Source organism: Eublepharis macularius, chromosome 14, assembly GCF_028583425.1.
Source record: "Eublepharis macularius isolate TG4126 chromosome 14, MPM_Emac_v1.0, whole genome shotgun sequence".
NCBI classification, from domain to species: domain Eukaryota; kingdom Metazoa; phylum Chordata; class Lepidosauria; order Squamata; family Eublepharidae; genus Eublepharis; species Eublepharis macularius.
Genome location: NC_072803.1, coordinates 58,422,765 through 58,493,932, shown reverse-complemented (window position 1 = coordinate 58,493,932; position 71,168 = coordinate 58,422,765). Strand labels below are relative to the sequence as shown.

The 71,168-nt window shown below is 47.8% G+C and overlaps 2 protein-coding genes across 2 annotated transcripts; one reads left to right on the top strand and one right to left on the bottom strand.

Moving 5' to 3' along the window:
- The first annotated feature begins 21,627 nt into the window (after positions 1–21,627).
- LOC129342309 (torsin-1B-like) lies at positions 21,628–32,315 on the top strand. Its single transcript, XM_054998005.1, has 5 exons — positions 21,628–21,839; positions 22,602–22,867; positions 24,669–24,844; positions 26,373–26,500; positions 29,465–32,315. Exons 1-5 carry the CDS (start codon positions 21,644–21,646, stop codon positions 29,704–29,706), a joined length of 1,008 nt encoding a protein of 335 aa, XP_054853980.1. The 5' UTR covers positions 21,628–21,643; the 3' UTR covers positions 29,707–32,315.
- A 4,715-nt stretch (positions 32,316–37,030) lies between these two features.
- Positions 37,031–48,806, bottom strand: LOC129342518 (torsin-1A-like). The gene is made up of 5 exons (XM_054998335.1): positions 48,563–48,806; positions 47,511–47,776; positions 42,575–42,750; positions 42,041–42,168; positions 37,031–39,648 (listed from the first exon to the last, which is right to left on the bottom strand). Exons 1-5 carry the CDS (start codon positions 48,774–48,776, stop codon positions 39,404–39,406), a joined length of 1,029 nt encoding a protein of 342 aa, XP_054854310.1. The 5' UTR covers positions 48,777–48,806; the 3' UTR covers positions 37,031–39,403.
- Between the last annotated feature and the right edge of the window lie 22,362 nt (positions 48,807–71,168).

Here is a 71,168-nt window from a genome sequence, read left to right as displayed (position 1 = left end):
TATACTACACATGTATTTATATACATTACTTTAATGCCATATTGCTTACCGGTTCCCTTTTTGTCCATATCTCTATTCCAATATTCAGGCGAGAGTAATAAAAGGCAGGAGCGTGTGCTCGAATGTTACCACGGGCCGTTGGGACCAGCCAAAACAGTAGTGGGGTGAAAGATTAAAGTGCCAGAGGGGGACTGAAATACCTGAAAGCCGAGGGGCCTGGCCATGGGTTAAGATGGCCCTGTGGGTAGCCATGTTGGTCTGCAGTAGTTCACGTCCAGAAAGAGCTTAAATCGCTGTCTCTACTTTGACCATCACCTTTTATCAATGCCTTCTTAAGTTTTATGAGTCACTCACATTGTTACTGTCAGGATTCAGCAGCTCCCACTCTGAAGGGGGAATTAGGTGGATACATCTTGTCTTGAATGTATACATGTACGCTAGGGTTGCCAGCTCCAAGCTGGGAAATTCCTGGAGATCTGGGGGGAGAAACCTGGAGAAAGTGGGGTTTGGGGAGGGAAAGGACCTTGGCATGGCATAATTCCATAGAGTCCACCCCCCAAAGTAGCCATTTTCTCCAGGGGAACTCATCTCTGTTGCTAGGAGACCCGTTGTAATTCCAGGAGATCTCCAGCCACTACCTGGAAGCTGGCAACCCTAACGTACGCATCTGAGCACTCAGGCAATGCACAGATTGCCAGTTTGCATCCTGCCACTGCTACTCTATAGTGGCTGGTAATTATAAGAACATTTTTTTAAAAAAAACCAGAGAAACCCTTGTAAAACATCGGCTACTGGCAAATAAAACTAATACACGAGGTAAAGAAGAGCATTCAGCAATGTGCCACAGTGGGGGTGGGGGAGGTCTCGGTACTACAGTGGAGTGCTATAAGAATGTCCCCCTACATTCATCTGTGGAATGTTGGAGGATTTGGGGTGGCCTCATCCAGTTAACTGTACACAGTGTGAGTCTATTCAGATTCATTCAAATGCAGGGATGTCAAAGTGAAGACGGAGCCAGTGTGATGTAGTGGCTAGAATGCTAGACCAGGTAGGGATGCCAGACCCCCAGTGGCCCGGATCCCCACACCCCGCCCCCACTTACCTAATCAGCCAGGGGGCGCACCTTCCATGCGAGCTCCCCATTTTGGCTCAGATTGGAGCCACTGCTAGGGCTGCCAGACCCCCGGTGGGGGTGGGGGATCCCCCGCCCCCACCCTCCCACCCCCGCCCCTACTTACTTGGCCAGCAGCGGGGCATGCACCTTCCATGTGTGCCCCCCTGCGGTGCTGCGTGCCCCCGTGCACAGCAGCCCCAGGATCAGGCCTGTTTTGGCCTGGATCAGGGCCCCTGTGGAGCGCAGGAGCATTCCTGTGCTCTGCAGGGGCCCACAATGGGCCCAATCCGTGCCAAAACGGGCACGGATTGGGCCCATTGTGGGCCCCTGCGGAGTGCAGGAATGCTCCCATGCTCCACAGGGGTCCAAAATGGGCCCAATCTGCGTCAAAACAGACCCAATCCGTGCCAAAACGGGCACAGATTGGGCCCGTTTTGGCACGGATTGGGCCCGTCATGGGCCCCTATGGGGTGTGGGAGTGTTCCTGTGCTCCGCAGGGGCCCACAACGGGCCTGATCAGCACCCAAATGGGGGCTGCGTGATGACGTCACTCCCAGAAGTGACATCATCACGCTTGCAGGAGCGCACGCCGCGCTTTGCGCATGCACACACAAGCTCCCCCAAGGTAAGAGCCAGGCCCCAGTCTCCCGCTGGGAGATCGAGGGGGCCTGGCAACCCTAGCTGCTGCACTCCGCAGCACCTCAAAACGGACCTGTTTAGCACAGATCGGGCCCGTTTTGAGCCCCTGCAAAGCCTGGGCGTGCTCCCAGGGGCCACACGATGACATCGCTCCCAAAGTGACGTCCTCACGCTTGTGGGGATGCGCACGTGTACTTTGCATGCGCACACAACCCTCTTCCCCAAGGTAAATGCCAGGCCCCTATCCCCCGCCAGGAGGTTGAGGGGGCCTAGCAACCCTACGACCAGGAGTTGGGAGACCCGGGGTCAAATCCCCATTCTGCCATGGAAGCTTGCTGTACCTAGGGCCAGTCACACACTCTTGACCTCATCTACCTCATAGGGGTGCCATTCCCCCACCCAGGGTGGGGGCTCCCCTACTCTCATCCTCCCCCTGCCCCCACTTACTTGGCCAGTGGGGGCACGCTTCCGAGGGCACCCCCAGGTGACACAACAAGCCCCCAGGCAGCGCAGCCTGCCTCTGCACCCGCAGTATCCCGATTCGTGCCCCGCAGTGGGCCCAATTCAGGCCGAATTATGGTCCACAGTGGGCCAATTCATCCCCCTGGTGAGCACAGGAGCACTCCCAGGCTGCCCCTTGACCCATGCGATGACATCACTTCCTGGAAGTGTCATTGCACAATCCAGGAGCCCGCGCCCAGGAACACAGCACGGTAAGTACCGGGCCCCTGATCTCCCGCTGGGGAAGTCGGAGGACCTAGCAACACTATTACCCAGGGCCAGATCAACGGGGAGGCAGGGGGGGGTAGTCTGCCCCCGGCGCTGCCAAAGAGGAGGCGCCAGGCACAACTGCCAGCCACTGGGAGTGTGCTGGAGCTGGCGGCGGCAGCACGGGTGGCTGAGCAGAGGGCTGGGAGGCCTCCCGCCTGCCCCACCAACAGAGTGGCTGCCATGCTGCACGTGCAGGACAGGGATCGTGCAGCAAGCCGGCCGCCCCATCAGCAGGTCAGGTAGGTGAACAGCACAGGTGGCCTCCTAGCCCTCCACTCAGCCACCCGCACTGCCGCCACCAGCTCTGCAGCGCACCGTGCGCAGGGGAGGCCGGGTTGCCGTATGGGCGGCACGCCTGTGGCCCCTGCATGATGACATCACGGAAGTGACATCATCGCACAGTGTCGGGAGCACATACATGTGCTGTGCGCACGCAGAGCAAGAGCCAGACTGACATTGCCCTGGGCGCTGGCAACCCTAGATCCGGCCCTGCTACTACCTCACCTAAGGAGAAAATGGAGGACAGGGGAACAATGTAAGCTACCTTGAGTTCTGCATTGGGTATAAATGAAGTAAGTAAATAAAATAAAGGGACAGAGCTTTATTCTGTTGTTTTTCCCTAACTTGTATTCCCCTTCTGATTGGGGTGGCTCCATCACTGCCACCAGCCACTCCTCCATGAGTTTATTTCGTCCTCTTCTAAAGCTTTCTAAGGTGGTAGCCATTCCTGAATCTTGCGGCAGCGAAATCCATAAGTGTGAAAAAATGTTTCCTTTTGTCTGTCTTGAATCTACAGATCCATCACCTTCTTTGGGTGCCTCTTGTTCCTATTATTATGTGAAAGGAAGAAAAAATGATCTCTTATTTTAAAACATAAATAGCCCAGGTGAGCCTGATCTCATCAGCTCTCAGAAGCTAAGCAGGGTCGGCCTTGGTTGGGTGGGAGACTGCCAACGAAGACCAGGGCTGCAGAGGCAGGCAATGGCAAACCACCTCTCTTAATAGCTTGCCATGAAAACCCCACTAGGGCTTGCCATAAGTCAGCTGTGACTTGAGGACACTCTCCACCACTCCATTCTAAACTATGCATAATTTTGTAAACTCCATCACGTTTTCTCTCTCTCTTAAGGGTCCCCTCTAAACTGAAAAGTTCTCAGGGCTTTGTTCTGTCCTCTCTGAAACATGTTTTAAACCCTGGATCATTTCTGGTTACCCTTTCCAGGAACTTTTCCACCTCTACAATATTCTTTTTTGAGGCAGGGCAACCAGAACTGGGCACAGGATTCCAAATGAGTTTGCACTGTAGACCTAACATGGTAAGAGGATACTGACTATTTTGCAATGCTTCGTAACACAGAAAACAGTTTGCATGGCACTGAAACTAGCTATATAATTGATTTGCATCTGGGCTGGGGTGATGCTATCTGATCCGAGTATCAGCTTCTCTGAGCTCACAGCTCCTGCTCAAGTAAATTCCCAAGCACCACGAAACCTCTAAAATCTACAGAAGTGGAAGCGTAATGTGAACCAAAAGAGATGTATTAATTTTCATATTTCTTTCTTATGGCCCAACACCGAGACTGCTCTCGGTATAGGGTTGCTTTGCATAATGCCACAAAGAGGATACATGCACCTGCTCTTCATGCTTCCAGAGTGACATGCAAAGTGGAAATTCTGAGCATCTCCTAAACAGAGTTACAAAATTACATGTGTCATAAATATTGTATTATTCTAGCATTCACTGAACTGACAGTATTGACAGTAAAGTTTCGGGTTTATTCCGCTGACTAGGTGGAATGTGCCAGGAGAGTATAAAATATTTATAATTATCTCCCATTTCATGCTGGGAGACACACCTGGAGGGAGCAAGGTGTGACTCCTTCACTGTTTTTTAAGCCTCTTTCATCCTGCCCTACACCCAAGATGCTTACCCAGCATACAAGCCTGTGAGGTAGGTTAATCTGAGAAAGCACATGTAGCCCATGGTCTCTCAGCTTCATGGATGAATGGGGATTTGAACTCAGAACTTGTCATGGCCCAGTCTGGACTCAGTGAGAGTGAGGTCTCCTCTGGAGGAGAGGAGCCTCATGTAGCCAGCCAGGAGTACTCAGGAGAAGAGGAGTACTGTGTAGCCAGCCCTAGCCCTGACTCAGCAGAAGCTGGTGATCAGGAGCAACAGCTGCTGGCTGATCAGAGCTTACAGCCAGCAGCCGAGGCACCTGCACCCTCTGTCCCCAATGCCACAGGGGAAGCTCAGCCAGGGACATCCAAGGCTACAGGTGCAGCACAGCCAAGGGCCTCCACACACACCCCCCCAAGGTTCACCCATGCCCAAAGAACGCCGCAGACAACGCCAGAGATTGGAACTGCAGGAGAGACGGTGCAGTGCTCGCCTCTTGAGCCAACGCCAGCTGCTGGAGAGCGATGATGAGTAGCGTCAGGATGGAGCCCCAGTAGCTGGCTGAAAACCACAGAGCCAGTCTGGAGGAACAGCCAGGTGTGGAAGCAACGTGTTGATTACCTGCAACTACGGCCTGGTACCATGCAGCTTGTTCTTGCCTGCATCTTGACTTGTGCTCTAACCTACGGACTGGACTTGGCTTTTGGATCCTGGACACACCCCTGGCGTTTACCTTGTGCTCTGACTACGGACTGGACCTGGCTTGTGACTCTTGAACACTCCTTGGCTTCGTGTTAGTGCTTGGACTACCAGCTTGGGCGGGCCCAGCCCATGACAGAACTCCCCAGAGTGATGGCATTGGCTCAAAGCCTTAGCAAGCAACATTAGAAAACCATCAGTCCAATTAATGAGTGTACAAACTGAAATCCCAGGGATCAGGACAGAGGAATGAGTTCAGCAGTGAGAAACCCAGAAACATAAATGAGAAAACCGAGGTCCTTTCTTCTGTGTTTCTGTTACAACGACAAAGGCATTCGTTCCTCACTCCTTCTGTTCCCTTCATCCGGTCATTAAGGCAGAAGAGCAACATCTGAGTCCAGCAGTGCTTTAAAGATTAACCAGATTCCCAGGGTATACGCTTTCTAGAGTCAAAGCTCCCTCCGGCAGAAGAGAGCTTTGACTCTAGAAAGCTTATACCCTGGGAATCTGTTTGGTCTGTGAAGTTCTGCTGGACTTGAATCTTGCTGTTCTACTGCAGACCAACGCTATCTGAAACGACACAGCACAGATCATCTGCATTTTGATTATGCGGGTCTCTCTAGGGTCATTTCTCCAGCCAAGCCACCAAATGACTGCTGGGGAAGGCACAACAGAGAAGGCACTGATGTATTGCAGGAGCTCAGTTTCCTCCCAGATGGGTGGGGGAAGGTGCAGCGTCGTCTCCTGGGCCCCTGCAGTGATGCCGTGGGGCCAGCCAGCCAGCAGCAGAACAGGCCAGGAGGGGAGGCATATGCCTCACTTGGGGTGACAAAATACCTTGAACCAGTCATGGGACCTCCTAAATGACTCCTCCATGAGGTCAGCTGTCCAGACCTGTCTCTCCCCACGGCTCCATTTGCACCAAGGGCTGGCTGGAAGATGTGACTTGTCTAAAGTGAATCGGTCACCCAACGACAGCACTTGCTGCTATAAATAACAGACTGAGATACTATAATTAACAAAAGTTACTTTTTCTTTAGAGGGCTCAGTGGCAAAATGTGCTGTACACAATTATTTACAAAGTACAAACATGTACCCATAATTCAAAGTCCCAAATACAAACATGAATATCACAACGTCCCTTCGAGGTAGTCTCATAGAGCTATCAAAGTCCTTCTATTAGCGTGTATTCTTGCTTGAAGAGCTCTAGACTCCCTCAAATTGATATGCAGTAGGTTCAAAATGCAAATCAAATGAAGCAAGGGAACCCCAAAAGCACCAAAGGGGTTCCCAAGTGGACAGCTCCAGGTGAGTGCGGCATTGTAGCCGAAGACATACAGGTAAGTGTGACATTGTAGCTGAAAGTGAACTGACTGTTAATGTTTTATTCTTTGGTCTCCAAATCCAGGTGGAAGTCAAGATGGAAAAAGAGAGGGGAAAACCCAGCAGGGGGTTCCCCAGGCCCTACCAGCTGCCGGCTCGTTCTTTGAGCTTGTTTCACGAAATATCCACTTCATCAGGGCCACTTCTGTACCACCAAAACAGTCACACAATTCCATAATGCATTCAAAAATGCTCATGTGTGTTCATTCAATGCACTGGGAATTCAAGTGGAATTCCTCACTTGTAGCTTGGCCCTTAGCCACTATGTTACTCCTGCTCTGTAGGGCTAGCCAGAAATGGATGAACCAGTTAGAGGTAACTTGCTTACCTCAACTGTGCTGTTACCACTTGGTCAGCAGTTGCCTGTATTCACCCAATGAAACTCATCCAGGGCAAACGGGTCTCACTCTCCTTCTCTTTCGGACCTCACAGAGCTATTATTATTTATTATTATTTGTTACATTTCTAACTCGCCCTTCCCGCAAGCGGGCTCAGGGCAAGGTACAGCAGTTATAAAAATATAATACAAATATTAAAACAATTCATAAAACAACAGTTCATCATAAAATCAACAAACAGATAACAACTGTCCCAAGATGGGGTCAATTCCAGATTCCTGCCCATCAACATACAGGGGGAGGGAAGCGGACAGATAATGTACTGCAACCCATACGTGGGTCAGCAAATGAATGGGCACTACATAGCCCTGTGCTGTACCCATATGTTGGGCAGCCGGCCAGTGGACACTGTATAACCCCACACTTAGTGGGAGGCTGGTGGGAGGCTCAGTGAGGATCTCATGCTGGCCTCAACCATATGCCTGGTGGAACATCTCCGTCTTACAGGCCCGCTGAAATGATAGAAGATCCTGGTGGGCCCGGGTGTCCTCAAACAGAGAGTTCCACCAGGTTGGGGCCAGGACCGAAAAGGCCCTGGCCCTGGTTGAGGCCAACCAAGCCTCCCTGAGGCCAGGGACCACCAGCAGATATTTTTCAGCTGATCGGAGCGTTCTCCAGGGCACATACGGGGAGAGGCGGTCCCTTAGGTATGCTGGTCCCAGTCCGTTTAGGGCTGGGTTGTTGTTAAGCTACATTGCCGCTCCAAGGAAAAGGGGGACGTGAACAAAACAAACGGACGCTCACCTGGACAAACTCTCCTGTTAGCGATGGCTTCAGTGGTGAGATGGTTTTGTTCTCCTTTCCCTCTTGCTCACAGGTGTGTAACCCTACCTGAACCTGGAGACATGATTCACAGGCACTGAAAGGAGGGGGCTGGCTCAGTTCACAGCATTAACCATTTGTCTCCCTTCCAAAGGCAACTTTTTATTAAAAAGCAAGACTTGGGTCCAGCTGCACCTTAAAGAGGTGCCGCTGGACCTGAATCTTGCTCCTCTACTACAGGCCAACTCTACTACCCACCTGAAACTATCTTTTTTTAAAAAAAAAATCTACTTTGCAACATCCTGGCTGGACTTCAGCTAGTGGGAATTCAGGTTTGCAGGGGATGAGAGCTCTCAACAGCTATTAGCCAAGAACTTCCATGTCCAGAGGCAGAGTAGCTCTGAATGCCAGTCGCTGGGGAACAAAGAAGGCAGTCATCCTTATGTCCAGCTTGGTGGCCTCCTGGAATCATCTGTCCAGCCAGTGCTGGAAATAGAGATCCTGGACTTGATGGACACCTGCCTTTGTCTGGTTTGGCAAGCCGGTTTTAATGCTATTAGACAGGATTAGAGGATTTCATGGCCTAGCTACAATTCTTACCCACTATTGATAAGAGAGGCTCCTCCATGTACAGAGGCAGTAAAATTATCTGGTAGTCACTGAATTAAATGGACCTTTGGTCTGATCCAGCAGTGCTCTTCTTTAGTCCTTATGACTCTTAAAGGCATAGCACTTCCAGAAATATCAGGGCCAGTATAAACATCTGACCAGCGTATCTACGGGACCGTCTCTCCCCATATATTACCCAGAAGACACTCCGATCAGGGGAAAAACAGCTGTTGGTGGTCCCTGGCCCCAAGGAGGCCCGCCTAGCCTCGACTAGAGCCAGGGCCTGTTCGGTCCTGGCTCCCACCTGGTGGAACGCTCTGTCTGCTGAGATCAGGGCCCAGCAGGACCTACTATCCCTCCGCCGGGCCTGCAAGACAGAGTTGTTCCGCCAGGCATATGGCTGAGGCTGGTCCTCCGCTGGCCTGGAAAAAAGAGGTGTATAAAATCTTAACCATCCCTGTGAAGGCTGTCCACCATTCTGTTTTAAATGTGTTGTTTTTAATTAACATGAATTTTTAATTGTATTTTTAATATGTTATTATCCGCCCTGAGCCCGCTCGCGGGGAGGGCGGAATACAAATTTTAAATAAATAAATAAATAAATAAATAAATAAATAAATAAATAAATAAATAAATAAATAAATAAATCCGTGCTTCCCCAGCTGAGAATGGGAGAAGGGCATCGTGAGGCCTTACTTATTCCTCTTTCCTCCCACCCTTAATCCACTCAAGACCATCCCTCCAAGCTTCTCTTGGCCAAATATTACCTTAACTGAATGAACGGTGGGATTATTTTGAAAATTTGTCCAATGACCCCAATTCAGTTTCTATCGATGATACCTTGGAAAAGCCAAAGGATCTGGGATCATGTAACACTGGACAAACTGTTGATTAACCATTTAAAGACTAGTTAAGGCACCTCGTCCAGGTTTGGTGCCACGTGATCTTTTAAACGTTGATGTTGGTTAGTGGTTGCCAATACTTGCCACCTAGTTTACAGCAGTGGGCAGAGATCAGGAATGTCTGTCTGTCTGTCGTCCACCTTTTCCACTGAGACTCAAGGCAGACTATAAACAGTACAATCAATATCAAGGACATTTCCATAAACAATGCCATGGGGTAAAATAAATACAAGTTTACAAAGACATAGCATTAGCAAGGATCCAATACAGAGCTGAAGAAATGCTGAAATAGAGCATAAGCAATTCTATGACTGCCATTAGACAACATATGACTGCCCAGTATGATCATACTTGAAGCACAGATAGCACATAGGAGCATATACTTAAAGCAACAAATAGGACGTAAGGCAACATAATACCTAACCAGAAAGAGGAAGCAATAGTAGTTCCCATCTTCAAAAAAAGGGGGGGGGGTAAGAAAGCCCTGCTGATTACTTTCCAATCAGTCTTTTATCTGTCCTGGGTAAATTGTATGCTTCCCATCTCCAATTTAAACTAGATAATTGGATGTGGCTGGTCCAGATTTTGGGTCCAGAGCAGATCGGTTTCAGGAAAGGGAGCTCTATGCCGCACCATACATTAGTCTTATTAATTTGGCCACGAAATATTCATCCTACAAAAGTGGAAAGCTTCACCCAGCATTTATCATCTTACAGGCAGCGTCTGTAGAACTCACCTACGGAATAAATTAAAAGCCACAATTTACCCACAGGGCTACTATTTCTAATCAAGCAATTATGTAAGTCTTCCTCATTGAAAGTATGCTATAACACCCAGGGCTTTTTTTCAGGGGGAACGCAGTGGAACAGAGTTCCAGCACCACTTGAAAATACTCTGCAATAGTGCTTGAAAATAATATTATTTCAAAGACTCCCGTGTGTTTATTCCTCATTTCCCTCTTGAGAGTTCCACCACCTCTTTTCTCAGAAAAAAAACCCTGATAATACCTATGGCTCACTTACTAATTCGGCTACAGTCACCAGGGGGGGTATGTCAGGGCTGTGTTCTTGCTCCCCATCTTTTCAATTATTTTTTTTACACATCTCCCCCAGAAATTTGCATCTGCCGATCTTCATGACCCTAAGCTGGCTGGTCACCCAATTTCTAATCTCCTATATGCAGATGATGCTGTCTTGCTATCTCTTTCAGCTGTTGGTATATGCCATACTTTAAAAATATTTGCTGAATATTCCAAATCGGAATCCTTAAATATTAATGATCAAAAATCAAAGATAACTTTTTCCCTAAGGTCAGACTAGCACGCTCCATCATGTGGTTGCTTGATGCTCGCCCGCCTGAACAAGTTCGCTCGTGCCATTGTCTGGGCTTCTGTTTCCATTCATCTCTTACCTGGATCTCGTTATACAAGCAAGCCTTTACCAGCTTTAGGACATATCGTCCTGCTATTCAGAAGTTCTTTTTTTCCTTTGGTGGGTGTCACATTCCCTCTGTTTCAGACGTATTTAAAGCAAAAGCAAATGCTCATATGGAGCCCCAATTTGGATTCAGGTTATCAGTCCTATAGAGCATTTAGTTCTGTTCTCTGAGGTGTTCACTGTCTCTCGCATTTTGTATCATCAGCAAATCTGATGATGATTCCATCCATCCCTTCATGCAAGACATAGACAAAAATGCTGAAAACTTTGGGTCCAGAACTGACCTTATGCCTTTTTCCCCATCTGCATAATATATTCTGGTTGCAGAACTGAGCTTTACTTGGTACAGAATTCCTATCATTTTAATTGTGGAGTTCACATAACATTGGGAATATGGAAATATAATGATGTAAGAGACTCTACACCTCTCTATATCCGGAAATGCATGTCTACATTATGAGACACTACAGTCCTAAACAGAATTACACCCTTCTAAGCCCATTGATTACAATGGATATAGAAGGGTGTAGCTCTTCAAGATTGCTGCCCCTGCTATCCAACTGCCTTCAGATTTTGTTTTCACACAACAAAGGATGCTTCTGTGTCCATTTATCCACACAAGCATCCATGTCTCCCTGTCGAAAGCTACCTGCCCACCACTCAGCGATACCCTACTATTTCAAGAAGGTTTTCTTAATTTATTGAACACTGTATAATTTGTTTTCTGTGGCATTCAAAAACATTCTGGTGTGTATGTATGTATATGTACACACAAAAACAAGCAGAGGACCCACAAGGACTTACCAGGGGGGGAGGGGTAAATCTCATTTTCCTCTCCCTAGTTATTTCCTTTTTCCCCTTCTTGAAACCCTTTTTCCTGCTTCCTTCCCTCCTTCTCACCCACCAGCCAACCTACCTTTATCTGCCCCCCTCATCTTCAGCTTTCCTTCCTTCTCTCTGCCTGGCAGCCAGGAAAACAAAGGCCAGCTGTGCGGTGCCCAGGGCTTTTTTTCAGCTGGAACACGGGGGAACGGAGTTCCGGAACCTCTTGAAAATGGTCACATGGCTGGTGGCCCCACCCCCTGATCTCCAGACAGGGGAGTTGAGATTGCCCTCCGCGCCACTGAGCGGCACAGAGGGCAATCTCAACTCCCCTCTGCCTGGAGATCAGGGGGCGGGGCCACCAGCCATGTGACCATTTTCTCCAAGGGCAACCCACTGAGTTTCACCACCTCTTTTCCCAGAAAAAAAGCCCTGGCAGTGCCAGTCACCAGACCAGGCTCAGATGTGCAATGGAGAACCCAAAAGAACTTGCGAGGGACACCTCATTTCCCCCCTGTATCTTCTTCCCCCCAATATTTCTTCTTCCTCCTGGTTACCCCTAACCCTAACCCTAACCTTTTCCTGCTTCCTTCTCTCCTTCCCTCCCACCAATCAACCTGCATTTTTCTGCCCCCTCTTCTCAGCCATGTCTTTTTATTTACTTCATTTATACCCCCCTTTTCTCCCCAGTGAGGATGCAAAGCAGCTTACAGCATTCTCCTCTCCTCCATTTTAGACTCACAACAACCTCAAGAGAGAGATTAGGTTCAGTGTATGTGTGATTGGCCCAAGGTCACCCAGCAAGCCTCCACGGCAGAGCAGGGACTCGAACCTGGGTCTCCCAGATCATAAGCTGAAACTCCAACAACTACAAAAGAATGGCTTTTGTGTAGTGGCTGCTGTTGGACAGTCGTGAGATTGTATTTATTGTTGATTGTATTTATTGTTGACACTTTGCACTTTTGCACATTTTGCACCAATATATTGTTATAAAAACCAAAAAAAATTGACTGTATATTCCAGGTATTGTTTCTTGTAGTTGGACAGTCATGGGCAGCTGGGCCTTGGTGAGTTATGGAGCGCACATGGTATCCTCGGAAAGGGCTCTGCCTCCTCCCCATTGCCTTTTACGGACAGAATTGTGGCCTTGAAGGCTGGCAATATGTGTGGTTGTCTAGTAAGGAGGGCATTTGTTTCTTAAAGCTACAAGTGCTGCTTCTATTAATTGGGGGGAGGGTTAACCCCCACTTTTTAGGGTTACAGATTTTCTTGCAAACCTGTGGCTTTTCTCAGGTTTGAAGGAAGCTTTGTCTTGCCTGTTCATGGCTTCAGACTCTGGATTTAAGTATCCACAGATAGGGCCATGTTGAGAACTAAGATGTATTGATTTTATATATTAAGGTTCTTTTTGGACGAAATTGACAATAATTAAATGTAGCATTTTAGAGATTTTGTATCCATTATATTGCTGCAGAATGTACAAAACAACCCCATTCTCTGCAGCAAGGTCAAATGTATGTAGACAAATGTATACAGTGGCACCTTAAAAGGTAACAACATTTATTTCAATATGAGATATCATGAGTCAGAGCTCACTTCTTCAAATATGTGGAAAGGAAATCATTTTGGGAATACTTATACAGAAACTTACAGAAGGGAGGGAGGAAGAGCCAAGACAGAGAGCGATCTGGTGCAAATCCCATCATAAATCTTTCAGTTTGTCAGGCTCTCTGTAAGGAACCAAAGTTGAATTAGTCCTTATACATAATGGTTGTTGAGAGTGGTCAGAGGTTCCAGCTTCTCTAGGGTATAAAAAAAAAGGTAAATACAACCAATGAGGAAGAAAGATTCTGAAGTTTAAAGAAACTTACTTGGTATCAATGCAAGGCAGATCTTATAATCATCATCATCATCATCGATTTACATACCGCCCTTCCGGACATCTTAACGCCCACTCAGAGCAGTTTACAAAGTATGTCATTATTATCCCCACAACAACAAACATCCTGTGAGGCGGGTGGGGCTGAGAGAGCTCTGAAGGAGCTGTGACTAACCCAAGGTCACCCAGCTGGCTTCAAGCGGAGGAGTGGGGAATCAAACTCAGTTCTCCAGATTAGAGTCCCGCGCTCTTAACCCTACACCAAACTGGCAGGTTATGCTACTGCCACTGAATCGGGAAGGTATGAGAATAGCACTAAGAGGGAAGTTAGCATGGTTGAAATACCACCCCACCCTCATCAATCTTCTCACTGAAATTTCATTTAGCCAACAGCAACCCCCGTAAGACTTTGGGAGGAGCTGCTTGGAGGTTGCGCTTTCTTCCAGGACCCTGGACAGCTCCCCTTCACCATGCCAGTCTTACTCTGGGTCCTCCACAGATATGCCTGATCCTACAGCTTGTTGTCAGAGGGGCACAATCTTGGTGGAAGATCGCTTTGACAAGGGCTTGAGCACTCAGGTGGCCAGGCTCCCTCCCCTCCTCTCCTTGACTGGGAAAGAAGGAGGCGAGGAGCCACTGCCAAGCAGCCACTGCTGCCCATGGGGAGAGGGACAGGCAGTCCGTGCCCGCCTACCACCTCCCTTTGGCAGCTTCTGCCACTTGTTTGCTGAGCAAGGCACCCATAGCAGCAGCAACAGGATTCGACAGCAGCCCAGAGGGACCTTAAAAACAAAGTTTACTTCAGCATAATCTTCCGTGAGTCAGAACTCTCTTCTGATGCAGGAAATTTACATCCATAGTGGATATATTCAGGGCTTTTTTTCAGCGGGAACGCGGTGGAACAGAGTTCTGGCACCTCTTAAAAATGGTCACATTGCCAGTGGCCCCGCCCCCTGATCTCCAGACAGAGGGGAGTGGCACGGAGGGCAATCTAAACTTCCCTCTGTCTTGAGATCAGAGGGCGGGGCCACCGGCCATGTGACCATTTTTGCCAAGGGTGATTTAAACTTTAAAAAACTCCCCCCTTGTTCCAGCTGACCCAAAGTGACGTCATTGTGCAGTCTTGAGTTCCACCACTGAGTTCCACCAGAACTTTTCCCAGAAAAAAAGCCCTGGATCTATTATACTTAAATGTTCCAAGCAATAGAAAGGCAGGAGTGTTACAAAGAGAGGACAGTTTAAAACAACAACTGATCAAAGAGAAAATCAGTCTGCTCAGAGCGGGTGAGGACCACTCACAACTGTTTATAGACAGCCACAGTAGGAATAACATAAAATCGTATCTATCCAAAGAAGATGTAGCGTGAGTCATGAAAGGACTAATTCACATGTGAAACCAATGGGTGATGCTGAGCTATTAGTACTTATAGTGAGTGGGAAAAAAACCAAAATCCCTGTTCAAGCCTTGTGCAGAGATAGCGCTGAATCTCTTGTGCTATTAATTGGTTTATTTATTAATTTACTTCATTTATACCTTGCCTTTCTCCCCAGTGGAAACCCAAAGTAGCTTGTACCGTTCTCCTCTCCTCTCTTTTATTCCCACAACAACCCTGTGAGGTAGGTTAGGCTGAGAGTGTGTGACTGACCCAGGATCACCCAGCAGGTTTCCATGGCAGAGTGGGAATTCAAACTTGGGTCTGTCAGAACCTAATCTTGACACTCTAACCACTGCACCACGCTGCCTCTCAGTTTAGTCCATCTGCTTATGGGCTTTTCAGCTGTGCACCTGGAACCTTGTCTCCCAAAAGGCCTGCTTGGTGCCTCCGCTGCAGGCAATTCAGTATCAGGCAAAACCCTTTTTATTTCATGCTGCTTTGGGTTCGGTCTTGTTAACTAGCCCTGGATTACCGTGTTATGACTCATTTCTTGCCCTAGTTGAGCCACAGATACCTACAGCACATATTTTTCTTGTTTGTTTTGACTGAATTAGTTTTTGTCATTAAGAATGACTCATGAAAGTAGTTGTTTTGCATATATTGTTAAGCAGGTTGTAATCTACTCTGAACAATTGATCTTGGAAAAGGAAAGTAGGAAAATATTTTAAAGAAATAAAAAGGGGAAATGATTGATTGGTTGATTCACAAAGACACACCATTAGCAGGAATCTAATACAATATAGTGAAGTCTATGGTTCCTAACTCATTAGTGGAGCATCTGAGACCCCCTATACAGCCCTCCTATCTGAGTAAAAAACTTTTTTGAACAATTTAGTTTTGCATTGTTTGCGGAAAGCCAGGAGAGTGGGGGCTCTCTTGACCTCAGGCAGGCCATTCCACAGATTGGGGGCCACTACAGAGAAAGCCCATGTACAGGTTGCTGATAATTTCACCCGTGTGCCAGGGTGGCAACTACAGGAGACCCTGTTTGGAAAAGCGAAGCTGCCATGGAGGAGCATAGGGAGGGAGGCGGTCCCAGAGGTATGCTGGACCAAGGCCGTGAAGAGCTTTGTATGTGATAACCAATACCTTGAACTGAGCACGGTAACAAATAGGTAGCCAATGGAGCAACTGTAGGATGGGAGTGATGGTCATGCTCCTGCTCGCTCCTGATAACAGTCGAGTTGCAGTGTTTTGCACCAATTGGAGTCTCCTTGTTAGTTTAGACGGGAGACCTATATAGAGAGCATTACAATAGTCAAGTTTTGATATTACCATAACATGGATCCAGGTGGCCAAGTCAGACATGTCATGGTAAGAAGCCATCTTCCAGGCTAGGGAGAGGTTCTAGAAAGCATTTTTTTGCAGCTGCCTTAACTTGTTTTTCTCAGACACTCACAATCCAGGGTTCACACAAATTGCCTGACTAAACTAGAATGAGAATCCTTTCAGGTTTCCACACAGGTTGCCTGCTTTGCCCAGAATGAATACTTTTGTCTCCGCTCAGCAACTAAAAAAAACTGCAGTTCACTCCGCCCCTAGAGTCCTGCTACTGTCCAGTCAGATTTCACTCCACTCACACTTCTCAGCTCTGCCCATCTGTCTCAGGGCCAAGCTACAAGTGACGAATGACACTTGAACAGCAAGTGTATTTCTCCCTGTTCACTTGCCCTCCACTCAATCCACTTGCCGTTCAAGTGTCATTCGTCACTTGTAGCTTGGCCCTCAGTCAACAACCCTTCACCTCACTCATTCACCCTTCTCTTTCATCCCCCTTCTTCTTCTGTAACACACCAAGCATTTAAAGAAACACACACACACTTAAAATCATTACAGAGGGGTTGACCTTCCTCCCACTTTACAGCCCTCTCACCAACCATGGCTGTTGCTGACCTGGGGAAAGCCCGCTGCAGCTCCATGTAGGGCTCTCCAACATTACTTCTTTGCGGGGCTGTAAAATGACACACTCTCGCAGAGACCTTCTTGTATTGACTTAAGACTTTCCCAGTGTTTGCTTTGGAGAGAGGCCATTTGCACAGCTTAATACAGTGATCAGTCCCAAAGTGTGCACCCTGTACTTTGCTCCTATTGATTTTGGAGGCTTCAGTTGGACAGGTAAAATGGGGGGGGGGGAGAGAGAATAGAATTTAAGCAGATTCAGGCTGTAGCAATGCCTGAATAAAAATCATCCAGAGCTCAACTGAAGTTCAAACTTCATTATATTTTCATCCTGCTACCATCCAAAGACCAGCCCCCAGGAATGAAAAGACAACAGGTGAGACAATTGGATTAAAAATATTTCTTGGAGAGGGGGCCCTCTGCTGGCAGCTTCTTACCCTCCTTCTGATAGCCTCGGAGAAATGGTTTGCAAGTCACTTTTTCCCATCTACTTTTGACTATAATTTGACAGCACTTTCCATCATCACCACCTCTCAGTAACTACCACTATTCAATAATTATTTTACAGAAGAGCATGCTAGGTGTTGCACAGATCACAAAAGGGGCATGATTCCTGCTTAAAAGTCCCCTTGGGTCTAGCATACTTATGGGACTGCCTCCCTCCCTATGTTCCTCCATGGCAGCTTCGCTCATCTGAACAGGGTCTCCTGCAGGTGCCACCCTGCACATGGGTGAAATCAACAGCCGCCCATGCATGGCCTTTCTCTGTGATGGCCCCTACCCCATGGAACAGCCTGCCTGAGGAGGTCAGGAGAGCCCCCACTCTCCCAGCTTTCCACAAATGATACAAAGCCGAATTATTCAAAAAAGCTTTTGTATTGTAGGGAGGGGGTCTCAGATACTCCGCGAATGAGTTATGGACCATATGTTGCCTTACATATTATCTGTTGCTGTAAATATGTACTCCAATGTGCTATCTGTGCTTCATGTTGTCTAATGTCTGTCTTAGAACTAGAGGAGTTAGCCGTGTTAGTCTGTAGTAGCAAAATCAAAAAGAGTCCAGTAGCACCTTTAAGACTAACCAATTTTATTGTAGCATTATGCTACAATAAAATTGGTTAGTCTTAAAGGTGCTACTGGACTCTTTTTGATTTTGTCTTAGAACTGATTGTGTTCCGTTTCAGCATAAATTCAACTCTGTATTGGATGCTTGCTAATGCTGTGTCTTTGTAAACTTGTATTTATTTACCCGATGCCATTGCTTATAGAAATGTCCTTGACACTTTATGGAAATGTCCTAGATACTGATTGTACTAATCTCACACTATGTAATCCGCATTGAGTCTCAGTGAGAAAAGCGGACTGTAAATCACGTAAACAAACAAACAAATTAATTCATACTGTCTAATTACATGATACATGCAGGTAATGTGACTGAACACCTTGTTGCCTTAACTTGGAGGATATAACACATACTTTTAAAAATGTTTTGTTTTTTTAAATCTAAACTCCCCTCTGTATATGTACAGAAGATGTCACCCTCCTAAATATCTTCTTCATCCTCAGCCTCCCCCTTGACTCTTAAAACCCAGGTCGGACTCCAGCTTTGTTACTGAGAAATGCAGAAACTGGAATGTTTAACTAAAGAATTTTAAGTTTCCCTCTGTTGCTTATTTACACATTCATTTTGTAACTATTTACAGAACATGTACCATGTAAACATATAACCTGTATCTATATAACTGACTGTAATTTACCTTGAATCCTTGAAATCTAACAGGAAAGAGATCCAAAAACAGATCAGTATTGGAGAGAGATTTGGCAAGTAGGAGGGACCAGGCAGAAGCCAGGCTAACTTCTCTCATGCCCAACTCTGGCCTCAGATGAAGGTTCCCCTCCTCCCAGCTCTGGAAAGCAGCCAGGTACAACTCCCTTGTGGCTGGACTCAGACCTCAATACAAATAATATTTTAATTGTTATTAGCTGCTGTAAACTGCTTTAGAAGCTGGTGTTTTTTGATTGAAATGCAAGATAAAAATACAATAACAGATAAGCAGGGCTTTTTTTCAGCGGGAACGCGGTAGAACGGAGTTCCGGCACCTCTTAAAAATGGTCACATGGCCGGTGGCCCCGCCCCTGATCTCCAGACAGAGGGGAGTTTAGATTGCCCTCTGCGCCAGCATGGAGGGCAATCTAAACTTCCCTCTGTCTGGAGATCAGGGGGCGGGGCCACCAGCCATGTGACCATTTTCGCCGAGGGCAATTTAAACTTTAAAAAACTCCTCCCTTGTTCCAGATGACCCAAAGTGACATCATTAAATGAATGAATTTATTTGCGGTCAGAGACCATAACAATGGCAATACATCCTTAGCAATCAGTAGAATAGTTAAATCCAGCATAAAAATGTAAAGGACATAGAAAATTACATTTAGCATTTAAAATCTTATCTTAAAATGTATATAGTTCTTTGGGAACCGCAGTAATTCTAATATTTAAAACACTGACATTAAAATAGTTAAAATCATAAAAAGAGCAGGACAGACTATGTATGGCTATGCTTTTTATCATGGAATTTAACCAAACAGAGACAGAATTTGGCTATTTGCCTGGAGATAGTTGGATTTTCATCAATTAGGAGTTTCTCCAGGCAGGCCTTATTTCCCTCTGCAATTGGTCTGTCTAAGAGTGGGGAAATAAACTTGTCCCTAGAGCCTTGATGGAAAGGACAGCAAAAGAACATATGAATAAGTGATTCCACTTCACCAATGGAGCAAAAGCAGTGTCTGTCCTCATATGGGATCTTTCCATATTTCATAACTTCACATCAGGCCAAAGTGACATCATTGTGCGGTCTTGAGTTCCACCACTGAGTTCCACCACCTCTTTTCCCAGAAAAAAAGCCCTTTGTACAGTGGTTCCAAATGTTCTCATACATTATCCCATTGCAACCTTAACATCAGCCCTGGAAAGTTGGTCAGTAGCCACCCTCCTGGGGTGTAGCAAAATGACTTGCCCCCAAATCACCCTGAGTTCTGGTTGGGATCCGAGCTCTGGATTTCTTGAGCACCATCTTCCTATAGCCATGCTGCTAGAGGCTACTGTCCCACAAACGGAGGGGAACCCTCTAACAGGGCTGTAACTTAGAAAGTCACACCAAGACAAAACCGTTACAATAAGAGCAATTAATCGTTATTCCAGAAATAAATATTTATATAATTTTAATATCCAAATGCAACCGTTTTGTCTCCACAGCACAGAAGGCAATCTCAACTCCCCTCTGTCTGGAGATCAGGGGGCGGGGCCACTGGCCATGTGACCATTTTTAAGAGGTGCCGAAACTCCGTTCCACCACGTTCCCGCTGAAAAAAAGCCCTGCTACTTTCCAGCAGTTTTGTGTGCCTCAAGCCAATCAATGAATAAGCTATGCAGTTAAATTGATGAATGAATAGCTAATTAAGCTAGTGTAGCATAGTAGTTAAGTGAATGAACTATGATGTTGCTGGTTTAAACCTCCTCTCAGCCAAAGACTTGTTTGGTGGCCTTAGCAGGCTTGCCATCTGTTCCTTTTCAAGAAATTGTTTCCTACTAAGCACTAAAAAGTAGTCTTCCTTCCTCAGTGTAAGATGTACCATGACTGACTCAATGGGAGACAGCTAGTGTAATAGTGCTGCACTGGGACACAAGAGGCCTGAGTTCAAATTACCGCTCTTCTGCCATCAAGCTTGCTGGGTGACTTCCACTCAGCCAATCTCTCTCATCTTAGCCTGCCTCACAGGACTGTTGTGATGATAACGTGCAGTAAAACAACTATGTCTCCACTGTCTGTGGAGGCCCCGTCTCAACAAGATCTGCTTTCATTTCACCAAGCCTGTAAGACGGAGATGTTCCGCCAGGCTTATGGGGTTTGAAGCAGACAAATCATGCAACCAGCCCCTTCCAGTGTTTGGGGGATATGTGCCACAACCCTGTATTGAATAAATCTTCCCCACCCTGCCCACGGATCTTGAGGGTGCTGAGATGTATGGTGCAACGTTAGCTGCCTTCGTACGTTTTAGTGCTGTATTTACATGATTGCTACCAGTGTTTCTTATGTGGTTTTTATTGTATGTATTTATATGCTCTTAATCCGCTCTGAGCCCACTTGGGGGGAAAGCAGATTAGAAATTAAATAAAATAAATACAAGAACGGAACACTGCAATATAATACTTCTAACAACACATACTTTTCACAAAGGGTTCCTGATCTTGGAGCTCTTCAAGGTAAGCAGCCTTAAGCCTTAGCAAGTCACCCTCATCAGCACATTAGTTCTCCCAATCTGCACTCTGCAGATAATACTGGCCAACTTTATAGGGCTGTCGTAAGCATCACTGTGGTAATATACATGCACGCCTACTCAGGCACTTTGCCTGTGTGAGATTTGCCGTCGTCTCCGACCTAAGGCGATCCTATGAAATGAGAGACCTCCAAAACGTCCTATTGTTAACAGATCCTGAAAACTGGAGGATGTGGCTTTTTTGACTGAGTCAAGCCATCTCTTTTTAGGGTTTTCTCTTTTCCTACTGCCTTCCACTTTTCCTAGCATTATTGACTCTTCCAGAGAATTTTGTCTTCTCGTGATGTGACCAAAGTACCATAAGCCTCAGTTTTGTCATTTTAGCTTCTAGGGAGAATTCAAGGCTTGATTTGATCTTGTCTTTTTGGCTGTCCATGGTATCCACAAAACTCTCCTCCAGCCCCACATTGCAAATGAATCCATTTGGCCCTGTACAGATGGTAACCTTAATCACCATATCGGACTAGGAACAACTTCAGGAAGAGGTGAGAACTGCAGAGGTACGAACGAGCCGTTCCCCTCCCACGGCCGCCACAGGGCGGAAGTGTGGCTCGAGCAGCGTCCGGCCCCTCACCAAGATGGCCTCCTGGCGGAAGCGGCGCAGGGGCCGCCGGGTGATGTAGTCCGCGCGCCTTCCGCGGGAACGCTGCGAGTCCGCCATGCCGCTGCCTCCGGGGCTGCTCCTGCCGCTGCTGCTGGTGCTGTGGCCGCCGCGCTCGGCCGCGCTGGAGCCCATCAGCATCGGCATCGCCATCGGGGCGGCCTCGGCGCTCACCGGCTACCTCTCCTACCCCGGCTTCTACTGCGGCTTCGTGGAGTGCTGCCCCGGCGAGCAGGACCGGCCCAACGGAACCGGTACGGGGGAGGCTAGTGCGCGGGGTGGGGGGGGGGAGCAGTACTCCAAAGTGGCCCAGGAGAATCACGTGGGGAGGGGGAGGGCAGCGGGTGGAGGGAGGGAACCACCCACTAGATTTGCCAACCTCCCGGCGGTGCCTGGAGAGCTCCCGGAATTACGACTGATCTCCCGCCCACAGAGAGCAGCCCCCCTGGAGCTGCTGCAGCATGCTGGTGAAGTGTTGGGGCTGCGAGTTCCGCAGGTAGCCTTGGGGAAGCCTCCCAGCCCAGCTCTCAGCTGTACTGTGGGGATAACAATATCACTGACTTTGTTCACTGCTGGGAGTGGGCATTCATCGGTCCAGAAGCAACAGTTGTTGCTGCTGCTGTTGTTATTAGAAACTGCAGGTAGATCGAGATGGGTAGACTTGTTTGTCTGTCTGGAGCAGAAGAAAAGAGCAAAAGTCCAGTAGCACCTAGAAGACTCACAACATTTGGGGTAGGGTAAGAGCTTTCGTGAGCCGCAGCTCACTTCTTCAGATACAGCTAGAATGTGGAAACTGACTGCTTTGCAGGGAGGCCTTTATGGCATTATACCCTCCTGAGGTCCCTTCCCTCCATAGGTTCCACCCCCAGATTTCCCAGCCTGGGGTTGGCAACCCACTTCTGCCCTGAGCTCTGCAGGTGGTCTTGAGTCAGCCACTGTTTTCGGTCCTGGCTGCCCAGCTCCCTTCCTTCCCTCCCTGAAAGACTCCCTGCCCTTTCTTTTTCCGGCTCGCCCAGCTCTGCGGCTGAACCTGGACGCCAAGCTCTTCGGGCAGCACCTGGCCAAAGAAGTGGTCCTGAAAGCCGTGACCGGATTCATCAACCATCCGAACCCCAAGAAGCCCCTGACGCTCTCTCTGCACGGCTGGGCCGGCACGGGCAAGAACTTCCTCAGCCAGATCATTGCAGAGAACGTCCACAAAGCCGGCCTGAAGAGTAAATTTGTGCACCTTTTCCTCTCCACTCTTCATTTCCCACATGATCACCTGATAAAGATGTACAAGGTGAGCAGGAGAGATCGTCAGGGCTTCTCTGGGACATGGAACCTGGATTGCCTTTGAAAGGGAGAGCTTTTTGCAAAGTCTTTCCCGTCCTTATCACCCAACAGGAACCCTTTTTGGATGATAGGAACTTGATTTTTTTGTTGCTGTTTTGCTTTGTGCAAAAGCTTTCTTTGCAACTTGCTTTGCATCTAGAAGGTTTCAGGCTCTGTCACTGGAAGCTCCAGTTGAAAGGTTGGAAGGACCTTTCTCTGCCGGGAAAGCTACTACCAGTCTGAGCAGGCAAAACTGATCAGAAAGAATCGATGCTCTGGCTCGTCTAAGCCAGGTCCTCTGTTCCTTTTCACAGCGTTCAAAATGAAAGGAAAGGCTGGTATGTTTGGCCTTTGTTTCTGTGATCTTTTAAAGCTGTTGCTTGGCACTGATCTTGAAGGCAAGACACGAATCACGTGGCTTCCTTGAAAAGGAGTTGAGACTGAGAAAGGGAAAGGGAAATTTGAAAGCCGGTGCATTCTCTTTTTCCCTGTTTTGCAGCACGGCTTGCAAGCCCTGGGAAACTCGTTTCTCTTATTTTTAATTTTTTTTTAAAATGAGGGACATTTTCGCTGGAAATCAAAGGAATAATGACCAAAATGGGTAGCCGTGTTAGTCTGTCTGTAGCAGTAGAAAAGGGCAAGAGTTCAGTAGCACTTATAAGACTAACAAAATTTATGGTAAGGAATGAACTTTCATGAGTGACAGCTCACTTCTTCAGAAAGCTCACCCCCTACCACGAATTTTGTTAGTCTTATAGGTGCTATTGGACTCTTGCATAGGAATTATGTATTTAGTTACGTCGTTTATATTCCGCCTTTCTCACTGAGACTCAAGGCAGATTACGTAGTGTGAGATTAGTACAATCACTTGCAAGGACAAGGGCAGACATTTCCATAAAGTGTCAAGGACATTTTGGTCACAGTAGATTTATCTTGCGCACAATTACGAAATGTGCTGCCGGACCTTTCCCATTGTGGCTGTGATTTGACATGTTGGTTTGGTACTGGAGTGTGACTAGTTTTTCTTTTGTGCGTGGAACCTGATTAACGCCCTGAGGAAGCAATGAATTGTGAAATGGAGGAAATGGAATAATATGCAGGCATAATCCCATTGGCGTTTGCATCGGAATCTGCAGCCTTCCAGTGTACCACCCACATATGGACATTTATTTTGAACATCATGGTTCTTCTGTATACATTGTGTTCTAAACCAATTTACTTTTGAGTTCATTGCCTATTGGTCCTGGTACCTTGCACGTTACTAATTGACATTCATTGTATTTACTGTATCCTGATTATTAATTGACATTTATTGTATTTATTGCATCCTTTTCATTGTATTTATTGCATCCTTTTGGTCTCTGACCTTGTATTTATCTTGCAACATATGTTCATTTGACTAATAATTGGTGGAATTAATTTTTGTACAAGCAATTTATTTTGTATTTATATTACACTATTACCACCATATAAAAAGTTTTTCATAATTGCTTAGTACGGTTTTTGCTGCCTTCCCTCCCCCTCTTCTTGACTTACAGAAACTGGCAAACTGTAAAAAGAATAAGAGTTATTATGATAATCTGAATGAGGAAATGAAACAAATAAGTGAAACAAAAAGATCAAAGAGAGGTGATGGCGGGTGGGTGGGTAATGATTTGATAAGAACAAAGAGGATCCTTCTTTTTCGGAGTTCTCATTTTCTTTGAAGCATGTGTGGTCCTTTTAAGTGCTGAGCAGCTGCAGAATTCACCTTGTCTGTTTCGGTCCAGGACCAATTACAGAAGTGGATCCGGGGTAACGTGACTGCTTGTGCAAAGTCCATATTCATATTTGACGAAATGGATAAACTTCACCCTGGGCTGATTGACGCCATCAAGCCGTTCCTTGACTACTATGAGCAGATCGACGGCATATCATACCGAAGAGCCATCTTTATCTTCCTCAGGTTGGTGGCCTCTTCAGTCTAGTTGAAGACTGTTGGGGCACAGAGATACAATTTTGGATTGGGTGGACAGTTGCCAGAGAAATGAGGAACTGGCGCTGGGGAAGTGGCAATAGAAGATGTTTTGAACCGCATGGGGGAGAGAAAGGCGGAGCAGACACGCGGTGCAGGAAGGAGAATCAACTTGATCACAACAATGTGGTGGGGGTGGAGAGTGCCTTCAAGCCATAGGGGTACAGTAATCTATCTGTCCGCTGCTACCTCCCCTTTATGTATGCTGACGGGCAGGAGCGCCCGTCTTGGAATGGCTTTATTGATGGCTATTTTTATGCTGTGTATTGTTTTTATAAACACGTTATAATACTGTCGAAGGCTTTCACGGCCGGAGAACGATGGTTGTTGTGGGTTTTCCGGGCTGTATTGCCGTGGTCTTGGCATTGTAGTTCCTGACGTTTCACCAGCAGCTGTGGCTGGCATCTTCAGAGGGAAACTCTTACAGGATGACTCAGCCCAACCCTACCTTCCTGAGTAGATACAAATGACCTGCCAACATCTTTTCCACACTGTGACACTGAGAGATCTCTGTCTTTTGGTGCTACACCTCTGAAGATGCCAGTCACAGCTGCTGGCGAAACGTCAGGAACTACAATGCCAAGACCACGGCTATACAGCCCGGAAAATCCATAACAACCAACGTTATATGCCAATAAAGGCTAACTTGAACTTGAACTTATAATACGTTTTGGAGGTCTTTCATTCATAGGGTCACCATAACGACTTGACGGCACATAACACACACATTGTTTTTATGTTGTATTTTAATCAATGTTGTGCCTCGCCCTGAGCCCGCTTGCGGAGAGGGGCGGGTTAAAAATATAATAAAGAAATTAAAGAAATAAATAGCTGACTTACGTTGACCCCTGCAGGGGGTTTCAAGGCAAGAGACAAACCGAGGTGGTTTGCTGTTGCCTGCCTCTGTACAGCGACCCTGCTCTTCCTTGGGGGCCTCCCACCCAAGTACTAACCAAGGCCAACCCTGCTTAGCTTCCAACACCTGATGAGACTGGGCTTGCAGGATAGATTGAGTGAACTGAAGGTTTTGAGGCAGAGGGAGGCAGTTTGAGAGGAGACTGGAAGGCCAAGGGAAAGAGAGAGAGGTGGCGATCGGTGCAGGGAGTGATGGGAGCAGGAACTTGAGGTTTCGTTGCATCAGATCAGAGAAAAGGGCAGCCGTGACAAAGGTTACAAAGGGGATTTAGCAAATGACTGAATATGGGTGGTGAGCGATGTACCCGTGTAGCATAGTAGTTGGCCTGTTAGACCAGCGCCTTGGAGATCTGGTTCTCCTCCCCCCTCAGCCTTGAAGCTGATTGTTTCTCTAATCTGCACCACGGGACTGTGGGGGCAAAGTGGGGGGATGGAGGACTGCCCTGAGCTCCTTGTGTGTGTGAGAGAGAGAGTAGGCTCCAGACAAACCTGAGGGTAGAGAGAGGGTGCGCCGTTAATGCTCTGCCCTTCTGTTTCTGGGCAGCAACGCGGGGGGTGACCTCATCACCAAAGTGGCCTTGGACTTCTGGAGGAGTGGACGGGCCAGGGAAGAGATCCAGCTGAAAGACCTGGAGCCTGTGTTATCTGTAGGCGTTTTCAACAATAAGAACAGTGAGTGGTGTGCCGACACCCCCCCCCAATGAAGAAGCCAATTCTGTGTACTGGAAATAGTGGGAAAGGTTAAAAAGGTGGTGGGAAGAGACTTCCTTACCCTTGTGTGGCTCTAGTTAGCTTAGAGCTAGCTGATGCATGTGCAGTGTGCTACAGGCAAAGCTGGTAATTTCTTTAAGCCCTGATAGAGTGCCACAGAACTAAATCTCCTGTAAGTACTCATCCACAGTGGAGGTTCCCTGTGGTGTCTCTGAATGATCCTGGCTGAACCTCCTTCCATTCAGCTTGTGGTGGTGCTGAATAATTTTATACAATTTCTGTGATGGGTTGCAATTGGACCATTTAGTGCCTCCTGACAGAGCGGCCTTACTTACCCTTGGAAGTGGGGGGAGGTGCACAGAACAGGGAGTCATGCAGAGACATCAGAACGGGGCTCATTCAAGGGCAAGCAGTTCTCACTCTTGCACTTGCTAAAAGTTAAATCTTTTCAGGTGTAGGAAGTGACAGACTTTCGAAATGGTGAGCAAGAAAGTGTCAGGCAGGAGCAAGACATGTACAGCAGCTGGTGGGCAGATGTCGTTTCCACGATTCCTCCCCTACTCCTCGAAGGCTTCATCATTACGGTGGCTCTGACTGGTTCTCCTTTGGGCTTGTCCAGCCTCTGCATGCAGTGGGGCTGCTTGGATGCATCTGCTACGGAATTCGGCAGTTCCCCTTTTGGCAATTGCATTAACTGCAGATGTTCTTGTGAAGCTGGGGTGGGGCACATACCTTTTGTCACTCTCCATTTTTACCATTACTAATAATGTGTGCCGCTGAGTTGCAACCAACCTTAGGACCCTGGGGGTTCACGGCAAGAGATGAGCAGAGGTGGGTTGCCAGAGCAGCCCCAGTCCCCCTTTGTGGTCTCCCATTTAAGTACCAACCCTGCTTAGTTTCTGAGCAGGCTAGTCTGGCACCATTAGTGAGATCAAATAAGAGCACTCCTCAGAAATGTTAAAGCAGCACGTCTTAGTTTAGATCTGATAAGAAAGGAGGAATTGCATATATTTCAATTCCCCCCATCCTGAAAATTTTCGCCCCCCCCCAAACTCCACAGCTGAAATAAACTGTTTTCCCGTGGCTTCAGAATTTCCAGAAATGGTACATTTATAGGTACGTGGTCCTCAACTGGATGCAGTTACAAAGGATGACGATGTCGTCTTAGATCCAGAGGAGTTAGCCGTGTTAGCCTGTAGTTGCAAAACAGGAAAGAGTCCAGTCACACCTTTAAGACTAACCAACTTTACTGTAGCATAAGCTTTTGAGAGCCACAGCTCTCTTCGTCAGATGCATCTTCATTGCAGCAAAAGCTTTCGAGAACCACAGCTCTCTTCGTCAGGTGCATGTCATCTTAGAAACCGTCCCCTGCATCTGTTGGATTTTCTTTACTCCCCTCCCCCATTTTGTGGTGGTGTCCCTACTATGTGTTGTTGTTAACACAAAAATGGTAATTTAATTCCCCCCCCTCCCTCCAAGAAAACAAATGCAACTTTGGCCTTTAACATCTGTGTCAAATTTTAATCCAGTAGTTAAAAGCTTACTGCATTTTCACATCTAAAAAATAAGGGAGGGGGGGGGTGCATCAGCAGAGAGTCCAGCCCTTAACGACACGTGCTGCTTTGATACAATTGAGAGGGGGTGGCAGAGTGAGCCCGTGGCAGCAAAGGCAGTGTCTTGTGGCGCCAGTGTCTTGTGTTTTGTGGGCTCTTAGGACACACATCTTGCGTCAGACAAAGTGGGTTCCAGCCCACAAGAGCTGGTGCCATGTTGCATCTGTTACTCTTTGAAGAGCCACAAGACCCTTTGTTGGATTTTTTAGATCACGTCCAGGCGACTCCTGAGCAAATCTACTCCATAGTGGAAATCCCTCAGAGCTTGATAGCACCAGTTTTACAAGCTCAAGGTGGGCAGCCTGGGGATCTCCCAGAATTACAACTGATCTCCAGACTACAGCCAGTTTGGTGTAGTGGTTAAGAGCAATGTGGAGAACCATGTCTGAGTCCCCTTTCCTCCGCTTGAAGCCAGCTGGGTGACCTTGGGTCAGTCGCAGCTCTCTCAGAGCTCTCTCAGCCCGACCCACCTCACAGGGTGATTGTTATGAGGATAATAACACACTTCGTAAACCGCTCTGAGTGGGTGTTAAGTCGTCCTTAAGGGTCGTATATAAATTGAATGTTATTATTATTATAAAGATTGGTTCCCCTGGAAAAAATGGCGGCTTTGGAGGGTGGACTGTATGCCATTCAACCCTCTGAGGTCCCTTCCCTCTCCAGCCTTCACCCCCAAATCTCTAGGTATGTCTCAATCTGGAGTTGGCAACCTTAGTTTTACAATAGCATCTGAGAATCAATTTGTGTTGCAAGCTATACTTCTGGCTCCCTGGACTGCTCTGCGAACCAGAGAATATAGAATGTAGCGATAGTATGGGTAGAATTTTTGTCTTGATATCCAATCACTGTTTTCAAATCCCAGCCAAGATACTGCTTCTCTGAATGGAATCAAGCAAGTTTATTATTTATGCAATACATCTTTATTCCTCCCAGGAACCCTGGGTGATATATATCGTTCTCCGCTCCTCCATTGTATCCTCACAACAGCCCTGTGAGGTAGGTTAGGGTTGAGTGTGCCTGGTCAGGGCTAGGTAGCTGAGCAGGGATTTGAACCCGGGACTCCCAGAACATCCTCGTCTGATCCCCTAGTCACTATACCACGCTGTCTGTCAAAGTTACTTTCAGTGCTGTATTTCAGGGAAGAGGGCAGTATTTTCCAATGTGGACTAAGCCTAAGTCCAGTAGCTGTGCCGCTCTCAGCAGGAGTGACTTCAAAAGCTTTTCCTTCCTGTTCGCCTGGAGTGAGTTATTACTAGACTCAGGGGAGTAGTTCTTTTCAGTCTATTGCTAATAATTCCCCTGACTTCCCCAGGTGGCCTGTGGCACAGCAGCCTGATTGACCGGAACCTCATAGATTACTTCATCCCGTTCCTTCCTCTGGAGTACAAACACGTGAAAATGTGTATCCGGGCAGAAGTTGAGTCCCGTGGTAACCAAATTGATGAGACAATTGTCCAGAAGGTGGCTGACGAGATGACGTTCTTCCCAAAAGAGGAGCGGATCTACTCTGACAAAGGCTGCAAGACCGTCCAGACCAAGTTGGACTTCTATTGATATATATATATTTTTATCAACACTAAACTGGGAAGCAGAGGATAAATGTTTGGATCCTCTGATTTCTAATGCACTTTTTAAAAAAAAACAAATGTGGGTATGCACTTTTTTAATGCTTTGTGGCATGAAACATGTTTTGGGGGAGCGTCTGGGTTTTTATGGCCAAGCTTTGTCTCTTCCTTTGCAACTGTGCTGCCATCAAAGGGTGGCCCTCTTAGGTTATGGAGACATCTTTAAAAGCAGGAAGTACCACTAAGGTACAGTGTGTGGAGCAGTATAAGATGACAATCGATCTCTTTAAAAACGGCTTCTCATTCCCCCGTCCCTTTTGGCTGCAAAACTAAAAAGAAATGTTACAAAATTCTATTGCAGGACATCTGTTACACACGCCTCCTTCTCAATTTGGGCATTTCAACTTGTAGAGGTCAGTGAGAAATAGCATGCCCGCAGGCATGCATCAGCAATAATTGTATACATTGTTCAAGATGTTGATGGTTTTAAGGACATTATAGAGTCTTTGTGGCCTGCTCTTTGTGAATGGAAGAGCTGTTTCTCTGTTCGTAGGACTTTAAGCCAATCCGCCTTCCACCATAAAAAATGGGAGGTGTTTGGCTGAGCTCAGGGGAAACTGGTTAATGAATGACTAAAATAATTCTTCTGTCCCATTTGATTGTGACAGTCTTTCTCCTTCTTGGAACAAATCTCTTATCCCTTGGATGCCCAAGGAGATTTCTGTGTAATTGCCAAGGGCATTCTGTGCCCTTCAGAGAACTGGGGAAGGTCATTGGACTAAGTGTCCTTAAGTCTTAAGAGGAGGCGACAATTTCTGTTGTTCCCATCTTTCTGTTCCAGATCCCTGGGAGTCAGTAGACCCCCAGTAAGAACATGGAGGCAGAGTCTACCGCTCTTAAGAACACCCACGTTTTCCTTAAGTTTTCTGTTTGGATACAAACTAGTGATCAGCTCAGTTCCAGAAGGACTGAAGTGTTCCTTCCGAGACAGTGACCTTCTAATCTCAAGTATGGCCACGCGACAGACATCCTTAGTACCTTTTTATGGAATTAATTTTAAGTATCACATTTTAAAAGCTTTTTTATACCTCGATCCCCAGAATGAAGTCATTAAGGGGGGTATATAGTATAAGGTTTTTTTTAAGTAAATTAGGAGGGATGGGAAAACTTACTCAGGAGTCACTGTTTCCATCTCCCCACTCCCTCCATTTTTAAAGCCGCTTGAAGAAGCCTTGTTTTTTTTTAAATGCACAAGAACTTTCATCTAGTACCTATCTGCCTGGTGATGGGATCTGGGAAGAGGGCAGGGACAGCACTTGGTAAAGAAGTGGCTGGAAAGATCCAGTGACTGACTGCTTCATTTTAAGACCAGGTTCACACATGCAGGAGAATGAAGTTGCAGAATTTGGTGGTGCCTCTTCAAATGGTATAGAGAGTGACCTTTTGGTACAATCCGCACTCTGTTTAAAATCTTTATGCAGCTTGCAAACTGGCACAGCAAGCAAAGGAGAAATGGTGTATAGCATTTCTGCCTGGCAGGCTGGTTTTCTATTTGCATGGAATTATTTAATGCTAAGGAAAAACTCCCAAGTTGGAATCTTCCATCTGCTGTCTGGTTTAGTCCATTCTGCCCATCTTGGGCAGTTCTCACCTCATTCTCCTGCATGCTTTTAAACATCACAATATTTTCCAGCCGTATCCTATGATGGAGTTTGGGCAGGTGATTCTAGTGAAATAACTTCTTTTAGCCCATGTAGGTGTTAGGATCCAGTTTATAAGCATGCAGCAGCACATTGGTTCAAAAAGGTCTTTCTTGGCAGCCGTGTCTTTCCTGTCGCCCCAGCCCTCAGTAAGAATTTAGACAGCCGCAGAAGGGGCTGAGTCTTCTGTTGCACTATTGAAGTTCTTGCAAGGGGGTGGTAAGAGATGCCTGGCTTGGTACTTGCCTTCCCCTGACACGGCTGAGGAAGGAGCGGCTGCCGCATGATATTATGTGCAAGGAGCCAGAAAGTGCCTTGATGTAAGTTGCCATGGTGAGGTTCCGCGTGATTCTGGGGCTGCTTGCTCCTCTGAATGCATAAATGCACACCAGTGGGAAGCAGGCAAGGGGCCTTTCATCTTTTCGCCACACAGGAGCAAAATGGTAAAAAGGCACCAAAGAATAATTACTAATTGCAAGATGGGGTGTGTGTGTGTGAAGTATTAATTTACTGAGAGGCTGTGTATGAAATACTAATTTACCAAAAGTCCGAGTGCCATGTTTGCAATGGAACTGAAGAGTATACCTGAGTTACTTTATAATCTACCTGATTTTTTAAAATGTGTTTTAAAGACTGAATATTGTGTTAGCTAAGGTCTGCAAACTGTTATACGTGAATCCTACAGCAGGAATTGGCTGCACCATAGAACATTACAGCTGCTATATCAATTAAACATTGGTGGTTTGTTTCCACCTCTGTAAGTCAAGCCTTGTTGTGCCTTCCCCCCACCACATTGCAGTCCCAGTAGGAATTCTAATGCTTTAAATGCAAGAAGAGGGTCATTTTTAGGAACTGAAATCCTTTACTGCAAGCAGCTGCAATAAAGATTTTTCATTCACGTTGCTGCCTCTTGTTTTCTGGTGAAATTCAAACCCTCTGTCGTGTTCACTCTGGTTTTGTTTACTGAGCCTTACTTAGAAAACTTTCTATGGGTTGAATAGAACTTTCTTGAGAGCTGACCAGGCCTGCCCAGAACGACTTTTAAAATTGTGCAGCTATTTTAGTATTTCACCAGACTCACTGCTGAGAGATTCCAGCATGCATTTTGGGGCAAGCTGGGATAGGGCTGCATCGCAATAGCCAAGCCATCTCTTATATCAACAGCTGTGTTTATATCCTACTCTTCTAGATAAATGCCCCATTTGGAGCAGAGAACAAGGTCAATATTATCCCCACAATACAGCTGGGGCCGAGAGGAGTGGCTTGCCCAAAACCACCTACTGAGCTCATGGTGGTCATGGGAGTTAAACCAGCACAGTGCTGATTCACAGCCCAACCACTTAACTACTACACTATAGCTGCTCTCTCTGGAGATCCAGGGCCTATGATTGTACCCTTGTACAGCTGGTTAAGTTGCAAGAACCAGTTTAAAACCAAGTAGGGGTGTGCAAGCCAAAAATTTTCGGCTATAGCCGAAAGTAGAAAGCCGAAAGAAAATTCTCTATCGTTAAAGCTGAAAGCCGAAACAAGAATCTCTTTCGGGATTCGGGATTCGGGATTCTTTCGGCATTATTTCGGCATTCTTTCGGCTTTTTTCTATGGGAAAATGCCTCCGTCTTCCAGGACGCCTGGAGGAGGCATTTTCCCACCGAATAAGCCCAAAATTGGTGGGGACCTTCCTCTAACCCTTCTCTAACAACCACCCAAGTTTCAGACAGATTGGACTTTGGGGGGCCATGTTATGGCCCCCCAAAGCAGGTTCCCCCATCCTCCCATAAAGGAGCATCTTCTTCATTATTTCCTATGGGGAAAAAATGAAGAAGCAGGCTTCCTTTGCCAGGGGTGGCATTTTGCATGCAAAATGCCCCCTTACCCTCAGGGGCCCTTCTCCCACCCCTCCTCCCACCCCCCACCAAGGCTCAGCCTGCTCCCACTTGGGGGGGCCATTTCATGGCCTCCCCAAGTAGGTGCTCTAATCTCTACCACTGACAGCTGGGGGAGGCTTGTGTTGCCAGGGGTGGCATTTTGCATGCAAAATGCCCCCCAACCCTCTGGGGCCCTTCTCCCACCCCTCCTCCCACCCCCCACCAAGGCTCAGCCTGCTCCCACTTGGGGGGGCCATTTCATGGCCTCCCCAAGTAGGTGCTCTAATCTCTACCACTGACAGCTGGGGGAGGCTTGTGTTGCCAGGGGTGGCATTTTGCATGCAAAATGCCCCCCAGCCCTCTGGGGCCCTTCTCCCACCCTTCCTCCCACCCCACACCAAGGCTCAGACTGCTCCCACTTGGGGGGGGCCATTTCATGGCCTCCCCAAGTAGGTCCTCTCAGCCCCTAAAGTCCACCCCTTACAGCCCCACACAAACCCAATTCCCCCCCAGCTGCCGCACACAGACCCAAATCCCCACATTAGCCCCTCACAGACCCAAATCCACCCCCACCTGCCCCACACCCATAACCCCAGGAACAGGCTGGCAAAGGCCAGCCCTCTCCCTTTGTTCCCTATGCTGGGAACTTCTAAACTCTCTTTCCCTGGGCAATTCTGCACAGCCCAGGGGTGCCACAATGGTGGGCACACTTCTGAGTGCCAGCTGGTCCCTGTGAAAGAACACCTGAACCACAGACACCCTCCCTCAAATTCCCCCACCACCTACAGAGATAGCTGGCCAGCCAGCCCCATTGTTCCCTATGATGGGAACCAACTGCACAACAAAGAATAAAACAAGAACAACACAAAATAAAGTTTTTAAAAAATTATTTTCTCCCTTCCAAAGTACAAGTAGGCAAAGCATTATGACACATTACACCAGCAGTCCCCCACACAGAAAAATAACACAACTCACTTAACATCAGAGAATCACAAAGCACGATTCCTGTCAAAAACACTTTATTTCTTGAACAGCTTTAGGTTACACAGCAGGGGGGAACACCAAAGGGCTTGGCAGCAGTATCTTACACAAAAATAACACAACTCACTTAACATCAGAGAATCACAAAAGCACAATTCCTGTCAAAAACACTTTATTTCTTGAACAGCTTTAGGCTACACAGCAGGGGGGGGACACCAAAGGGCATGGAAGCAGTATCTTACACAAAAATAACACAACTCACTTCACATTAAAGAATCACCCCAAAAAATTGCTGTCAAAAGCACTTTATTTCTGTAACTGCTTTAGGTTACACAGTAGGAAGGCACCACAGAGCAGGAAAGCAGTGTACTACACAAAAATAACACAACTCACTTCACATCAGAGAATCACACAAACACAATTGCTGTCAAAAACGGTGAAGTGGGTTGTATTATTTTTTGTAGTACATTGCTATCATGCCCTTTTGTGCCCTCCTACTGTGTAACCTAAAGCTGTTCAAGAAATAAAGTGTTTTTGCCAGGAATTGTGTTTTTGTGATTCTCTGATGTTAAGTGAGTTGTGTTATTTTTGTGTAAGATACTGCTTCCATGCCCTTTGGTGTTCCCCCCCTGCTGTGTAGCCTAAAGCTGTTCAAGAAATAAAGTGTTTTTGCCAGGAATTGTGTTTTTGTGATTCTCTGATGTTAAGTGAGTTGTGTTATTTTTGTGTAAGATACTGCTTCCATGCCCTTTGGTGTTCCCCCCCTGCTGTGTAGCCTAAAGCTGTTCAAGAAATAAAGTGTTTTTGACAGGAATTGTGCTTTTGTGATTCTCTGATGTTAAGTGAGTTGTGTTATTTTTGTGTAAGATACTGCTTCCATGCCCTTTGGTGTTCCCCCCCTGCTGTGTAGCCTAAAGCTGTTCAAGAAATAAAGTGTTTTTGACAGGAATTGTGCTTTTGTGATTCTCTGATGTTAAGTGAGTTGTGTTATTTTTGTGTAAGATACTGCTGCCATGCCCTTTGGTGTTCCCCCCCTGCTGTGTAGCCTAAAGCTGTTCAAGAAATAAAGTGTTTTTGACAGGAATCGTGCTTTGTGATTCTCTGATGTTAAGTGAGTTGTGTTATTTTTCTGTGTGGGGGACTGCTGGTGTTATGTGTCATAATGCTTTGCCTACTTGTACTTTGGAAGGGAGAAAATAATTTTTAAAAAACTTTATTTTGTGTTGTTCTTGTTTTATTCTTTGTTGTGCAGTTGGTTCCCATCATAGGGAACAATGGGGCTGGCTGGCCAGCCATCTCTGTAGGTGGTGGGGGAATTTGAGGGAGGGTGTCTGTGGTTCAGGTGCTCTTTCACAGGGACCAGCTGGCACTCAGAAGTGTGCCCACCATTGTGGCACCCCTGGGCTGTGCAGAATTGCCCAGGGAAAGAGAGTTTAGAAGTTCCCAGCATAGGGAACAAAGGGAGAGGGCTGGCCTTTGCCAGCCTGTTCCTGGGGTTATGGGTGTGGGGCAGGTGGGGGTGGATTTGGGTCTGTGAGGGGCTAATGTGGGGATTTGGGTCTGTGTGTGGCAGCTGGGGGGAATTGGGTTTGTGTGGAGCTGTAAGGGGTGGAATTTAGGGGCTGAGAGGACCTACTTGGGGAGGCCATGAAATGGCCCCCCCAAGTGGGAGCAGGCTGAGCCTTGGTGGGGGGTGGGAGGAGGGGTGGGAGAAGGGCCCCAGAGGGTTGGGGGGCATTTTGCATGCAAAATGCCACCCCTGGCAACACAAGCCTCCCCCAGCTGTCAGTGGTAGAGATTAGAGCACCTACTTGGGGAGGCCATGAAATGGCCCCCCCAAGTGGGAGCAGGCTGAGCCTTGGTGGGGGGTGGGAGGAGGGGTGGGAGAAGGGCCCCTGAGGGTAAGGGGGCATTTTGCATGCAAAATGCCACCCCTGGCAAAGGAAGCCTGCTTCTTCATTTTTTCCCCATAGGAAATAATGAAGAAGATGCTCCTTTATGGGAGGATGGGGGGACCTGCTTTGGGGGGCCATAACATGGCCCCCCAAAGTCCAATCTGTCTGAAACTTGGGTGGTTGTTAGAGAAGGGTTAGAGGAAGGTCCCCACCAATTTTGGGCTTATTTGGTGGGAAGATGCCTCCCCCAGACGTCCGGGAAGACGGAGGCATTTTCCCATTGAAAAGCCGAATGAAAGACGAAAGAATCCCGAAACGTTTCGGCTTTTTTCTTTCGGCTACCCGAAACGTTTCGGGATTCCCCGAAACGTTTCGGCATTCCCTGAAAGAAGCCGAAACACTTTTGTTTCGGCATTCTTTCGGCATTCTGAATGCCGAAACGCACATCCCTAAAACCAAGTATCTTCTCTATGGCTGCTGTATATAAATATTGTTTTTCTTCCTGAACACTAAAGATTCTGTTGTCGCAGGCTTGCAACTTGCTTTAAGATGCAGGGTTTGATCTAGAGCCTCTATTTCTAGTTGACTCTTTAAGAAGTCATTTTCTCAGCAGTTTTCCAGTGCTACTATGACAGCAACAGCTCCTGTGTTTATTTGTAGTCAAGCTCTTCTATCCTAAAGCCTTGTATGTAGTTGGAAGTAATTTCCACCAAATCAGCAGGGTTCTCAAAACAGATGTCTAACCTTAGTATCCTAAATCCTCCTTCCACAATGAGGTTAACCTGCCCTAAATATGAAGCTCTGCCCTGAGCCTGCTGATGTGGGGAGGGCGGAATATAAATTAAACGAATAAATGTCGCAACAAGCACATGGACATTTGGACCACATTTATTCAGAGATTTATAAAATACCGTGAGTAGCAAATGAAACAAAAACTGGCACCAAGATCATTTTTCACGATGGTGCAGACAAGAGCTGCAGTCTGCAAAGAGGGTATTTAATTTCTCCATCCCATATAGACACAAGTTTCCCTGAGCAGATCCTGCTGTGTATTTCAACTTACAATCAAACCCATAGCACTGTGTGGCAAAGGGGCGGGGGGAGAATCAGTCCCTTGAGCTATTTCTGCTCTTGAAACTGCCTCCCATATGTGATTTAGGCCTTGGATGATGAAAGGGGGCACCCTTTTTCGCCTGCTGTTTCTCCCTACCACAAGGTTTCAACAGGGGAGATGTTGCAGTCTGACTCTCACACTCCTAGTAGTGCATTCTCACCCCAACTGAAGTTCCCACTATCTGTTTTCTGAAGCTTATCTCCGTGGCCAATCGTGTGTGGCCTCTGAGCACATCCTGCAGAGGCACTCTGCCTACATCCGGCCTTGGACCTTTGTGGAGCAGACCAGGAGGAGACTGGTTTGGGGTGACTCTGAGGCAGCCCTGCTTATCCAGCTCAACTAGCTCCATGGCCTGATGTCACTTGATGTGCCTTTTCTAATCTTTGCCAGCAGCGGCTCCTGCACGGTGACACAGGTCGCAGGGTCAGCTGAACCCGTTATTGGAGGGAGAACAGAGAACAACGCAGCCTGCTGCTTATGGCAGCGACCGTATGGCAGCTCGCAACATTCACTAAGATAAAATCATACATAATTACATTTTTGCACAGACAAACAAGATAAAAAGCCCAGTAATCTCTGATCACCTCCACTAACAGCCCATCAGAATTCTGCCTTGCACCTTACCTGAAAAACAGTAAGGAGAAAGGCCTGATCTCCTCCAGGCAGCCATCCCACTGCCCAGGGGTACTTCGGAGAAAACCAAAGACCAGCCTCAGGCTGTTCTCAGAAACCTGCACAATGGGACTTTCAGCAAGAGCTGCTGGACATATGCACAATCCCACCTTAAGCCAGCCTATTTGAAGAAATGGCAGTTTAAACAGCTTTTGGAAAGCAGAAGTAACTTGGAAATGAACTCATCCAGAGAGCTTTCTGGAAGACGACAAAGTGACTGACATGTAATATCACATAGTATCTTCAGCAAAGCAGCACCTGAAACACTTGTCCTCAGCAGGAGGATTTCTTTTTTACTGGTCCCTCCCCCGGGGGGGGGGGAGGCCCGTAAGCCATGCAACCTTATGAAAAAATCCCACGTGGTTTTGGCGCCTGGGGTAGCTCCCCAAAAGACTTTCACCACCAACTTAAAAAGTGGTGTAAATCCTCCCAGGGTTGCTTAAAAATCACCCACCCATCCACCCACGCCCGTTTTTCTTGAGTGGAAAATGCAAGAACCAGCCATAGCAAGAGATAGCTTAGACTGCTGTCTTATTAACCTCCTTTAATTATTAAGGAAAGTTCTCCACTATCTGTGCTTGAGCTAGCAGAGACCAATAGCTTGGGTGGGAATTTTGCTATTCAAAGTGGTTTTACACTTTCTACCTTCAGGAACTTTATTTCGGTAAGACACCCCTTCACGCAAAGACACATTGTGCACAGCAAAGGATTCTGGGAGTGTCATCCCACTTCGAGTGAGAATACTGGTTACATATCCCTGTTACACTAAGCAAGGCTGTATCCTAGGAAGCATCTAACCATTTCCCAGGGCCGTACACTGGAGGAAGGACAACAGATTGCCAGTACTATGCATACTGCATACTAATGGAAAGAAAAAAAACCCCTCAGCTAGTAAAGGTCTCACAGTGGGTGGTTTGACAAAATCCAGCTTCCTCCAGCAACTGAAATCTGCTCTTCCATTACTGCTGATGGTTACGGTTCCAATCTTGGCCTGAAGTATCCAAGAGTTTGCTTTCATATAAAAACACCCCACAGATCTAGTAAGTTTGAGAACATCCCCTTCACTTCTTGAGAAGAACCACACAATGCTTGCTTTAAGTCACCTGTACAGAATGCTGCTTCTGGATTATCAACTGGAGACCTAACCAGGACGAGGTTCAGGCACAAGCCTCATACACCAAGGGCATCTCTACTAAACCAACAGTTCAAGCAGCTTCACAGTATATAGGCACTGTCGAGACAATATTCAGGAATGAGTTGACACAGATAGTTCTTAACTGGAGGCCACAAGGCTGAGGTTATTTTGGAATTAAAGTCACAATCTCCCCCTGCTTTAAGTAAGAGCAAATGTTATTGTATATTTACATTATTTTAAACCCTTTTTTTCAAAATGGGGGAAAATCCTTCATATTCTGTGATTGAGCTCATTTTCTTCATTGAGGATGAAATCATAAAAATGTCACAAGTAAAAATCCAGCTTCGTGTACACAGTTTTGCATCCTTTGTCAGAATAGATCCTCTCCTCCTTTGGGAAGTAAGTCATCTCATCTGCTACTTGGGTCACAATTTCCTCATCCACGTAATTGCCCCGGGACTCGAGTTCAACCCTGACACACATTTTCACGTGCTTGTACTCCAGGGGAAGAAAGGGGATGAAGTAATCAATGAGGTTTCTGTCGATCAGGCTGCTGTGCCAAAAGCCACCTGTTTAAAAAGAAAAGAGTCAGGAAAGCGGAATGAAGGTACGCGGTGAGGACAACTTGCTTTTGAGAAATAACAACAACAACAACATTCAGTTTATATACTGCCCTTCAGGACAACTGAACACTCACTCAGAACAGTTTACAAAGTATGTTGTTATTATTCCCACAACAATCACCCTGTAAGGTGGATGGGGCTGAGAGAGCTCTGAGAGAGCTGTGACTGACCCAAGGTCACCCAGCTGGCTTCAAGTGGAGGAGTGGGGAATCAAACTCGATTCTCCAGATTAGAGTCCTGCCGCTCTTAACCATTACACCAAACAGGTTCTGGAAGCTTCTGGAACAACAGAAAGCCATGAAACGGGATATTCCTCTTGGCTCAGGGTGGCTTACAAGTGATAATTAAAACACTACAAATTAAAATCAAGTAAATAAAACTCAAATCCCCCCCACACACACACCCATCAAAGGCTCTGACAAACAAACAAGGCTCCTGGAGACAGCCAACAAGGGGGTTCCCCTCGCTGGCTGTAATTTATATATAAAGGGCTACAAATTTTATATCAATTGGTTTCAATGAGTAGACCCACCAAAGGAAGAAGATGTGGCTTAATCCACACTTTGCACGCAGGAAGTCCCAGGGATGGCTGAGAGGCATGAAATCCAGTCCCCATACTGGAACTCTTTATGTCATGGCCTGCTCAGTATCTGCACTGGAGACCGCTTGTCCATCAGCACCTTACATTCCGTGATGGGAGCCTTGCTGCCCCTCAGTCTGACAAGTGCCAACGACCTGAGCAGCGAACCAGTCCCCAGAAGGCAGAAGCAGAGACATCCCCTCTTCCTCTCCAAAGCATCAGGGAGAATTCCACTAAGACCTCTTTCAGGGGCTCTGCCTTGTGTCCCCCTCCCGGCAGAGGCAAGGCAAGCAGGCACAAGAGAGACAGCCCTTTTCACAGGGGCAGTGGTGGTGGTATTTTATTGCTGTTGCTTTTATTGCAGGTTTAGCATTTTCTATCAATAACATAAATACGTAAATAAAGTTCCTTGATTTTTTTTTTATCCTGCTCTTCTCCCAAGGAGCTTTGGTGGAATGAACCAACCCAAAATATCAGTCGGGGGAAGAGGGAGCAAGTGGTCTATGGTCACCCAGTGAGCTCCATGGAGAGCAGAGGCTGAACCCGGGTCACAGTAACACACTCTAACCACTGTAACACATGGGCTCTCAAGTTTTATTATTTTATTGGCAACATTAGAAACCACTTTAGCAGCCTCTATGAAATACATAAAATTAAGATGTTACAGATTTCTGCCTGGATGTTTTGTTCTTATATCTCTGCAAGTAAGAGCCAAACTAGACATTACGGTAGCCACTGGTCCAACCTGTTGCTTCTAACACCATTTTAGAGAAGATTTTGGCCTCTTAAAAATTCTGTCAGGGCCCAGTCCTAATTGGACGCAAAGCACAGGTGGAGCACAAGATCCCATGTTCGTCTGCTCCCTTTCACCCTTTAAGTGTTGAAACTACCCCTCCATGGCTCTTTCAGTAGTTGAATAGGTGCAGGGGCTGACAAGATCACATCGTCCCCCCTCAAACTGATCAGGCCCTAGCAACATTTTTAAACTGCCCAAATCTTTTAAGATTTTGGTGTTGGCAGCCATGGGTCGAACCTGTGTTTGCCCTAGCATCTAGTTTGGCTCTAAGAGCACTAGAGACTTTTTTTAAAATGACAGCTGAAAACAGGAACACGCTGTGGCAGGAGATCCCTGCAGGGCTTCCACGCCTATAACCCCAAGCAAGGGACAGTTTCTCAACATTCAAAGAAAGGAGAAAGGAGAACTAAGATCAGTATTTCATTCACACAGAGAGCAACAGAGAGAGATCAAAGATAATATCTTGTACATACTTACTTGGGAGTAAATTCCACTGAATGGGATTCCTTTCAATTCCACTCAATGAGATTTCCACTCAAGTAAGCATACAGGAATCACTACTTCACCACTATGTTGCCTTACATACTATCTTTTGTTTTAAATATGTACTCCTCCTATATACTACCTGTGCTTCATGTTGTCTAATGTCAGACCTAGAACTGATTATGTTCTGTTTCAGCAATTCTTCAACTCCATATTGGATCTTTGTAAACTTGTATTTATTTATCCTGTGGCATGGTTTATGGAAACGTCCTTGACACTGTATGGAAATGTCGGTCGCTGCTGACTGTGCTAATCTCACACTATGTAATCCACCCTGAGTCTCAGTGAGAAAGGCGGACTATGAATGAATGACCGTCTCAGCCTATCCACATTCACTCAGACATGAATCCCACTGAGCTCAAGTAAGCGAAGACCACGACTGCATCCTTGCTATTGCAACTGAAGCTGGCGTAACTCACTGTTTTTGTTATTGAAAACAGACACAGACACTGAAGACTCCAGATCTTGCAGCTCCAGGTCCTCCCTTCTCTTTCCGCTCCTCCAAAAGTCCAGTGCCACTTCAGTTATTTTTTCAGCTCCTGCATTGCTGGAAACAAAAAACAACATGCTTAACATGCTACAAGATCTCAATGCAAGGCCTGGTAGTGTCTCAAGCATTTAATGACGTAGGCTCTCAGAACTCTGAACTACATCTCCAGTCTTTCTCAGGACTGGAACAGAGAGATTCGATGCCACCACTCAAGTGCCCTGACCTGGATGACCTCAACTAGCCTGATCTTATTAGATCTTGGAAGCTAAGCAGGGTTGGACCTGGTTAGTACTTGCAGGGGAGACCATCAAGGAAGTCCAGGGTTGCTACACAGATGCAGACAATAGCAAACCACCTCTGTTCACCTTCAGCCTTGAAAACCCTACTGGGTTGCCATAGGTCAGCTGCTATTTGACAGCAGTTTGCACCACCACCCAAGTATGGAAATACTTTCCCAGCTAACCTGAGGAAGATGAAAATGGCTTTCCTATAAGACACGCCATCCAGCTGCTCATAATAGTCCAGGAAAGGTTTGATGGAGTCAATGAGTCCGGCGTGCATTTTATCCATCTCATCAAATATGAAGACTGATCTTGCGCAGGCGCTCACGTTGCCCCGAACCCACATTTGCAACTGGTCCTAAAATATAAAGTGAGAATTCTATACATCTCATCTGTCCTTTCCCTCTGTCTAGATCCATGTCATGCAAAAACCACAACTACATAGTATCGAGAATAACAAAAACATAAAATGCAACAAGACCAAGCGGGGCAAATAATAGATTCTCATATCCAAGAGCCATCGTAAATAGCAGTCTGAATAGCCAAGTCTCGTCTATCAGGGCATGGGAGTTAAGCAGAGTTAGCCATGGTCAATATTTGGATGGGAGAACACCAAGGAAGAGTGGGGTTTCTATGCAGAGGAAGGCAATGGCAAACCACACCTGCTCATCTCTTGCCTTGAAAACCCCATGGTTGGGGTGGCCATGAGTCACCTGTGACTCAACAACACATGTTTCTTCTTCTAACTTACTGACATGTATGAGAGCACCAAGGCAAGTCTCCTTAGGAAAGACGTTTAGGCAAACCTAAGAGCAGCCATGCTGGGTCAGATCAATGAACCATCTAATAATCTACATCCACCTCGTAATCTGTCCAATGCCCTTGAAAGGTCTACAAGCAGGCTGTGAAAAACAAACTCTCCTTTGTTGGTGGTGCCCTCCAGCACTGGTAATAAGAGGGCTATTGCTTCTGAATATTGAGCTTCCAATTAGTTACTGTGGTTAATGGATCTGTTGCAGGCACTTGTCTGACAATGAGGTATTAATTAAACAAAGGAAGCGAGCCTGGAATTTGCTTGCAAAATGCATGTAAGTTCTTGGAGATATTTTTTTAAAAGGTTGAGAGATGTCCAGGATCCAATCTGAACAACTTGGTCTAGAAAATACACCACTTCAATACAGTTATTTGCATGAAAAAAGGATTTAAGCTCAGGAAAAAAATGTCATGTGACAAATCAGAGGGTTTTGGTATGTCATATAGGTTTCACATCACTGAGTCTATATTAGATAGTTACAGCAAAGACCCTTGAATTTTTCACAGAGTTGTGTGACACTATCTAATCTTTCAGAAAGTGATTTGGTGAGATTCTTAAAATTGTATCTTAACTTTTAGATCTAAGACATAGAGGATAAGGGATGAAGACATGTATGCTTACTGGCTTCTGTTATCTTTGACATGCAGAAGGATTTTTTGCCCATTTGTGATCTTTGTGTATTTGACTATTTCAAGCTTGATTAGATTGATTTTAAATCAAAGTCATAAAGCCAACAATGAGTGATTGGCTAGGACAGGGGTGGGCAATTGTTTTGGCTCGGGGGCCACTTTGTGGGAGCGGAGGTTAGTGGAGGGCCGCACCTTTTAAAATGATTGCATTCATTAGTTAACTTTGCATTTCAGAAAAGGTATAAATTGTATCATAAAAATCAATAAATATAAATTAAATAAAATAGTGGTAGTTTTATTCAATTTATTTATTGTGCTAACTTCATATAATCTATAGCTGCATTTTTCTGACTGTCTTGGCGGGCGACAAAAAACTCTGTAGCGGGCCGCATGTGGCCCGTGGGCCGCAATTTGCCCACCCCTGGGCTAGGATATACAGTTTCACTTTACACCTGGAATAAAAAGAAACCTCTTCTTCATCTTTAGTCAGAAGGCTGTTTGGCTGAAAAGGAGGCTGAGGAAGAGAGCAGCCCTTTTTAACACAAGCCTCATTCCAGGGGAGACGGTATAAAAGTCTTTAAAAAATAAATAGTTCAAGTTTGCCTTTTTTGGCATATAGCAGCAATTCAAGTTATCCACTTAAAAAAAAGAAACAAGGTTAAAAGAATACTGCATTACAAATACATAAATACATTTAGAGCTTATTTCTGTGATATCCTTTGACGCAACTTCAAAGCAGAATGGAGAAACTCGGCCACCTTCTCGGTGACATCAGGAAAGGAATCGTTCAACTGTCTATAGACTTTGAGCGAGTCAGAGCAATCCATCATACTAGCTAAAACAGATTTTAAGTATGTTTGACGTATACCAGTGTACAAATAACAGTGCAAAAGAATATGTGTAATTGCCTTGACACATTTTTGTTCACATAAACAGCATCTAGCTGAATAGTCTATCCTGTTAAATCTGCCATGCAGTCATCGCCCTGTGACAGTGAATTCCACAATTACTTGATAGGTGAAAGTGTTAGGTCCTTTGGTCTGTCCTGAATCTAATGCCTGCCAAATTGATTGGATGCCCCACATTCTAATATATTGGAAGAGGGGGGGGTCATCTCTAGTCACTTTCTGTACCCCATAACATGCTAACCCTGTTGTGAAATAGCCTGAAGCCTTTCCTTTTAAGGAAAGTGTTCCTTACCCCTAAATCATTTTAGTTGCCAGTTTCTGCACCACCAAAGAGGCCCCACCTCACATAGCCACCCACTATAGACTGCGGCAAAGCAGGAGCCATAGGATCATACGGGAGAAAGCAACCCTCAGGGTCCTCTGGCCCAAGGCTATTTATGTCATTAAAGATCAAAAACAACACTCTGAATTGGGCCTGTTCGATTGGTCACTCAGGGTGCTCCATGTAACACCTTTCCCACCACAATCTGGATAGAAATACTGAAAGAACAGAAATGAGGTTGCTAATTATACAGTTTGCACGTATGGTGCACCAGACATCACTTATGCACCATTAAGACTTTCCCCTGGTAACTAATTTGGTCAAGGAGCAATAATCCAGGGAAGAAAGTGCTCCAGAGAAATATTGTTAAGCCTCATGCGACGAAGCTCCTGTTACACAGCAAAGAGCTGGACTGTCAAATGTAAGGATCTTGGGTCTCATCATATCCTTTGTGGTGTTCCAATGCAAAATAACTGAAATATTATCAACTTCAGCGCTAAGAACACCTTTAATTAGCAGAGGAATGACAACTCATGAGTGGCCAATAACTTTCTCCACATTTGCCACTCCCACCACTTCCTTTAAATGAGCAGGGGCGGCCGTTGAAAGTGTAGAGAGCAGACTGTGAAGTCTGGAATTTGCCTGCGGGGGTGGAATGCCTATACAGCTGGATGGCAGAAAGATGTAGACTGGCAAATCTGAATACTGAGGACAGTGTTGGTGCTTGTGAAGAGAATTTATTATTATTATTATTATTTATTTATTCAATTTATATACCGCCCATCCCCAGGGCATTTGAGATGCAAAGTGCAAGGCACCCTGGACTGGGTATTTCTCCAAACCAACTACAGGCCCATTTCCCTTTTTCTCCTGCTCCCCTCCTCCAATTAAAATCTGACACTTTGGGGGAGGAAGTTTTTAAGCATGGTGCATTTAGGCATTTATTTTTCATACCTCTGGCTAGAGAATCTAAGTCAGTAAATGAATTAGTATAAAATAACAGACAACTAACTAGTTGTTGGCTGTCTGAGAGCCTCAAAATGTTCACTGATGTTCAGTTCAGTACTTATTAAAACAGTCAGTCATGGGAGTGTCCGGAGTTGGTGCAGCTAGCATGAGGGCTGCACAGGGTCAGCTTCACTGGGGGAAATGTTTGTGCAAGATATAAGGGTGAGACAGTCTTATGCAATGATTCTATGCTGCTGGTTGTAACTTCACAATCTTTTTCAAAACAGTCAGCTGGTCTTCTGTGGTCATATATTCAGGAAATAAAAGTTTTGCTCATAAAATACTTCTGGAAGCCAGTTTCAGGTGGGGAGCGGTGTTGGTCTGTAATAGAAGAGCAAGATTCAGGTCCAGATTTCCAAGGATTCAGTTGGTCTTGAAGATGCTACCAGACCCAAACCTTGCTCTTCTGGAAGCCAGTTTCCAGAAGGTATTGGTTAAGGAAGTACATCAACTCTTTTTACAGTGACAGAGACTTCCTGCCCTAGAAACTCTGGCTAGTTAATATTCAAAGTTACACGTCAGCACTTTAAAAGCAAATAATGAGTGACAGAAACACACAGGAGCTGCAAGTCTTTCTAACTTTGCCTTCAGGATATTTAATCATCTTTTATATCTTGTTTGTATCTGTGGAGATTAATAATTCATTTTTTTTAAAAAAAATGGCAGTCAGATCCTTCTAATTTTACCAAGACCCCGCCGACTTCAATTCTCTTGATTCAGGACCTGCAAATGGTTTAAGCTGTTTGGCTATAAATGGATCGCTGATACAGCCATACTTACAACTTATCCCACTATCTTTTCTCACCAAGCAATTAATGTGAACTCTTCAGGCACATCTTCAGTTTGCCAGGGCACCTTTGCCTATCTGCTGCAGAATCCTCGTTATCTCAGAAGACATACTACTGTTTACCTAAAAGTCACCATTATTCAATAAAATCAACAGAACTTCAAGTGGAGACTCCAGTGTGAGATTTACTAAATGAGAACATCTCAGAAAATCCAACTGTACTCGTCTAAATCTGGATAAAGGGCTCTCATCCAGCACAGGTGTGCAATTAATATCAATTTGCTAGTTTTGTTATCACCAATTCGGCAAGCATGAAGCTGAGTGTGAGAGGCATACTCTCCCCATTCCAGCTTTCAAATTAGAAAGGAGGGCACGAGCTTTTCCCTGCAACAGCACTGGACTCTGGAGGGTACCCCCAAAGCTCAGTCTGACATCAGAGACCAGATGCTACCTCTACTCCTCAAGGTCAACCATAAACACAAATCCTGACAAACTAAAGCCAGTCCAAACAAACTTCTATGTATGTATTAATGATCTTCTCACTGAGTCAGCAACACCCGAGTTCCCTCAAACACACTTTGCAACCCATTGTAGTAAAACAGTTCATATTGTCTAACCACACCCATTATATTTTGACGATTTGAAATTACCTTGTACTGGGTGATGTTCTGCCGATGAGGAAAATGCAAAGTGGACACAAAGTGATGGACATATTTGCTGCTGAGGCCTCCTTCGTAGATGCTCTCAGCAATTATTTTGCTGACCAAGTTCTTGCCTGTGCCCGTCCAACCGTGCAAAGAGAGGGTCAGAGGCTTCTTCGGATTTGCATTGTTCAAAAAGCCAGTGACAGCTTTCACAACCACCTTTTTCACCAGATGTTGACCAAACAGCCTTTTGTCCAACTCCTGCTCAAGCACTAGAAAGGAAGAACAGCAACAATCAAGTCAATGGGAATCAGAAGCACTTCTACATAAATGCCTTTTTTTCAGCCTGCCATTTCTGGACGGTTCAGTATAGATGCTGAAACATGGATACAAAGACACTTCTTAAAACAAGGGAATCCACTAGGAGAACACCCTTCAAGACCACACTGAGCATAGTTCAGCTTCTTTGGTTATAAGCATGTGTACAGTATCTACAGTTGAGAGGCAGATAAACTCACATGGGCCCATTCATTTCTTAGGGAATGATCCTACTCCAGATGAACTACTTTCTTGGAGAGTGCTCCTACTCCAGAGGAACTACCTCTCCCTTCCTAAAATATATGCTCTCCTCTTCTCCTAACAGCATGGTGGTGGAAATTGCTGTCAAGCTACAGCGAACTGGTACTCCTGTGCCCCAATTTCATTTGTAAAATGCACATGCACTGCCCCCCTTTTTTTTACAGATGCTATATACAGATGTACATGTAGGATGTACATGCAGACACTGTAAGGTGAGCAGAGTCAGAGGACCAATCCCGTCACCATTCCTCCAAGCATCCCATCTACCTCACACACAGGTACCACCTACAGACACGTTCCATGACGTCACAGCACCCACCCACTTCCCCCAGCTACCTTCCCTAACGTCACAGCATCCCTTCCAATCTCCACCTAGCAATTGGCCCCCTTCCACCTGCCCCTCCTCTGACGTCAGGGCATCCCCCTCCCTCGCCCTTTTGGGCTCCACCCTGTCACCCGTGCCGAGCCTCTCGCCCTACCTGCCCCGGCGCGCGCCCCCGGCCTCTGCAGGCAGCACTCGGTGAAATAACAGTAAAGCCTCGGGTAGGAGATGAAGCCTGTCAGGGCCGAGGCGGCGGCCCCGGCCAGCGCCAGGCCCAGGCTGATGGGCTCCACCGCCTGCGCCGCCGGGCCCAGCTGGCACAGCAAGAAGGCCAAACCCCACACGGGCGCGCCGCCCCGCAGCGCCTTCATCACCGCCGGCCGCGGTCCCGTCGCCACCCTCCCCCCCACCTGCTTTACCTCAGGAAGCGCGCTTCCGCTTCCGCGACCAGCACTTCCGGCGCCGCAGTCGCCATCTTGCGGCCGGCAGGAAAGCCAAGGGGGATTGGTTAGCGCAAGCGCGTCACGGGGCTACTCCCCACCCGCCCCACATTCATTGTTGTCGTGAAGGGCGGCGGTGGTGCTGCGCGCCCTTTTGCTGCGGAGTAAGCGCCGCGGTTTGCACACGCAGGCTCCGTTCTCATAGTGGGGTTACTCCCTAAGGCACAAAAGCGGTTGTTGCAAAGCCGCGTCGTCCCTTTCAATAAAACTGTTAAAGGGTTTTTGGGGAGTCCTGCTCTAAAATGCATACCTGAGCATTCATTCAAGACACCCACACCTACAAGACAACCTGCCTCGATATGGCAAAATTCTTTCCCCCCTCACTTCCGAGGTTAGGCTGCAGGTCAGCCCGATCTCACAGTAGGAGAAAAAGTTCCTTTCAAACTAAAGCCGTTGGCTGATTCCGCACACGTTGAATAATGCACTTTTAATGCACTTTTGAGATGGATTTTTTGTTCCGCTCATGAAAAAATCAGTTCCAAATGATCTATAAAGAGGATTGGAAGTGCATTATCCAACATGTGCGGAATCAGCCAACGGCTTTAGTTTGAAAGGAACTTTTTCTCCTGTGAGATCGGGCTGACCTGTGCGTAATCACTCACTTTTTATTGTTTTTTTAATTTATTTACTAGCAACAAAGCCTGTTGTAGGAAAAATATACCGGGCTCTAGAAAAGTGATTTGGCCTTTTATATAATATTATCCCTACAACAATCACCCTTTGAGGTGAGCTGGACTGAGAGAGCTCTGGCAGAGCTGTGACTGACCCAAGATCACCCAGCTGGCTTCAAGCAGCAAAGTGGGGATTCAAACCCAGGTTTCCGGATTGCACTCTAGGAAAGCAGTTAAGGAAATTGTATCACCGATTACCAATAAAGGAAATGTTATAGAAAGAAGGTTTATTTGCATTGTGTATTCATAGGATGTTGAAAACAGATGCAAGACTGACCCTAGGTTTGTACAAGTGCACATGGATTGTGTTACAGTGATGAGATGCATCCAGTCCACTGTAGTCCATTTCAGCCCATGAAGGGGACTGCTAGGCCATAACATAACTAGTGGGATAATTGGAATTACTTAGAAGATTTATATCCTGTCTTTCAGCCCCATCCGGGCCAGTAGGGTGATGAAACTTTCCTTTTCCAGAGAGGACAACTGCACTTCAGTAGCAGATCTCAGTGCCAGCCTGAGATTAGTAACAGCGAACATTTTTTAACATGTGCTATGGAGAGACCGACAAGGAAATTGTCCATAGTCGGAAGCAGTAGGCTGCCTTCTGTCTTCATAAGTTTAACATTTTCGGATGCTTTATGGGGTTCCATGTAAACCCAAAGAGTTTACGTAACTCCTCTTTTCTCTTAGGTTACAATCCTATATAAAAACAGTAACGCTTGAGCCTGTTAAGCAAACATACTGAAAACCAGACATTGCAAAACTCTGTTCGGCAGAAGCAGACACAAAAATCTTTGCAGCATGACCAAAAATACACATCTCCAGAATTAGCTGGTTACAAGCAGTATATTTGTGGATCTGGATTATGATGGCGCCCCTAAAATGCATGTATAAAGAGTAGTGACTGCTGAATTCAGAATAATTTTAAACATCCTCCTATGAGGCAAAGAAACATGGGGCTGTACAACTGATTTAGAATACTTTAATACTTTAACCCTTAAAAGAAAAAGAATATTAAATCTTAACTCTACACATCCAACACATTATATTCATTCTTCCAAAACTCATTATATAATCATGTATCACACCCATAGCCATAGACTGAACCACAGATATTGGGAATCTACCACTTCAGGGTGTCTCCGCAGCACAAATAGATGGATCCAAAGCATGGATCCTCGAGGAACCTCAGGTTTAGAGGTATGCAGCAAAAAAAAAAAAGTAGTATTTGGATCCAGTTAACTGAAATATCATAAATATTTTTTTATTCTTGACATTTGGATCCTATTCACTATTCGGATCCATTTTTCCAGGAATCCCAGGGGGGCAGGGCACCGCAAGTGAACATGACAGAGGCTAGAGCTCTAACTCCCTCAACCCCTGTATCGATCAACTGATACCCTTATAAGTCGAAAAATAGCCTTTAAAAGATGAAGAAAGTGGGGGGAAACAAAATTAAACCCTCAACAAAACAAAACCCTCAACAAAGTAAACCCTCTCCGGAAAAAACAGGATCTCTTCAAGCTTATTTTCAGTAAGCTGTTACCAGAACTGCTCTTTTATTATAATGGGGAAATTAGCTGCAGCAGTCTGTAACTATTAATATTAAGCGAGGATCATAACCTATGTTTACGGAGGTCCCGATCCCAGACACTCTAGTGAAAAAGAGGCAGACAAGGAGTAAGTTCCAAACACGTGTATTGAGTGTAGCGTAAGCCTAGCTTGCACAATCATACAAAGAACATACAAGGTCTAAGAAATACAGGGTATGAAATACAGAGACGTTCGCATTAGCTGGTTTCCAACGATGGTAAGGGGAATACTCACAATCCTGGAGCGAAGCAGAGACACAACAGCGAGGGTGGCCCAATGCCAGCACTGGAACCACAGACGGACAGCAAGGAGGTCTGGATAGGGAATGGCCGAGGCACCGAGTGGTCTGGGAGACCAGCTTAAATACCCCAAAACGTACCCTGGGGCTGGTGCTGTACTTGGTGGTTCTCACAGATTAAAACAAAGGGTCTAATGGGCTACTGAATGGCTTGGATGGGCCACTTTGGTAATCAGATTGTGATAAGTGACACCTCAGGAAGAGGGGACAAAAGAGGGAGGGGGAAATCCAAGTGGGCTGAAAGGATGTTCCAGCGGACAGGGCTTGTCCTGATGTCATCAGCTTTGGAATGCGGAGGTTTCTTTGAGATGCATTCTCTAAGTGCTTGGGATGGTCGGCACTTAGTTCCTTCTCCGGGGCGGCTCCTAAGATATGCAGAGCGGGGCGAGGGGCTCTCGCTGCGGACGTGGTGTGCCCGCTTCGCCGAAATGGCTTCTCAAAGCAGTCTCTTCCTCTGGGTCTTCTGGGTGCCTGAGAACATGGATGCCGGCTGGGCATAGCTGGGGCTGGATAGCAGGCTGCCCGGTAGCAAGGGCAAGCTTGGCGACCGGCCCGCGGGAGGCTCCAGGCGGGAACTGACCAGGGAGCGCCTAGCCAGGCTCGCTGGAGGTTTCCCCGGCAGGCGCCCGGCTGCTAGCAGCGGCTTGGGCCCATGTGAGGCAGGCTTCCATGGAGGCAGCGGGAACAACACTTTAAAACACAGTCCAAAGCAGGGAACAGGCACGGTCCGTGGCAGATGGCAAAGCAGGCACGGGGAACACAGTCCAAACACACACTGGGAATTCCAGATACAGGCCAGGGCAGGGCTTGCCCAGGAAGAGAGTCCTTTGTGCAGTTAACCAAACATGGAGTCAGTAAACTACACAGTCTATTGCAGCAGGGTAATTGACACGCAGGCAGGAAACTGACACGTGTATCAGAACACACACACGTGCACAGCAGTCTTTGGGTGTAGCAGTAAAACAGCAACGCAGGAAACTTTAGCACAGTTCATAGCAGGCTTCAAAGCAGGGGAGGGGGCCTACTTGGCAACAATTCCCCCCCTCGGAGACCCCGGGACGTCAGGCGCGCGGGTCTCCGAACTTGACTTCAAAGGCGAGGTGGTCGGCAATGTCCGGTGGTCGAGTTTCGAGCGAAGGAGTGGGAAGGGAAGGAGGGGGAGGCGTCACTCAAAAATTTAGTTTGGAGAACCACCTAACCGAATAAGTGCAATTTAGATCAGCCAATGGGCTGCAGGTCTCTGGGTTCACACCAGGGGGTGTGCTAAGTGCAATCGTCAGAATAAATAGTAATAATTCATAGCAATAGTAATTCATAGTAGTAGGCAGCAATGATCAATTCATGCATATAAATAGCAATAATTCATAATTGTGTACATTGATTAATTCATGATGGGAGGTAATTCATACAGAATTCATGATGGGTTAAAAGCACTAAAAACCAGGGGCAATTAATATACATGGATCAATTCATAGGCATAAGATTTAAAAGCAAAGACAATTCATGGTTCAATTCATGAATGTAGGATTAAAAGCAATTCATACAAGATAAAGTGAAATGTGCAAGCATGGCATAATTCATTGAGGGTAGGCTAATTCATAAATGGTTAAAATCATAAATACATATATGTGATTAAAAGCAATAGTTCATGAAGTCAAAAGCAGCAAGAATAAAAGCAAGTGCGTGGAAACAATTCATGAGGGGTAGGCGGCGGAAGGGCTCATGGGGGCAGAAAATAAACTCTGCAATTAAAAAACCAACTCATATAGTCAGATTAAAACCAAATTCATCGAACTTAAAATCAGAAATAAAATAACCTTTAAAAGGGACCGTTCAGAAGGGGTCCCGGTTAAAACCAAATTCATAAAATAATAGATATGCTAGAATTACCTCGGCGGAGGGAGTCAGGTTAAAAAGGCAATTCCTAAGGCTAAAATCAAATTCATAGGGATAAAGTTCATGGGCGCACTTGCAGTAGATAGAGGGAGGGACTAGTTCGGGGCTAAATTCATGGGAGTTAAAATTCATAAAAGCAATGGAAGGAAATTCAGAAAACCATAGAGTAACAAAGATCACAGACGGCTCAGTCTGCAGTACAGCTGCTAGACTGGGTTGCATATTTACAGAAACGAGCAAGCTTAGTCCATGTGTTCCAAAACACACTTCCACCCCCCCTTGCTGTCTGCGTCAATCCACAGAGCAGGGTCGGTGAGCGGCGAGAAGGGCTTCAGGCACACAGTTCTAGTCCTCATGGAGGTGGCGCTGCTGGCGGTTGTTTGGAGACGGGCCGTGGGCTGGGAGGCAGAGGAATATATCCCCCCCCCTAGTCCACAAGAGGGCCTCGGAGCGGCGTCCGGCAGCAGAGCGTCCATGGGGCCGGTACAGGATCCGTACACATAATAAAACATAGTCATAGTTCACACCGGCACAAGCAATAAAACAAACAAGGGTTAAAGGAGGGCGCCAAGAATCACCATTAGGGCAAGAGTGGGTCTGGATTGTAGTGGTCCAGACGGTAGGATAGTTGGAGTTGCTGGAGCTGTCGGCGGCTCCAACAGCCCAAATAAAGCAGTGAGGCACATAATAAAACTTGAAAGGCCAAAATCACAACGATCGGGTGCAAAGCCAAATTGTAAATTCCAGTGGCAGTGGGGCTCCAGCCAAAGAGGGTTTCCCACCACGAGTGCTCACCGGTGGTCTTGATTCGTTGGACAAGATCCAAAATCTCCTTTCCGTTGTGGGACACAACCAAAGCAGTGGTGTCCCCGTCCCTCTGGATGCTCTGGAGGGTGCGGTGGAGCTGCGGGTGGGCCAGGAGTTCGTGGATTAGCTCCAGACCGATGCCAAGGGGAATGGGCTTCACATAACGATAGATGGAGGGTGCCACCAGGATCTCTTCTTGGGTCCAGACCGGTACCGTGTAGGTGAAGTCGCAGGCTGCTACCGAAGACAGGTTGCAAAAGCAGCGATTGACTCCCGGGATCACGGGCTTAAGCTGGAACGAGTTCAGGATCACAAAGTCGCAGGCCGTTCGCACGCAGGCACATCCTTTCCCAATGTAGACCACAGCGGAGCTGTTCTCCCGGACGACCTCGAAAGGGCACTCATTGAGGGCGTCGACTTGCGGGGCTACACAGGGGTGATGAGGTGCAAAGGCTTGGTCTTGGCAAATGAAGCCGGTCTGGTCTCGATGCTGGCACCCTTGGAGGCTGACGAGCTGCCATCCGGTCGGGGTGAAGCGGGCCCAATGGTCGGGGTGGCGGGCGTAGAGGACTTCGGTGTCGCTGACTTGGAGTCCCAGAGGCACGACTGGATACACATGGAATGACTCGTGCGCACTGGCCGTTAATAAAAATAATTTAAGCTCCTGGGTGGTCGGTGAGAATGAGGAATTTACGAGAGACCACCAGGATTCAAGCTCCAGTTCTATGGGTGACAATTTGGGCATAATCAATCTTTTAATTTCCAGGGGCAAGTGCCCGTCCGTGGCTTGCCGAATTAGCCCTATGGCCACAGCCTGGTTTAATTGTTGGGCTTGCATACATGCCATGGCTATTGACACGTTGCGTTCAAAAGACTGTGTCCCTTTGAGCAGCAGAGAAAAATCTCTTTCAATTTGACTCTCCCAGTTAACTAAAATGGAGCTGATCTCGTGTTGCCCATTTGAAATGGAATTTAGGGACTGCACCACCGGTTTACCTAAGTCGGAGATGCTAGTCGTGACATGGGCAAACTTATTAGCGAGAGTCTCTATGTTGACCGAATCCATGATTGCTAAGCCTCCGGCTGCAGGAGCAGTCCAGTCGGCAATGCTTCGTCTGGCACGCGAGAGAGAAGGAGAGGGATCGATCCACAGTTGTAGCCATGCATTCCAACCCTTGCTACCGGCCTCCAGATAGGGAGCGCACTGCGGCAGCCTCTGGGTTACATTTAGCTCAGCTAAGTCTATGCGGATCTCTTTTAAAGACATTTGCGGGTGGACTAGAACTCTCTCTCGAATGTCAGTTTTCAAAACATGGGAGCCCACTATATGCGTGCCGCCTTGGCTCAATTGTTCATTGCTAGCAATCAAAGGGTCAATTTGGATGGCGTGGGTCTCCTGGGTCCGGATCAGCAGGGAATAATTGCCTGGTTCATGAGTCAAATTTACAAAGAGCAGCCCAAGCCGGTGAAATTTCTCTACTAGGGGCTTGGTTTGGCATTCGGGCATCTGCTGAACCAGTATCCAATCGGGTGGGCCATGTTTGGCTAGGTCTTCCTCCTTTACAATCCAGGTCAGGTTCTCCCAGCGCTCTATAGCAAAGGAGAGAGCTGCGCCTGAAGGGGGCGTGATAGTGACAGATGCAGATTCAGTGGTAGTAGTGCCTAGTAGGATGGTCATTCTAAAGGGGTCTCCTGCCTTCCATACTGCGGCCGACACTAAAATAACTTCACAGTATGGTCCGAAAGCCTCAGTGACAAATGGCGAGGTTTCGACATTGGCAGGGGTGGTATATTTGTCTACCACCGGGACTGCGGTGGGGGCTGGCCTGATACGGGGAAGGAACATACAAGGAATCGGAGCAAGTGGTGAAACCGTGTCAGTAGGCGAGTAGCATACTAGTTCCTGGGACATAGTTTTTACTCCCACACATAAAATAACAAGCTCTGGGGGTCGGATCCACTGCTCTTCACAACTGCGGAAGTTAGTGCGATCCGTGGGGGTGGTCATATTGCTCTGCTGCACAACCTTGCAGACCATCATTTCATTTCCTGCCAGGGTATTAATACATCTCCAGTGGGGGTAGGGCATTAATTTGGACGGGCGTCCCTCGGTTAGGGTGCCTGCCAGCACGAGCAGACACAGAGTGGCCAGGTGCCTCATCTCCTGGCCTTCTTTTTCCTTTTGTGGTGAAAATATCCTGGGGAGACCTGCGGATATAAGTACAGGTTCCCTGAGTTTCTTGCAGCAAAATGAATGAAGTAAAGCGGGGAAAAAGAAGGAGGGTGTTTTTCTGCCAGCACTCTTACTGATTGGGGCTCGAACGTGAAGTCCCAGAGCACTAAGCGAGCCTTCCAGCTTGTTGCTCTGGGGAGCTCCTGTGCGAAGGTTCCTTTCTATAGCATGTATATTTCAGGGGGGACGTCTTTACGTCGAGCAAGGGTCGGCTGTGCGTTAGGCGGGATTATGCAAACCCGCCCCAGGGGTCCCTGGGTGCCTGGACTATGTGGCCTTCAGGTGCCCCTTGCTTGGCGGCGGGCTGCTTTTATTTTGCGGGCTGAGAGCTATCGGTCCGGCTCGGCCTGGCCTTGCCGCTTTAAAAGGAAGAAAAAACTAAAGAGCGGCTTCCATTAACTATAAGGGTTGCTGCAGACGGGGGCCCTCGCTTTAATTTCCTAAAAATGGGCTTTCGTCATATGTTTGCAGGACTACCAATTTTTGGGGGGGACTCCCTCGGGAGGCCCCATCTTCTAGTTAAGAGAAAAACGATACACCGGGCAAAAAGGAAAAATATACTGAGCAAAAGAAAAATGCACTGAGCAAAAAGAAAAATACACGGAGCAAGAGGCATACGGGTGTGGGGTACTTTTGGGTTGCCCTCACTTGGAAGGCCTGGCAGGGCTTCATTATAACTTCAATATGTCTCCCCCCCTTCTTTTCCCTTATACGGTACGGACAAGGGAAAAGATTACGTGGGGCGGGCGGCTGCCGGCGGAAAGGGCCGAAGTGGAGCCGAGGGCGCTCGGCGGCGTATATCGAAAAGCGGCGGAGGCGGCCGAGATCTGCCGGCGCCACTGGGTCTGGGTTATTCGGGGGTCATCTTGGCGCGGGGGATTCTGGCTATGTAAATGAGGTACGCTGCCCCTTGTGCGTGGCGAACGCGCCCCAATAACATATTCCAGAGGGCACATATTTACAAAATACTGGCGGGTCTTTTACCTTTGCACTAAAGCGTACTAACTGGTGGCGCCGTATAGCAACTCACCATGACGAATATGAACATTAGTAAAAGAGAGGTGTTGGGCTATCTGGGGGACCTTTTCCAGGGGAGGCACGGCCCTCAAAGCCAAAGCCGACCATCATGCGAAAGCGTGGGTCTGGCAGGTGAGACCCCGAATCTACGTAGATGCGGGATCTTCACCAGCACGGCGGGTGATATATTTTCGAATACAGGGATCACCTTATTTGGTGGTTCCACCATGTTCGAAAGAATGTATGTACCTCTGGGCTAACGCCTCTCTGCCCACTTTCACACACAGCAAATCTCTTTTGCCTGTGCAATTTTTTCCGAACATGCGGCTTACAATCCAATTAAGAATCACTTTCGGTGGTGGTCCTATTTGGCTTTGATTGCCGTGTCTTCTCCTAAGGGTCCCAACTGTGGGGCCCGCCTAATGAGGTCAAAGAATAGAACTGGAAAAACTTTTAACATTTACACCGATATCTACATATTCTACTATTTCTTTTATTCTAAAGCTACAAAGGTCTGGTCTAAGGGGACACACGGTATCTCTGGCCCAGGGTGGAGGGATATCTGGCGAATCACTGGGCAGAGGGGGGCTGGACTGGTGGAGGTTCCCCCAGGGTCGTACACAGGAGGGGCGGTTTGCAGCGGCTTCCCTTTCCATTCTTTTAACTGAGAGGCATGAAAGTATTTTAGCCACGTTCCTCCTGTCCTTCTCTGGATGGCTACCTGATAGACCGCTGGGGAGACTCTTTTTGTGATAGGGACTGGGCCTTGCCACTTGGCTGCTAGTGAGTGCGCCTTTTGCGAAAACTTCCTGTACAGAACGAGCTGTCCTTCCTCCCACTGCCTGGGGTTCCTGACCCATCCCAATTTGCGGTCCATATCCTTCTGAGCTGTGCCCAACTTCTGGGCCACTTGCATGTGGACGGCGTGTATGGATGAGAGCAGGTCTTGGACCCAAGCGTCATTAATCACTACGGGCTGCATATCGGAAGGGAGCTGCGTATCTAGCCAGAAGGCCTCCGGGAGCTGCATTCTTCGCCCTGTCATTACCATATGGGGTGTGAGCCCGTGAACTGCGGTAGTGCCTCTAATGGCCATTAGGATTATGGGGAGTTTTTCATCCCAGTCTCTCCCGGAGGAGCGAACCATCTTGCGGAGAGCCTCCTTGAGGGTCCGGTTGGTTCTTTCTATGGCGCCTGAAGCTTGAGGGTGGCCGGCTATGTGGAACCGTTGCTGGATGCCTAGTGCTTTACAAAGCTCCTGTGTAACTTCTCCGATAAAGTGTGAGCCTAAATCGGAGTCCATGACTCGCACAATGCCCCATCTTGAAAAGACATTGTTGAACAGTAGTTTGGCTGTGGTGGCTGCATTGTTGCGCTTGCACGGAAACGCTTCGACCCATTTGCTAAAGGGGTCTATGACAGTGAGGCAGTAGCGATTGCCGCGAGCAGTGGGGGGAAGGGGGCCGATAAAGTCAATCTGTATGCGAGCCCAGGGTCCATCAATTCTCTGATGCTGGAGGGGAGCTCTAGGTCCGGTGGGGTCTGCATTAACCATAGCGCAGGACAGACAGTTGTCTACCCATTGCGCTACTTTGGTGCGCATGCCAGGCCACCAACCAACCTCTTTTACCCTTTCCAGAGTCAGATCCTTGCCTCGGTGTCCCTGCTCGTGGACAAACTGAATTAAGTCAGCCCTAACTTCCAATGGCACTACCCAATGGCGTTCGCCGGCTGCATCTACTGCCCAAACTATGCCTTCCTCTTCTCTGATCATGAGTCTCCCTGTCTGATCCCTTCCTGCGGCTAGGAGGTCAGTTATTTCTGGGTCAGATCGCTGCAGTTGTGCTAGGTCTAGTGTTCCTGCGGTTCCCTGAGCTTGGCTGCGGGCTTGTGCCCGAGTGGTGACAGGGCGGAGGGGACAATCGGTGGCTGGTTCCGGTGGGGGAGCACCTTCAGTGGCGGCTGCCTTGGCTGCAAGGTCTGCCTGGTCATTCCAATAAGCGGTCTCTGAGTTCGTCTTCTGGTGTCCCTTGACATGGGTCACCTGCGTTGGGCCTGAGCGAGACTGGAGGAGTGCTGCTACTTGCTGCCATAGCTGTAGGTGGGCTACGGGTTTCCCATCGCTAGCTCTCCACCCCTGATTCTGCCACACCGGGAGCCAGACCGTGGCGGCTTTGGCCGTCCAATCCGAGTCTGTGTAAATGGCAAGTGGGCTTTCTGGGGGCTCAAACTCAAGCACCGCCAGAAGCGCTTGCACCTCAGCCGCTTGGCTGGAATGGGGGCGGGCTGGACCTTTGAGGGTATGGGCGTCGCTCACTCGCACGGCGCCGTAGCCTGTCCGAGGGGAGCCTCCAACGTGAAAGGAGGAGCCGTCACAGAACCAGCATGTGAAGCCGTTCTGTCGGGCTTCCTCTAGTGGGACTCCCCAAGTGACTGGCCAGACAACCTGTGGTGGCGGGTCCAGGGGGCACTCGTGCTCGGTCCCGGTTACCAATAGGCCATAGGGGGCTGGTGGCTCAGTGGTTTCCTTTTTGAATTCTACTCCGCGGTTGACCAGGGCCAGGGTCCACTGGGCTATGCGAGCGTTTGAAACTTGTCCGTCTTGTATCTTTCCCGACAGGATATATTTGAGGGGCGTGTGAGTGGTTTGAACTATTGTACGTGAACCTCCTATGATAAATTCCCAATGGGTCAGACTCCAAACCAGAGCAAGGCATGTCTTCTCGCATGGGCTAAACTTAGTTTCTACTGCGGTTAGGTTGCGAGAGGCATAGGCTACTACTCTAGCGGTTCCTGCTTGCTGCTGGGTGAGCGTGGCTCCTATGCTCTTGTCTGATACTGCTAACTGGATAAAGAAGGGCTGGGTAACATCTGGATGGGCTAGGGCCGGGGCTGCGGCCAGACTGCGCTTTAGCTCGGCTAAGGCTGTCTGTTGCTCCGGTCCCCACTCCCAGGGAGTGTTCTTCTTGAGGAGAGCATAAAGGGGGCGAGCTTTGTCTGCAAAGGACTCGATGAAGTCTCGGGAAAAGTTAAAAGTTCCTAGAAGGGCTCTGAGGGAGGGGACATCGGTGGGTGCAGGCAGCTTGGAAATGACCTCCATTCGCTGGGCGTCCGGGGTGCGACCCTCGGGTCCCAGGGTCAGACCCAGGTACTTGACGCTGGTCTGAACCAATTGGGCCTTTTCCCTGCTTGCCTTGAACCCAGTCTCGCGGAGGAGTTCCAGGACTTCCCTGGTGATTTGGCGGGCTAATTCTTCCGTGGGGGCGTGGACTAAAATGTCATCCACGTAGCTCAGTACGTGGGGCCTCGAGGAGGGTTGGAGGCGTTCCCACATCTGAACTACATGGGCATGACAAATGCTGGGGCTGGAGTGGAATCCCTGGGGTGTCCGCTTGAATGCGTATTGCTGGCCGCAGAAAGTGAACGCGAACTTGTACCAGCAAGACTCATGCAACCGGATGGAGTGGAAAGCATTGGCCAGGTCTATGACCGAGTAGAACCGGGACCCAGCGGCAATGGCCGTTAGGATCTCATTATACTTGGCCACAACCGGGGCAACTGGAGGGGTGGTGGCATTCAGGGCACGGAAGTCGACCGTCATTCTCCAGGTCACTCCATCTGCTTTCAGAACTGGCCACAATGGGGCGTTGCAGATGGACTGCATCGGGAGTATGACGTCCCACTCAAGGAGTCCTTCTATGGTCTTGGCTATCCCTGCCTCAGCTTCTGCTGGGTACTTGTACTGTCTTTGGGGAGGGGGGTCCTTTCCTTCAATTAGGACGCAGGCGCCCTTCACTATCCCACACTCGGCCTTATCTGTCACCCACACTTCGGGAAAGTCCTGAACCCAGGGGTCTCCTGTGATGGGGGCGAGAGGAAGGGGGGCCTTGAGGGCTGCGCATCGATGGACTGCATTAACAAAGTCTGGGCCTCCCGGGATGCGCCACAGGAGCCCGTTCGCTAGGTCAATGGTCAGTCCCTCGGCACGGAAAAATGGCATGCCCAAAAGTCCATCGTCTTCTCCCCGGTTTGCGCATGCCGAAATCCGGGTGGCCAGGTTCCCAACGGAGAGGGGGATATCCTGCCAGACCGGGGATTCCTGCGTGCCGCCTCCAAAACCGGCGAGCTGCATGGTTGTGGGGGTCTGAGTTCCCTTTGTGACTAAGGTGGGCCGGAGTATATTAAGTGAGGCTCCGGTATCTATGAGGAGGGTGGCAGGCTTCTTCTTTTCCCCGGAAGTCACGATCCCTGCCTTCACTGTCGGTCTCCCCCATGTGTCCGGCTTTAGTTTGGCAACTATGCCCACGGAGGGAGACTGGGACTCGGGGCAACCCTATTCTGATCCTGCACTCTGGTCGGTGGAAGCGGCGCTTCCTCTAAAGGGGTTGTTAGGGCTCGGGCGTTCACGAACCGCAGCTATCGGGGGACTCGAGAAGGGAGGGTCTGGCGGCAAAGGGGGCGCCGACGGAGGTACTGGGGGCTGCTGCTGGTATTCCCACTCCATGATCGCCTTCATTAGAACGGACGTGGGCTTTCCGTCGAAGAGCTCCATGTTCGCTCCAATGTTTTTGAGGCGCATCCAAAGTTCCCAACGGAGGGAGTCCCTGGACTGGGGCATGCTGCCTCGGTCCCGGTAGCCCTCGTGGTCGCCCTGCGATGCTCCCCAAGCATTAGACTGATCTGGAGGCGGGTAGACCTGATGGTGGTACGGGTGCGATGCTCGCGAGTGAGAAGGGGCTATGGGTGCATCCTGTAGTCGGGGCTCGTGGGGTCCTTGCTGGGAGGAGGAGGAACTGTAACTCGGGGCGGGCGCAAAGGAGACTCCCGGGCGGTAGTCCCTCGGTCCCCTTCCCCGGTTAAAGCTGCCGCTCCTTCCCCTCAGGATTCCTCCCCTTGCCTCCGGATACGGGCTGCGTCCCTGTGGTCGGTATTGAGAGTGGGGGCCATGATTGGCATAGGTGACTGCACTTATCGGCTCGCTCTCCTTCCTACGAGAGGCCGGGGGCTTCACATGGCGGATGGCGCCGGTTTCTCGCAACAGGCCAGCAATGCTTCTGATGCGAGCTTCCAGGTCTCCCCATGAGATGCTCCCGGGCTCCACTCCTGCTAGTGCTAGGCGGGTGGTACTATTGAGTCCATCTAAGACTGCTCTCCTGAACTCTAATTCGTCAAAGTCGGGTACATCGCTCGCATCTAAATCTACTTCATCTGCTAGCTCAGCAAGAAGCTGTTTCCTAGCTAAATATGCCTCTGGGTCCTCTCCAGGTTTTTGAGACTCTGCGATGTACAGGGCTTTCAAACTCTTGGTGGGCCACAGGAATGCACAAATTTCTTTAATTGCTCCGTACTGACTGCGGGTGGCTAACCTTCGGTTAGAGATATAGGCATTCAGGGCCGAGACTATTTCAGGGGCAGCGCATTGGCGGGCCAGCTGGGCCACATCGGAACCACTAGCGGAGGGCTGGGAGGTGGTCACATGGGTGAACCACTGGATGGCCGTGTCTCGGTTTAGGGGTCCCATGCGATCTGCTATGGCTTGGAGCTCGTCGGGCCTCCAATTGCGGGTTTCCTTAACGACCCGGTCTGTTTTCCTGCCATCCTCGTCCATGGATACAATTTCCTTGGTGGCTATTGGGTGGAGGGGCTGTGGGGCTTCCGCAGACTGGGGCGAAGGGGGTGACCAGTTGTCGGTACTACCTTCGGGGAGGGCCAAGAGGGCTGCGGGATGCACGGCGGAGATTACGGCCTGCTGCATTCCCAGGTGCTGCTTTAGGGCCTCTAGCTCCCTCTTACAAGCGGAGTGGTCTGCAGAAGCTACCTTGGAGTGATTGTGCTCTGCCATGAACTGGGCGGCATGGGTTAGCTTAGCAATTCTTTCCTGTCCCTCGATTACTGCATGCTCAGCCATGTCGGCACGAGCGGTGGCCGCTTCAGCCTTGTGCTGGGCGTCCTGAAGGGCAGTGGTTAATCCTTGTTTTTCCAATATGAAATTGACGCGTTCAGCACGCCACTCAACTGCTTTTTCCTCATGGTCTCTCTCCTGTTCGACTAGTTTGGCCCTGAGACTCTGGATTTCTAGGTGCAGGGCGTCCTGTTCTCTCTTTGCTTTTTCCTCTAGCTCCTTCCTTTCTTTGACTTGGGCTAATCTGAGCTTCTCTATTTCCTGCTCACTATCTTCCTGCGCTATCTGTAGCTTATTAATTAGGGACACGCTGTCCTGTAGGGCGGTGAAAAGTGCCCAGGCTCCATACCTATCCTTCTTACTGGACCTAGGTTTCTCTTTTTCGCAAAAATCTTGGAAGGCACTTCTGACTATCTGGAGCGGGTCGGGTCCCTTGAAGGAACCGGCTTCCCAAGGGCAATCTCCCTTCTTAACTAGCCACTTCTCCAGGCGGGGCACGGTGGGGTTTGCCCAGTACATTTTACTTTCGTTTAAGGCTGATCTCGGGGGAGGTTAAAGAGTGGATCAGCGACACCAGGGGTGGGGCGATTAAAGCTGCTCAAGGGTTTTAACAACTTCTTCCTCTCTATGTCCCTTTTGGGAGGTTTATCCTTCCCTCAGGTCCTCAAGGGTTTTTACCAGGGGGCTTTCAAGGGCTCAACTTTTAGGGTTAAAGGGTATTTTAAGGGTCCTACACTCAATCCTCCTCCTCCGGGGGAGAGGGGAAAATTCCTATTCCCGGTTCAAGCTTGCCTACAAGCCACGGGACCAGGAAACGTTTACTGGCTCAGAGGGTGCCCTCAAGCTCTCTAAGCCCAAGAACCAAAAACTTCTCAGTGCTCCCAAGCCTCTGCTCAGAAGCCAAAGCTCAGGGGTCTCCCAAGCCTATACTCGGAAAACCAAAACTCAGGGGTCTCCCAAGCCTATGTGCTCAGAGAACCAAAAAGGGTTCCCAAGCCTCTGCCCGGAAACTGCAACTAAGGGGTCTCCTAAGCCTATACTCAGAAAACCAAACGTGTCCCCAAGCCTCTGCTCAGGAACTGCTACTAAGGGGGTCTCCCAAGCCTCTGCTCAGGCAACCAGAAATGCTCCCAAGCCTCTGCTTAGAAACTGAAGTGCTTCCAAGCCTCTGCTCAGAAGCCAACAATGCTCTCAAGCTCTCTGCCCAAGAACTAAACTCAAAGTGTCCCCAGGCCTCGTGCTCAGAGACAAACGGTTAAACTGTCTCCAAGCCAAGACCAAAAGACTGAAAGCGCTCAAGGACTGCCTCTGCACGTCCCCAAGCAAAATCGCTCAGGAGTAAAGCTTACTGTACTCCCAAGCGGAAAAGCGCTCAAGAGTTCTAACAACTCCCAAGCAAAAGTGTGCCCAAGAGTCCTACTAACTCTCAAGCGAGGTGCGCCCACGAGTCTAACTTAAAACTCGCAAGCGGAAAGGCGCCCAAGAGTCTACCTTAAAACTCTCAAGCACGGTGCGGCCGGCTGCCGCGGGGCTTCAGGAACCTGGCTTCAGATTCCCAAAGCTATACTGACTGAACGAACGAACGGACTATCGATCCCTTCACGTTTCCTCCGGAGCGGGGATTGAAGCCTAAGTGCTGGCAGGAACGGGGTTTGGACGGACTTAGGAGAGACGGGGGAGGGCAGAAAAGAATTTTATATGTGCTGCTTCAGGATGTATATATATATAAATCTATAGAGCCTACTTCTGGGATCCCACCCACATAGACGCGTTTAGGCGGCCCGGAAAGTGGCCAGGAACTTCACCAGTTCAGAGGTCCTCACCCACAGTACACCGGTTATAACGGCTGGAGGGCCTCGCGGTGCACCACAAAAGGCAAGTAGTCCAAAGCTGGCTGAAGGAGGAAATGGGGAAAAGCCAACCCACAAGATAGAAATGCTCGCTAGAGCCACACACACTCACACTTTTAATTCCCTGAGCTAAATTGCGCTCTTTGCACTGAGGTCTGGAAAATTTTCCTCTAAGTCAGTTCGCCAAAGACACGCGTGTCGACTCACGTGTATTCACACGAACCGGGTTATGCCCACATTCTCCACCAGTAAACTGTTACCAGAACTGCTCTTTTATTATAATGGGGAAATTAGCTGCAGCAGTCTGTAACTATTAATATTAAGCGAGGATCATAACCTATGTTTACGGAGGTCCCGATCCCAGACACTCTAGTGAAAAAGAGGCAGACAAGGAGTAAGTTCCAAACACGTGTATTGAGTGTAGCGTAAGCCTAGCTTGCACAATCATACAAAGAACATACAAGGTCTAAGAAATACAGGGTATGAAATACAGAGACGTTCGCATTAGCTGGTTTCCAACGATGGTAAGGGGAATACTCACAATCCTGGAGCGAAGCAGAGACACAACAGCGAGGGTGGCCCAATGCCAGCACTGGAACCACAGACGGACAGCAAGGAGGTCTGGATAGGGAATGGCCGAGGCACCGAGTGGTCTGGGAGACCAGCTTAAATACCCCAAAACGTACCCTGGGGCTGGTGCTGTACTTGGTGGTTCTCACAGATTAAAACAAAGGGTCTAATGGGCTACTGAATGGCTTGGATGGGCCACTTTGGTAATCAGATTGTGATAAGTGACACCTCAGGAAGAGGGGACAAAAGAGGGAGGGGGAAATCCAAGTGGGCTGAAAGGATGTTCCAGCGGACAGGGCTTGTCCTGATGTCATCAGCTTTGGAATGCGGAGGTTTCTTTGAGATGCATTCTCTAAGTGCTTGGGATGGTCGGCACTTAGTTCCTTCTCCGGGGCGGCTCCTAAGATATGCAGAGCGGGGCGAGGGGCTCTCGCTGCGGACGTGGTGTGCCCGCTTCGCCGAAATGGCTTCTCAAAGCAGTCTCTTCCTCTGGGTCTTCTGGGTGCCTGAGAACATGGATGCCGGCTGGGCATAGCTGGGGCTGGATAGCAGGCTGCCCGGTAGCAAGGGCAAGCTTGGCGACCGGCCCGCGGGAGGCTCCAGGCGGGAACTGACCAGGGAGCGCCTAGCCAGGCTCGCTGGAGGTTTCCCCGGCAGGCGCCCGGCTGCTAGCAGCGGCTTGGGCCCATGTGAGGCAGGCTTCCATGGAGGCAGCGGGAACAACACTTTAAAACACAGTCCAAAGCAGGGAACAGGCACGGTCCGTGGCAGATGGCAAAGCAGGCACGGGGAACACAGTCCAAACACACACTGGGAATTCCAGATACAGGCCAGGGCAGGGCTTGCCCAGGAAGAGAGTCCTTTGTGCAGTTAACCAAACATGGAGTCAGTAAACTACACAGTCTATTGCAGCAGGGTAATTGACACGCAGGCAGGAAACTGACACGTGTATCAGAACACACACACGTGCACAGCAGTCTTTGGGTGTAGCAGTAAAACAGCAACGCAGGAAACTTTAGCACAGTTCATAGCAGGCTTCAAAGCAGGGGAGGGGGCCTACTTGGCAACAAAGCAGAGGAACAGGCAAAACAAGGGAAGAACCTGACCGTAACAAAATGGAGGTCTGTGAGGAACTGCAGCCAGTAAATAACTCTCTTCTAATGCGAGAAGAATTTCAACGGTCTATGAGTGCTATGAGGCACAACATAGATAATTTAGAAGGAAGGATCTTTGACAAGATTAATACTGTCATGAAGCCCCTAGTGGACAAAAGTAAAGAAATTAATACCAATCTGCAAAGCATATCTAAATTCGCTGAGGGGGCTATGACTTTAAGCCTGACACTTCAAGATGAAGTCAAACTATTACAAGAGGAAGATTATAAAACAGAAGAATGTATGGCAATTCTGAACCCCATGTCATGTCTGAACCCCATCTATGCCAATGCTAACGCTATCACTGACCTGTTGTTCTGAATCACTGTTTCATGCTGTACCTTGATATCTTATTGCCAATGCCATAACTGTTTCTTTCACAGGTTTATTGCAGGTGCTTATCTAACGGTCTGTAAAAACTTTCAGTGCTCATGACCTTGTATACTACTCACTCTGGTGCATTGCTATGTCTTGCTTTATATATAATATATATATATATATATATATATATATATATATATATATATATATATATATATATATATATATATATATATATATATATATATATATATATATATATATATTAGTTTTCATACAGAAAAAAAGAAGAGAAAGAATAAGCTTTTTTAGTGACTCAGCTTGATAATACAAGTATGTGAGGCGTTCCCACACCAGGTTCGTGCCAAAAGTCCTGTTTACTGTTGGGAGGGGGAAGGAGAAAATGTGTGTGTTAAGAGGAAGGATTTTCCTACATGTCACTATTCCTGTCAATCTTGGGCTGCTTCCACACACATTGGATAATCCACTTTCAATACTCTTTAGTGAAGATTTGAAACTGATTTTCCATGTGTGGAACAAAAAATCCACTTACAAAGGATTGCTAAAGTGCATTATTCAACGTGTGTGGAAATGGCCTTGCTCTCACTGCTTAGATACTTACCTTGCTTCTGAGTAATCCTATGGACATATACATGGAAATGATTTGATTTCTGAATAAAACTATTTAACCAAGAGCCTGGACTTCTTGTTGCAATGGTACAGGGATCTGTCTGTCATATCCTGTCATCCATAGCCTGACATTTTGACAGGAATCCTTTATTTTCCTCTGCACCTGAAACCCTTGGAGAATGGCTACCGGCTTCACGTCGTCAGAGCCTGACCTGGGGCCAACGGAGCCAGAGGACCCCACTAATCAACTGGGACCAGGTGCAACTCCTGAAGGGACTTCAAGAGAGCTAGTACCTGTGACCCAAATGAGATTGGACTACTTAATGGACTCCAATGTAGCGGAGATGAGGGGGCTTGGAGCCAGGGGGACTCTCCTGTTGTATCGTGAACCAGGAGCAGTCCCCAAGGCCGGGTCTACCTACTATCAATGGAATTTACCACCCACGCACGAGTGGGCACCTCGCAGGTCCATAACCACTGAGGAGATAATTCAACACCGAGGAAACACAGAGTATTTTCGATGTTCCCTCGAGCTGGAGGAAGTTTTAGTCAACCCAAGGGAGGTGACCGGCCAGGAGAAACTGAGGGTGATAGAGCACCAGTACACTGAGATCCTTGACCATCGATTCCAAAGTGGGTGGGAAAGATTACACTCACCAGGGGACCCTGGATTACCCCCAGGCAATGCTGTGGAATACCATGGAGTTACAGTTGAAACAGGAACAGATCCTTTGGACACCTGTGAGTTTGGAGCTGTGGCCAGGCCAAGCAACCAGGATTGGGGCCAGACGCCACCGCTACCTGCACTGCAGGAAAAGGCAACACAATTGGTGTTGGTGGATTTACAAATGCAGGGGGACCATGGATTAACCCCTGCTAATGAGCACGCTTTGGTGGATTATACCGTCGAGGACAAGACAGTCACCCTGGAATCAAGTGACTCAGAGGCTGAGGCCGGGCCAGCAATCCCTATCGGGAGTCAGAAGCTGCAAACCATAAGATATGGGATGCATCCTACCCAGGAGGAGCTAGCCCATGCATTGAGGATACAATGGGAGCGAAATCTCCTCAAAGGGAAAGGGAACATAAGTTCACCGGAGGAACCGGTGAGGAGAGAGACAGTGGCACGCAGGGAGTCAGAGCAAAAACCCTCCCTATCGCAGTCAGGGAAAATGGAGCCGGAAAGAGCTCCACAAATTGGCCAAGAACCAATAAACTTTATAGGGATAGCGCTGGTGGAAAGGAGAAGAGCACTTTTGATTACTCCTGCGCAGTTCATGAGCGACCAAATATTTCCCTCGACTATACAGTTTCTAGTAGCAGTAACAGGAGCGGAGAGAAGGAGTCTCATTCCGCCTTCCCCTGTAGTGACTGTGCCGAATATACCCTCTTGGGGAATGGGAATGGGTCCATCTGGGAGAGCACAGCCTTTAATCATTCCTCCAGTCGTGAGTGGCGCAGGGGCACCAATTGCCACAATGGGAATGAGAGTGTCAAGGAACCTACAAGTTCAAGCTCCCCAAACAGTAATGACAGTTCCCATTTTACCACCCCAAGGGGGAGTGGGGCTCCAACAAGGGGGGACCCAGCCAAGAAGGGTCCCATTTGCTACAACAAGCACAGGGGTAGCAGTTGCCACAACAGGGAGGAGGGTGCCCCAACCCAGCCAACCACAAGGAACCTTCGTCATCGTCGTCCCAATGGGGACAGGAGTGCAAATGGGCCACCTGCAACTGGGAGGTCCCCCAATATACCATCCTCAGGGAGCCCCGAGGGTTCAAGCACAAGCCTTTTACTCACAGTATGGGGGGGTACCTCAAGCCGCTCCGATGGTATATGGGGCAAATGGAGCCTATCAAATACCCTTCATGGTGCAGGGACACTTTCAGCCACCCCCCTTCGGAGCGGCCCCAATCCACCAGCTGGCAGGGTACCAGGGAGCTGGAGCTCCCATGGTGAGACTGCCGCAAAGATGGTTCAAATTGGAAGCCACGTTTGATGGGAAACCCGGGAACTTGGGATTTTTTATAGTACAAGCCATGGAATTTTTCCAAGATTGGGGACATTTGTTTCCTTCGGAGCACAGTCGAGTGAGCCACTTAGGATCTCGACTGGAAGGGGCGGCAGCCAAATGGTATATAACTTTGCATGACATGGGAGCACCCGAGCTGTATGACTTAAATGCTTTTGTATATGCGCTAAAAACCCAATTTGAAGACCCATTAGAGGGGGAGAGGACTTGAACAAAGCTCAGAACCATCAGACAGGGGTCCAGATCCGTAAGGGAATATATTGCCGAATTCAGACAATTAGCCACCAAAGTTCAGGGCTACCATGAAGAAGTGAAAATTGAACTTTTCCAAAATGTAGAATGCCAAGAAGCTTTTGAAAAGCTAAAAAAGTTGTTTATTTCAGAGCCGGTTCAGAGCCGGTTACCAGATGAGATTTGAAAATTTGTGGTCCAAGTAGACGCGAGCGATACTGCCGTGGGGGGTGTTTTATTACAAGTAAATAAAGAAGGGAAGTTGTACCCCTGTGCTTACATTTCTAAAAAATTCTCTGAGACAGAACGCAACTGGAGCATGTGGGAGAAGGAATCTTTTGTGGTGAAATTTGCACTCACTACCTGGTGACATTGGTTAGAGGGGGCTACAATTCCTCTTGAAGTATGGACTGATCACAAAAACTTAGAAGCGTTACGCACTCCCCATAGACTGAATGCCAAACAGTTAAAATGGGCAGAATTCTTTTCCAAATTCAGCTTCATGTTGAAGTACCTCCCTGCCAATCAAATTTCCTAGCGGTCTCACTTTCACACGTGCCCCAACATAACAGCCAGAAGGAGGAGATAATTGATACAGTTATCTCACCAGCTCAGTTGGGAGGAGCAGTGATGACACGCAGCCAAGCTGCGAAACACAAAGCAGCACAAAACCTGATCACTCAGAATGGGGAGAGAGAATAAAAGCTGAAACCGAAAGAGAGGGGGAATGTGCCCAAAGCGAAACTGAAACAGCAGGAAGATGGCCACTGGTACAGAATAGGCAAACTATACATCTCAGCCAGTTTAAGGAAAGAAATCTTACAACGTCATCATGCCAAGACAGCTGGACATTTTGGGTATCTTAAAACCCTACACTTAGTACAAAGACAGTTTTGGTGGCCAGGGATGAGAAAAGATATTTCTCAATATGTATCCTCCTGCCCAGTGTGTATAATGGGGAAATCTAGGAGGAAACCCCTCCTAGACCATGGGCTGTGATTTCAATTGACTTCATCACTGATCTTCCCCCCTCGGAAGGATATACAGTCATTTTAGTA

What these genes read in the sequence shown, in the direction of transcription:
- LOC129342518 (XM_054998335.1), bottom strand. Translation starts at nt 48,776, where the DNA reads ATGAAGGCGCTGCGGGGCGGCGCGCCCGTGTGGGGTTTGGCCTTCTTG. An exon ending in GGGGGCGCGCGCCGGGGCAG is followed by an intron (nt 47,777 to 48,562) that starts GTAGGGCGAGAG and finishes CTTCCTTTCTAG; the next exon opens with TGCTTGAGCAGGAGTTGGAC. An exon ending in AGAACATCACCCAGTACAAG is followed by an intron (nt 42,751 to 47,510) that starts GTAATTTCAAAT and finishes TTTATATTTTAG; the next exon opens with GACCAGTTGCAAATGTGGGT.
- LOC129342309 (XM_054998005.1), top strand. Translation starts at nt 21,644, where the DNA reads ATGCCGCTGCCTCCGGGGCTGCTCCTGCCGCTGCTGCTGGTGCTGTGG. An exon ending in GGACCGGCCCAACGGAACCG is followed by an intron (nt 21,840 to 22,601) that starts GTACGGGGGAGG and finishes CGGCTCGCCCAG; the next exon opens with CTCTGCGGCTGAACCTGGAC. An exon ending in ACCTGATAAAGATGTACAAG is followed by an intron (nt 22,868 to 24,668) that starts GTGAGCAGGAGA and finishes GTTTCGGTCCAG; the next exon opens with GACCAATTACAGAAGTGGAT.